The sequence below is a fragment of the Chelonia mydas genome, chromosome 24 (genome assembly GCF_015237465.2).
Source record: "Chelonia mydas isolate rCheMyd1 chromosome 24, rCheMyd1.pri.v2, whole genome shotgun sequence".
In the NCBI taxonomy this organism is placed as follows: domain Eukaryota; kingdom Metazoa; phylum Chordata; order Testudines; family Cheloniidae; genus Chelonia; species Chelonia mydas.
Window position 1 is genome coordinate 18,438,833 of NC_051264.2, and position 62,489 is coordinate 18,501,321.

At 63.9% G+C, this 62,489-nt stretch overlaps 2 protein-coding genes across 11 annotated transcripts; both read left to right on the plus strand.

Annotated features, from left to right (window-relative positions):
* Positions 1–10,522: 10,522 nt before the first annotated feature.
* Positions 10,523–39,851, plus strand: POU2F2 (POU class 2 homeobox 2). Of its 8 annotated transcripts, XM_043535329.1 has the most exons (16): positions 10,609–10,728; positions 13,085–13,150; positions 13,415–13,449; positions 13,674–13,730; positions 14,598–14,711; positions 15,486–15,662; positions 17,513–17,618; positions 17,955–18,046; positions 18,777–18,938; positions 19,095–19,236; positions 19,563–19,711; positions 27,431–27,607; positions 30,930–30,996; positions 32,494–32,665; positions 32,944–33,017; positions 34,845–39,851. In XM_043535329.1, the coding sequence occupies exons 1-16, from the start codon at positions 10,701–10,703 to the stop codon at positions 35,183–35,185; spliced, it is 1,959 nt and encodes a 652-aa protein (XP_043391264.1). In that variant the 5' UTR covers positions 10,609–10,700; the 3' UTR covers positions 35,186–39,851. The 8 variants fall into 8 exon arrangements, with proteins under 8 accessions (XP_037739043.2, XP_043391264.1, XP_043391259.1 ...); XM_043535324.1 differs by lacking the exon at positions 15,486–15,662; XM_043535326.1 differs by lacking the exon at positions 15,486–15,662 and having other exon boundaries at positions 10,663–10,717.
* A 6,858-nt stretch (positions 39,852–46,709) lies between these two features.
* On the plus strand, positions 46,710–51,065 carry ZNF574 (zinc finger protein 574). Of its 3 annotated transcripts, XM_043535420.1 has the most exons (3): positions 46,747–46,852; positions 47,342–47,351; positions 48,019–51,065. In XM_043535420.1, exons 1-3 carry the CDS (start codon positions 46,779–46,781, stop codon positions 50,545–50,547), a joined length of 2,613 nt encoding a protein of 870 aa, XP_043391355.1. In that variant the 5' UTR covers positions 46,747–46,778; the 3' UTR covers positions 50,548–51,065. The 3 variants fall into 3 exon arrangements, with proteins under 3 accessions (XP_037739173.1, XP_043391355.1, XP_043391354.1); XM_037883245.2 differs by lacking the exon at positions 47,342–47,351 and having other exon boundaries at positions 46,710–46,847; positions 48,014–51,065; XM_043535419.1 differs by lacking the exons at positions 46,747–46,852; positions 47,342–47,351 and adding an exon at positions 46,956–46,977 and having other exon boundaries at positions 48,023–51,065.
* Positions 51,066–62,489: the final 11,424 nt, after the last annotated feature.

A 62,489-nucleotide genomic window follows, 5' to 3' on the forward strand; every position in this document is an offset into this window, starting at 1 on the left:
CCTCGTGTGGGGCGGATGCCCCCGGCTGTGAGGGCAGCGGGTGGAGACTGGGCTGGTTGCCTGCCAATCTCTGTGGGCCTCGATGCAACCCCCTCACAGTGCCTGGGTGAGCGTGCAAGCCCCCAAATGTGTAAAAACCCTTGAGTGCCCCCTGGCAAGTGTGCAAATGCCTGACTGAGTGTGCAAAGCATCGTGTCCCCTAGGGTGTGTGCCATCCCTTCGGCGTGCAAACCCCTTCCCCCGGAGTGGGCCCCTGCCCTGGGACTGGCTGCAGGTGCCTCGGGGTGGGGGCTGGTCCCCCCCAGGCCCGGACTGGTTCTGACCCAGCTGCTCTCTCCCCAGGTTCTGGACTGGAGTGAATGTTTTAGAGCTGCCACTTCTGCCTGAAAGGTCAGTGCGCGGGGGAGGGGAGGGGTCTGGGGGCAGCGCTGGCTGGTGGGGAGCAGGGAAGGGGGACCCAGCCTCCGTGCCTGTGCCCTGTTGGTTTAGCATCTCTCCTGGATCAGGACTCCTGGGTTCTGTCTTAGCCCTGGGGAGGGCAGTGGAATTGAGTGGTCAGAGCAGGCGGGGCTGGGAGCCAGGGTCTCTTGTCGACTGAGTGCCTCAGTTTCCCCTGCTGTATGCTACAGCAGTGGGGAGGCCTGGATGGAGCTGGGGGGCGGGGTTTGGACTTGGCTGCCCTGTGTTGTGGGGGGCATTTTCCCCTGGCACTGGCAGCAGGGGGCGTGCTGGAGCCTGCTGGGGTCAGAGAAGACCGGGCTGGGCTAGTGAGAACTGGGAACTGGCCTGCCACCCACTTCCCCACACTGGGGGCGGTGGGGAACCAGCCCCCTCTATCGCTCCCTGCCCCCAACTAGCTATTCCTCCGTCTCTCGGTCCCAGAATCACTCTACATGACCATCCCTATGTCCATCCGTCTGTCCATCCATGCGTTGCCCTCCTCTACCTGACCATCCCTCCGTCCGTCCGTCCACCCCCACACCCCTCCACCCAACCATCCCTCCATCCGTCCATCCATGCACCCCTCTACCGAACCATCCCTCTGTCCATCCGTCCATCCCTGCACCCCTCTAGACAAACATCCCTCCATCCGACCACCCCTCTACCCAGACATCCTTCCTTCTGTCCGTCCATCTCCACACCCCTCTACCTAACCTCCCTCCGTCCATCCATCGCCTCACCCCTCTACCCAACCATCCCTCCGTCCATCCGTCCATCCCTGCACCCCTCTACCGAACCATCCCTCTGTCCATCCGTCCATCCCTGCACCCCTCTAGACAAACATCCCTCCATCCGACCACCCCTCTACCCAGACATCCCTCCTTCTGTCCGTCCATCTCCACACCCCTCTACCTAACCTCCCTCCGTCCATCCATCGCCTCACCCCTCTACCCAACCATCCCTCCGTCCATCCGTCCATCCCCGAACCCCTCCACTCAACCATCCCTCCGTCCGTCCATCCTTGCACCCGACTAACCGACCATCCCTCCGTCTGTCCATCCCTGCACCCCTTTGCCCATCCGTCCCCGCAGCCCTCCACCCAACCATCTCTCTGTTAGTTCATCCGACCACCCCTCTACCTAACCACGCTACCATCCGTCCATCCATCCCTGCAATCCTCTATCCAACCATCCCTCCATCTGTCAATCCCTGCACCCCTCTACCGAACCATCCCCGCGTCCATCTGTCCATCCCTGCACCCCTCTACTCAACCATCCCTCCATTCATCCATCCCTGCACCCCTTTACCCAACCATCCCTCCATCCATCCCCACATCCCTCTACCCAACCATCCCTCCGTCTGTCCATCTCCGCACCCCTCCACCCAACCATCTCTCCTTTAGTCCATCCGACCACCCCTCTACCTAACCATGCTACCGCCCATCCATCCATCCCTGGATCCCGCTACCTAACGATCCATCCCTCCATCTGTCCATCTCCGCACCCCTCTCCCGAACCATCCCTCCGTCCATCCATCCATCCCCACACCCCTCTACCCAAGCATCCCTTCATCCGTCAATCCCCACTCCCCTCTACCCAGCCATCCCTCAGGGGTGTGATGTGGGGGGATTAGTTTGCAGGGGGATGGGGCATGTCAGGCTGGGGTTTAGTTTGCAGGGGGGTATCAGGCGGGGGTTAGTTTGCAGGGGGGATGGGGGGTGTCAGGAGGGGGCAAGGCGGGTGTCAGGTGGGGGGTTAGGTTGCAGGGGGGATGAGGGGTGTTAGGAGGGGGGATGGGGTGTCAGGCAGGGGCGTGTCAGGCAGGAGTATGGGGGGTGAGGTGGGGGTTAGTTTGCAGGGGGGATGGGGGGCGTCAGGAAGGGGGATGGGGGTGTTAGGCGGGGGGGCTAAGGCTGGGGGTTAGTTTGCAGGGGTGTGGGGGTTTCAGTAGGGGGGATGGGGGCATTAGGCGGGGGGGTGAGGCAGGGGGGTAGTTTGCAGGGGGAATGGGGGCGTTAGGCGGGGGGCTGTTAGGCAGGGGGTGTCAGGGTGGGGCTTAGTTTCCAGGGGAGATGGGGGTTTCTGGAGGGGGGAGGGGGGCGTCAGGAGGGGGGATGAGGCGGGGGGTTAGTTTGCAGGCGGGATGGGGGTGTCGGGAGGGGGGAGGGGGTGTCAGGCGGGGGGGTGAGGCGGGGGGTTAGTTTGCAGGCGGGATGGGGGTGTCGGGAGGGGGGAGGGGGTGTCAGGCGGGGGGGTGAGGCGGGGGGTTAGTTTGCAGGCGGGAGGGGGGTGTCGGGAGGGGGGGTCAGCCCCCCGTGGCAGCACCCAGGTAATTGCTTTTGTCTGGGCGGACTGGCCTGGGGGGTGCAGGGACCCCGGCGCGGGGGGTTTCCGAGGGACGGCAGGTCGTTGCGTCGCCGTTGCCGGCGTGTGTGTGTGTGTCGGGGGAGGGGGGTGAGCACAGTGCGGGGAGGGGGGACTGGCTGTTGGCGAACAGGGGCGGGGGCGCCGCAGGGCTGCGGGAAGGGGGGGCAGGGAGGGGTGCCTTGTGCTAGGACTTGTCACTGGGGTGAGGGGGTGACGGGGGGGGCGTGGAAACGGGGCGGGGGGGGTTTCGCATTGTGGAGCCTGTCAGGAGATATGCTGGGGGGAGACACAGAGGCCTGGGGGGCTGGATCGGGGCCCGAGTGTGCGGGGGAGTCCCCCTGGATATTCCCACAACTCCCCCCCGCCACGCAGCTCGGGACCCCCACCTGCTCCGTCCGGACCTGGGCGGACCCTCCCCCCGCAGCCTCGCACCCCCCCCGCCGCTGCCCAGCCGGCCCCACGCGTGTTCGCGGAGGGTGTCGCTACTTGTCCCCCCCCCCCAGCTCCGGGCGCGGAGGCTCCTTGTCACTCGCACCGGCTCCACGGTCGCGTCCGCGCCGCTGCCCGGCGCTCGCCCGGGCCCCCAGCCGCCCCGGTACGTGCAGGGGGCGGGGTGGGGAGCGGGCTCGGCTCGGCTCGGCCCGGCCCAGCCCGGCTCGGCTCGGCGGGATCGATCCCGAGCGTCACCGCGCAGCCATCGACCCGCCGGCGGCGATCGATCCGGGGGCGGGGGCGGGGGCGGGGGGGGATGAGGGAGCGTGGAAGGACGCCGAAGGAGGGAGGGGGGTCCGAGTGGAGGGAAACAAGGGAGAGTGGAAGGACGTGGAGGGAGGGAGAGAGGGAGACACCCAGTGTGGGGGGAACGAGGGAGAGTGGGAGGGCGGGGGCGCGCAGGGCCGGGGGGGCACTAAGGCGGGGGGGGGGCTGAGATGCTGGGGGGAGGGACTGGACGGGGAGCAAGTGAGGGCAGTTCTGGCCCATGGGGGACCTGGGCCCGGGGTGGTGGGGGGTCAGGACAGAGCAGGCTGGGAGCCCAGACACCAGAGGGTGGGAAGGTTCCATGACTAGAACAGTGGGGGCAGGAAGGTTCTGGGGTGGAACGTTGGGGCTGGAGGGTTCCGAGGTGGAACGATGGGGCTGGAAGGTTCCGGGGTGGAACGTTGGGGCTGGAAGGTTCCATGACTAGAACAGTGGGGGCGGGAAGGTTCCGGGGCGGAACGTTGGGGCTGGAAGGTTCCATGACTAGAACAGTGGGGGCGGGAAGGTTCTGGGGTGGAACGTTGGGGCTGGAGGGTTCCGAGGTGGAACGTTGGGGCTGGAAGGTTCCGGGGTGGAACGTTGGGGCTGGAAGGTTCCATGACTAGAACAGTGGGGGCGGGAAGGTTCCAGGGCGGAACGTTGGGGCTGGAAGGTTCCATGACTAGAACAGTGGGGGCGGGAAGGTTCCATGACTAGAACAGTGGGGGCGGGAAGGTTCCGGGGTGGAACGTTGGGGCTGGAAGGTTCCATGACTAGAACAGTGGGGGCGGGAAGGTTCCATGACTAGAACAGTGGGGGCGGGAAGGTTCCGGGGCGGAACGTTGGGGCTGGAAGGTTCCGGGATGGAATGTTGGGGCTGGAAGGTTCCGAGGTGGAACGTTGGGGCTGGAAGGTTCCATGACTAGAACAGTGGGGGCGGGAAGGTTCCATGACTAGAATAGTGGGGGCGGGAAGGTTCCAGGGCGGAACGTTGGGGCTGGAAGGTTCCATGACTAGAACAGTGGGGGCGGGAAGCTCCATGACTAGAACAGTGGGGGCGGGAAGGTTCCGGGGTGGAACGTTGGGGGTGGAAGGTTCCATGACTAGAACAGTGGGGGCGGGAAGGTTCCATGACTAGAACAGTGGGGGCGGGAAGGTTCCGGGGTGGAACGTTGGGGCTGGAAGGTTCCATGACTAGAACAGTGGGGGCGGGAAGGTTCCATGACTAGAACAGTGGGGGCGGGAAGGTTCCGGGGCGGAACGTTGGGGCTGGAAGGTTCCGGGATGGAATGTTGGGGCTGGAAGGTTCCATGACTAGAACAGTGGGGGTGGGAAGGTTCCGAGGTGGAACGTTGGGGCTGGAAGGTTCCATGACTAGAACAGTGGGGGCGGGAAGGTTCCGAGGTGGAACGTTGGGGCTGGAAGGTTCCATGACTAGAACAGTGGGGGCGGGAAGGTTCCGGGGCGGAACGTTGGGGCTGGAAGGTTCCATGACTAGAACAGTGGGGGCGGGAAGGTTCCGGGGTGGAACGTTGGGGCTGGAAGGTTCCATGACTAGAACAGCGGGGGCAGGAAGGTTCCGGGGCGGTACATTGTGTTCACAGGACGACGGAGGAGTGGGGGGACTGAGCCGTTTGCACTTTGGGGTGTCCCCTTCCTCAGCCAATCGCCCGGCTCCTCAGCTCGCGCCCCCCACCCTGTCCTCGCCCCGGCCCGGAGGTCAGAGCAGCCTGGCGGGCGGGTGGCTTGGGGTGGTGGGAGGGAGAGGGAGGGCGGGCGAGAGAGAGCGGGCGGGGGTCTCTCTCCTCATCAGCATTTAATGAGGTCGGAAGTGGAGCCACTTAATGAAGTTTAATGGAGTTTTAATTAGCGTCAGCTCTGCTGGGCCAGCATCACTGAGGCCCTGCCTGCACCGTCCCCCCAGCCTCCAACCCTCCCCCATGGGCCAGCCAGCTCCAGGGCCGGGGGACCGGGCACAGGGCCTCTCCCCTCTAGGCGGCGCCGGCCCCGATCTGCCCCGGGGGGGGACTGGCTGGCTGGGAGGGGGGGCGGGGTGCCGGCTCCCATCTGGCCCCATCTGACACTCATTCAGTGGCCCACCCGTGATGGGGGTTCACCAGGACTCAGCCCCCACCTCAGGGCAGGAGTTTCCCCTAAATTCCCCCAGCCTCCAAAGGCACCAGGCCTGGCTGTGTGGCCCCCCCAACGCCTGTAGCCTTGTGTTGGTAAGGGGGGGGCTCCCGTGACCCCCCCGACCCCACTCCCGGCCCCCTGAGGGGACAGTGTCCAGTCTCGCAGCAGGGACGCGGGGCTGACGGACAGCTCTGCCAATCGGCCAAATTGGGCGGGGGGAGGGGGGCCGGGAGCCACACAGAGACTTGGGGGGAGACTCCAGTTGTGGGGGCGAAGGGGGATGGCCGGGGATGGAGGGAGCGGCCCACGGCCCCTGCCTCCTTCTCCCCATCCATCCCCCCCACCCCAGCTGAGCCAGGGGCCTCGGCGTTCTGAGCTTCCCTGCAGCAGTGCCCTGCCAGGCTTGGGAGGAGGGGTATTGGCAGAGCAGTGAGGTCTAATGGTTAGAGGGGGGGGCGGGGAGCCAGGACTCCTGGGTTCTCTCCCCTGCTCTTTCTGTGTGACCTTGGGCAATTCCCGTCCCTTTGGCTTTTTCTCCATCTCCCCGCGTGTGGCTGGCGTGGGCGTGCTCCTGCAAAGGCGGAATCTGCTCCTCTCCTGATGGTTTAATTCTCTCCCGTCTTTCGGGGGGGGGGTGAGTCCCCCCAGGTCTGGGCCTCGATCCCTGAGCCGGGGGAGCAGACAGCTGAGCAGCGAGCCTTGTGCAGTCATGACCTGTGGTGCCGGGGGGGGGGGGGGGTCAGGAGAAGCACCTGGAGCGAGGGAAGGCGGACGGAGCTGGGGGGGCCGTGCAATGGGCTGGCTGGTCAGAGCCGGCAGCCCCCCCTGCCACCCCCCCACGGCTGATCGATCGGCAGCCGAGACACTGAACCATTTCCCATTGTCAGACAAACTCCCCGCGGCAGCCCCGGCGGGGGGGGGGAGGAGGGGGGGCTGTGGCTGATGGACGATGCCCCCCAAGAACAGCCCCCACGGCTGCCCCCCGTCTCCCGTTCACACCCAGCCAATCATTCACCTGCTGTTTTCTCTCCCCCTCCATCTTCCTGTCCTTTCCCCGCTGCTCCCATCCCTGCCTCCAGTCCGCCCGCCCCGCAGTGAATTTGGGGCCCCCCCACTCTGATACTGGTGAGAATTATTTGCACTGGAAATGCAAGCGTCAGCATGGCGCCCTCAGTGTGCAGGGAATTATTGTGGGGCCTACAATATTGGGTCTCCCACACACTGTGCCCCTTGGGAGGGGAGACCCAAGGGGCAGAAAAGGACGTGGGGGGTGCAGATGAGTGTGCGAGGGTAGGCGAGTGTGCGGGTGCAGGTGGATGCACACAGAGGTGCAAATGGAAGATGTCCCCCCCACCAGCCCCGCCAGGCCCCTTCGCTGTGTCTGGCCCAGCTTGGGGCGAGGCCGGGGGAGGGGAGCCGGTCCCACCCTCGCCCACAACACCCCTGGCTGGGAGAGGGCCTGGGTTCACCCACTCCCCATGCCGGCCCTTCCCCCTGGCCCTCTGTCCCCCCGGCCTCCCCATCCCCAGGGAGCGTCCCCCAGCCCTTCCCCCCACCCCCCCAGCCTCCCCATGCCCGGGGAGTGTCCCCTGGCCCTTCCCCCTGGTCCCACCATCCTTGGGGAGCCTTCCCTGGCCCCACCCCCTGGCCCCCAGCCCCACAGCCCCAGGGAGCCTCTCCCAGCCCTTCCCCCTGGCCTCCCAGCCCCCCCAGTCCCAGGAAGTATCCCCCGGCCCTTCCCCCCCGGCCTCCCCATCCCTGGGAGCATCCCCTGGCCCTTCACCCTGGCCCACGGCCTCTCCATCCCCGGGGAGCATCCCCCCACCAACACCCCCCTCAGCCTCCCCAAGTCCCTGTCGATGCTCCCCAGACTCTTCCCGCCCCTTCCAGACCCTGCAGCGCCGCCCCCCCCCCAGCCTCCCCAGAGCAGCCACGGTCCCCACAGCCTCTGGTGCGCCCCCAGTCTCCTCTGTCCTCACAACGCCGCCCCCAGCCCCCCCACCTCGACACCTGGCAGCCCTTCTGACCCCCAGCCGCTGCCAGCCCCCCAGGCTGACCCCTGGATGGGGGAGGGTTAAGGCTGCGGGGGTGGGGGCTCACTGAGAGATGGGCACAGGGGAGACTGGGGTGCCCCACACCCCTGATCCGCAGCCCCTGCCAGCCTGGAGCCGGGTGTGACCCTGTCTGTGCAGGCCGGGGGGCGGGTTGTGGGGCTGGGTGTGAATGTTCACGGGGTTCTGCTGCCCCCTGGCGGACAGAGCCTGAGGTGCAGGTGCTGGATCAGCGGTTGCTGTCGGTGCCAGACCCGGGGCAGATTGTGTGTGCGACACTGTCAGGGGCCCTGTCGCACGGGGGTGTGTGCGTGACACTGTCAGGGGCCTGTCGCACGGGGGTGTGTGTGCGTGACACTGTCAGGGGCCCTGTCGCAAGGGGGTGTGTGTGCGTGACACTGTCAGGGGCCCTGTCTCACGGGGGTGTGTGCGTGACACTGTCAGGGGCCCTGTCGCACGGGGGTGTGTGCGTGACACTGTCAGGGGCCCTGTCGCACGGGGGTGTGTGCGTGACACTGTCAGGGGGCCTGTCGCATGGAGGTGTGTGTGCGTGACACTGTCAGGGGGCCTGTCGCACGGGGGTGTGTGTGCGTGACACTGTCAGGGGGCCTGTCGCACGGAGGTGTGTGTGCGTGACACTGTCAGGGGGCCTGTCGCACGGGGGTGTGTGTGCGTGACACTGTCAGGGGGCCTGTCGCACGGGTGTGTGTGTGCGTGACACTGTCAGGGGCCCTGTCGCACGGGGGTGTGTGCGTGACACTGTCAGGGGCCTGTCGCACGGGGGTGTGTGTGCGTGACACTGTCAGGGGCCCTGTCGCATGGGTGTGTGTGTGCGTGACACTGTCAGGGGGCCTGTCGCACGGGGGTGTGTGTGCGTGACACTGTCAGGGGCCCTGTCGCAAGGGGGTGTGTGTGCGTGACACTGTCAGGGGCCCTGTCGCAAGGGGGTGTGTGTGCGTGACACTGTCAGGGGCCCTGTCGCACGGGGGTGTGTGCGTGACACTGTCAGGGGGCCTGTCGCACGGGGGTGTGTGTGCGTGACACTGTCAGGGGCCCTGTCGCATGGGGGTGTGTGCGTGACACTGTCAGGGGCCCTGTCGTACGGGGGGTGTGTGCGTGACACTGTCAGGGGGCCTGTCGCACGGGGGTGTGTGTGCGTGACACTGTCAGGGGCCCTGTCACACGGGGGTGTGTGCGTGACACTGTCAGGGGGCCTGTCGCACGGGGGTGTGTGTGCGTGACACTGTCAGGGGCCCTGTCGCACGGGGGTGTGTGTGCGTGACACTGTCAGGGGCCCTGTCGCACGGGTGTGTGTGTGCGTGACACTGTCAGGGGCCCTGTTGCACGGGGGTGTGTGCGTGACACTGTCAGGGGGCCTGTCGCACGGAGGTGTGTGTGCGTGACACTGTCAGGGGCCCTGTTGCACGGGTGGGGGTGCGTGTCTCTGTCAGGGGCCCTCTCGCATGGGGGTGTGTGCGTGTCTCTGTCAGGGGCCCTGTCGCACGTGGAAGTGTGCCAGAAGTGTGAGTGTCTCTGTTGGGGCCCTGTTGCATGCCAGGTGTGCATGTATCTGTGCCAGAAGCGTGTCACACACTGTGTGTGCATGTGTTTGTGTGAGAGGTCCTGTTGCATACTAGGTGTGTCTGTCTAAGCCAGGGGCCCTGCTGCACGCTGGGTGTGTGTGTGTGTGTCTGTGCCATGGGCCCTGTTGCACGCCGGGCATGCCTGTGTTTGTGCCAGGGGCTCTGTTGCACGCCGGGTGTATGTGTGTCTGTTCCGTGGGCTCTGTTGCACGCCAGGTGTACGTGTGTCTGTGCCATGGGCTCTGTTGCACGCCGGGCATGCCTGTGTTTGTGCCAGGGGCTCTGTCGCATGCCGGGTGTAAGTGTGTTTGTGCTGTGGGCTCTGTCACATGCCGGGTGTAAGTGTGTTTGTGCCGTGGGCTCTGTCGCACGACGGGTGTATGTGTGTTTGTGCCGTGGGCTCTGTCGCACACCAGCCGTGCCTGTGTCTGTGCCAGGAGCTCTGTCGCACGCCGGGTGTACGTGTGTCTGTTCCGTGGGCCCCGTTGCACGCCGGGTGTACATGTGTTTGTGCCAGGGGCTCTGTCGCATGCCGGGCGTACGTGTGTCTGTGCCAGGGGCTCTGTTGCACGCCGGGCGTACGTGTGTCTGTGCTGTGGGCTCTGTCACATGCCGGGTGTACGTGTGTTTGTGCTGTGGGCCCTGTTGCACGCCGGGCGTGCCTGTGTCTGTGCCAGGGGCTCTGTCACATGCTGGGTGTACGTGTGTTTGTGCCAGGGGCTCTGTCGCACGCCGGGCGTACGTGTGTCCGTGCCAGGGGCCCTGTTGCACGCCGGGCGTGCCTATGTCTGTGCCAGGAGCTCTGTCGCACGCCGGGTGTACGTGTGTTTGTTCCGTGGGCCCTGTTGCACGCCGGTTGTACGTGTGTTTGTGCCAGGGGCTCTGTCGCACGCCAGGCGTACGTGTGTCTGTGCTGTGGGCTCTGTCACATGCCGGGTGTACGTGTGTTTGTGCCGTGGGCTCTGTTGCACGCCGAGTGTACGTGTGTTTGTGCCGTGGGCTCTGTTGCACGCCGAGTGTACGTGTGTCCGTGCCGTGGGCTCTGTTGCACGCACGGCGTGCCTGTGTCTGTGCCAGGGGCTCTGTCGCACGCCGGGCATACGTGTGTCTGTGCCAGGGGCCCTGTTGCACGCCGGGCGTGCCTGTGTCTGTGCCAGGAGCTCTGTCACACGCCGGGTGTTTTCCTCCCCCCTCTCCTCCCCCTGCAATTTCCTCCCAGCTGCTTCCTGCTGCTGCGTTCCCCCTGCCCCCCCACATGCTCCTTCCCTCTCTCCTCCCCGGGGGGGGGCTGGGAACTCCCCCCCTGCTCTGCCCCTCCCCCGTCACACCCCCTCCTCGACCCGCCGGGCGCCACGCTGCTGGGGCCCAGGCAGCCGAGCTCCCCCGCCATGGTGAACCCCAGCAGGTGGATGCCAGGTAGGGGGTGGGGATAGGAGCAGGGGGCAGGGCTGGGTCGGTTTCCCCTCCCTGGGCTCCCTCTGTGTCTGGCTCTGTTCATGGGGTGGGGGGGCTCCCGGCAGGGGGTGCTGTGGGGAGTGGGGCAGGGCTGATTGTGGGGTGGGGAGGGTGGGGGGCACTGGCTGTGGGGGGAGGCTGGCTGTGGGGCTGGCCATGGGGGGGGCTGGCTGTGGGGAGCTGGCCATGGGGTGGGAGGTAGTGGCCATGGGGCACTGGCTGTGGGGTGGGGGTGCTGGCCGTGGGGGGCTGGCCGGTCTGGGGGCCTGGCTGTGGGGTGGGGGGGCTGGCCGTGGAGGGCTGGCCATGGGGGGGCTGGCTATGGGGAGCTGGCCATGGGGTGGGAAGCATTGGCCATGGGGCACTGGCCATGGGGTAGGGAAGCTGGCCGTGGGGGGCTGGCCGTGGGGGGCTGGCTGTGGTTTGGGAGGCACTCGCTGTGGGGTTGCTGGCCGTGGGGGGTTGGCTGGTCATGGGGGGCTGGCTGTGGGGTGGGGGGGCTGGCCGTGGGGTGAGGGTGCTGGCCGTGAGGGGCTGGCCGGTCATGGGGGGCTGGCCATGGGGGGCTGGCTGTGGGGTGGGAGGCACTCGCTGTGGGGGGGCTGGCCGTGGGGGACTGGCCATGGGGTGGGGGTGCTGGCCTTGGGGGGGCTGGCCGTTGGGGGGGGCGGCCATGGGGGGCTGGTTGTGGGGTGGGAGTGCTGGCCGTGAGGGGCTGGCTGTGGGGGGGGGCCGGCTGTGGGGGTCCGGCCGATTCCCCGGGGTATTTTTAGCCGGGGTTTCAGTAAATCTGAGGCTGTTTTTAAACCGGCTAAAAATGAGAAAGGGAAACAAATAGGAGAAGTGAAAGTGCCGGGGGGGCTTCGCCAGTCCCGGCCCCCCAGCCCGACGTGGGGCGCCCGCTCCCGCCGCAGGGCCCGGCCCCCGGCGAGGGTGAGGGGCAGGCAGGCTTGTGTCCGGGGCTGGGAGGCAGGACTCCCCCAGGCCCCCCGCCCCGCCCCGCCCCGCGGCGGGCAGTTCCACAGGCCAGTCCAGCAGGGCAGAGCTGGGATGGGGGAGGGGCTGGGCTGCCGAGGGGGGGGACACGTTCCTCGCCCCCAGGCGGCCCCAGGGATGGAGAATGCTGATGGGGCCCGGAGAGCGAGACGAGGGGGGGCGGGGGGCCGAGGCTGTCACAGCTTGGGAACGTCAGGCCATGACCTGCGGGACGGGCCCCCTGGCTGTACCCTGCCTCCCCAGCCCCCCGCCGTACCCCAGCCCCCCCCAGCGCCAGGCCCCAGCCCCCTGCCGTACCCCAGGCCCCCCCAGCGCCAGGCCCCAGCCCCCTGCCGTACCCCAGGCCCCCCCAGGCCCCAGCCCCCCGCCGTACCCCAGCCCCCCCCAGCGCCAGGCCCCAGCCCCCTGCCGTACCCCAGGCCCCCCCAGGCCCCAGCCCCACGCCGTACCCCAGCCCCTCCCCCAGTCCCAGGCCCCATCCACCCCGCTGTACCCAGGCCCCCTGGCACCAAGACGTGGGCCCGTCCCCCCGTCCCCCCATAGCCAGTCCCCGGGATCCCCAGAATGGGGCCTCCCCCGCCCCCCCGCCCGTCTGTTTCGGGGTTTGTACCAGTGACTCAGTCCCTCATGCAAATGAGGCAGCAGGTGGCTCTTGACAGCCCCGGGCTCCGGGCCCACTTGCTCCCGGGGCCGCGGAGCCAGCCGAGCAGCCGGGAGCTGGGGGACCGTGTCTGCGGCCTGGGGGGCAGGGACCCCCCTGGGGCTGGCCGGCGGCTTGGAGAGGAAGGGGTTAAATTCTCACCCAGGAGGTAATTCCTGGGGGGTGCTTGGCGGGGAGCAGGGTTGGGCGGGGGGGGGGGGTTGGCTGGGTTATGGGTCACCCCCAATTTGAGTTGGTGGGGGAGGGGCTGGGGGAGGGAATCTGACGGGGCGGGGGCTGGGCTGAAGGTTTCCATCTGTGGGAGGGGGGAGCCCCAGCCAGAGAGCACGAGCGGGGGAGGGGAAAGGGCCCATGTCCCATCCCCACCCCAGGGCTGACGCCCCCTAGAGGGGACCGGCCCCATGTCCCATTCCCCACCGCCTGGGGCTGGATCGGGGCCAGTTCTGTGCCCCGCCGCAGCGAAGGGACCCGGCCCCCCCGGCTGGACGCTCAGTCTCAGGGCTTGTCACTGAGCAGCCAACAGGAGCCCGGACTCCTGGGTTCTCTCCTGGCTCCGGGAGGGGAGTGGGGCCTAGTGGTTAGAGTGGGGCGGGGGCAGGGGGAGCCAGGACGCCTGGGTCCCAGGCCCGGTTATTCATCGCTCCCCGTCTCTCTCTCTAGAAATAAGAATGTCTAAGCCTCTGGAGCTGGAGAAGGCGCGAGTGCAGCTGCATGGGGAGCACACAGGTACCCCGAGACCACACTGGGGGCTGCCCCCCGACTCCCTGCTGGGGCTGCCCCTCACCGGGGGCTGCCCCCCTCCCCCCACCAGTCTCTCCCCCGCAGCGGAGCTGGCGAAGGGGGTCGGGAACAAGGCCCTTAGCAGGCCCTGTGGGTGCCCTGGTTTGGGGGGCCCAGTGTTGGGGGGCAGGGCCCTGGGCGGGGGGTTGTGAGGGTTTGATCCCGCTGCGGGGGGCAGGAGACGAAGGTTCATTTTCTCTCTTGTTCCAGACACAGAACGAAACGGCCCCGACACAAACCACCAGGTGAGTGAGACGGGGGGGCTCTGTGGGGGGGAGCGTGGCAGGGGCCTGAGAGGTGGGGGGGGGCAGGGGGAGGGCGGTGGGGGAGCAGTGGGGTTGGGGGGAAAGGGATAGCGTGCAGGGCTGGGGGGTCACGGTGGGGGAGTGCACTGGGGTCGTGGGGAGCATGGGGGCAGAGGAGGGTCCCCATCTCCCCCACTGACTCGGGGTCCCCCTGTCTGTCGCAGACCCAGCAGAGCAAACCAGCCCCATTCTCCCCGGCCCCCACCGGCCCCAGCCCCAAGGTAAGAGCCGTGCCTGGCGGGGGGGCCGGTGGGGGGCAGTGCCTGGCGGGGGGGGCCGTGCCTGGTGGGGGGGCCGTGCCTGGCTCGGGGGGCTGGCGGGGGGGCCGTGCCTGGTTCCCAGGGGTTTCCACCCCCCCCCCGTTCCTGTTTTTGCTCGGTTGGCTGGCTGCGGGCGATGACTCAGGGGGGTGGGGGTGGGGGGAAATCCCGGGGCCCCCGGGGCGGCAGCAAAACAGGAAGCGGCTCAGCGGGTGGGGGGGGCGGGAGAGAGCGCGAGCGAGCGAGCGCCCCACCCCCCCGCCAACCCCCCTCCGCAAGCTGGGGAGCTGACCCCCCCCGGAACCTTGTCAGGTAACCCTGGTCCTTCCCCCCCGCTCGCAGCTCCCCAGCCCGGCCCCCCCATCTGCCCCCCCATGCCGGCGGGGCCGGGGGAGGGGATCTCCCCGCCCAGCACCTCAGGGTTTCCGGGGGGGGGTGAGTCTGGCTCCGGGGGGGGGGAGGGAGAAATCAGCGTGAGAACGGCCCAGGCTGGCCTGGGGCCAAAAGTCTCCCCCCACCTGGCCCCCCTCTGACCCCTCGCCCCTCCGCTCCAACTCCTCTGCCAGGCCCCCCCCCTGACTCCTGACCCCCAGCCTTCAACTCTGACCCCCCCAGCCTCCCTGTGACCCCTGACCCCCCGCCATGTCCCCTCTGACTCCTGACCCCCCCCAGGTCCTGCTGTGACCCCGACTCCTCCGCTCCAACCCCCCCTCCAGGCCCTCTCAGACGCCCCCCACCAGACCCCAGCTGTGACCCTTTACCCCCTACCAATGCCCCGCCCTGCCCCCCAGTGCCCTGCCCCCCTGACCAGTCTCTCCTCTCCCCCAGATCAAGGCGGAGGACCCCCCAGCCCTGCCTCCAGCTCCAGCGCCCGCCCCCCCGGCCCAGCAGCCCCACCTGCCCCAGGCCCAGCTCATGTTAGCCGGCAGCCAGCTGGCCGGGGTGAGTGGGGGCCCCCGGTGGCGAGGGGGATGTTGGGTCAGGGGCCTTTCCCCTCTAGGGGGCGCCAGCCCGGGGGTGGGGGGCGGGGAATGGGACACGGGGCCTTTCCCCTCTAGGGGGCGCCGGCCCGGGGGTGGGGGGCGGGGAATGGGACACGGGGCCTTTCCCCTCTAGGGGGCGCCGGCCCGGGGGTGGGGGGCGGGGAATGGGAGACGGGGCTTTTCGCCTGCAGGGGGCGCCAGACCAGGGGTGGGGGGCAGGGAATGGGACACGGGGCCTTTCCTCTCTAGGGGGCACCGGCCCGGGGTGGGGGGCGGGGAATGGGACACGGGGCCTTTCCCCTCTAGGGGGCACCGGCCCAGGGTGGGGGGCGGGGAATGGGACACGGGGCCTTTCCCCTCTAGGGGGCACCGGCCCGGGGTGTGGGGCGGGGAATGGGACACGGGGCCTTTCCCCTCTAGGGGGTGCCGGCCCGGGGGCTGGCTCAGGGGGCAGGAAACGGGGCACGGGGCCCTTCGCCTGCAGGGGGGCGCCGGCCTGGGGCTGGGGGGGCGGGGAATGGGACATGGGGCCCTTCGCCTGCAGGGGGGCTGGCTCCCGGTTGGCTCGGGGGCAGCGGCATGTAAGTGGGGGTCCCAGGCTGGTGCCCCGGGGCTAACGGGGGTGGGGGCTGCTTTGCCGCTTGCTGGCGCTTCTGGCGGGGACGCGCTGGGACTAACCTGCTGCTTCCCCTCCCCCCCGTGCCCCCCGCGCCCCGGCTCGCCCGGCCCCCAGCTGACGGCCCTGATGCCTGCCCAGCAGCAGCTCCTCCTGCAGCAGGCCCAGGCGCAGCTCCTGGCCGCGGCCGCTGCAGCCAACGCCGCCAGCCAGCCGCCGGGGGGCGAGGCGCCCCAGAGCCAGCCGCAAACGCCCCAGCTGGCTCTGTCGCAGCCCATCCAGCTCACCGCGCAGGTAAGGGACGGGCCCCGCGGGGGCGCTGCATCGCGCTGGGCACTGCGTGGGGTCACTGCATCGCGCTGGGCACTGCGGGGGGCGCCGCTGGGCACTGCAGGGGGCGCTGCATCGTGCTGGGCACTGCGGGGGTCACTGCATCGCGCAGGGCACTGCGGGGGGCGCTGCATCGCACGGGGCACTGTGGGGATCACTGCATCACGCTGGGCACTGCGGGGGTCACTGCATCGCGCGGGGCACTGCGGGGGTCGCTGCATCGCGCGGGGCACTGTGGGATCACTGCATTGCGCGGGGCACTGCGGGGGTCACTGCATCACGCTGGGCACTGCGGGGGTCACTGCATCGCGCGGGGCACTGCACGGGGTCACTGCATCGTGCGGGGCACTGCGCGGGGTCGTTGCTGCATTGCACAGGGCACTGGGGGTATCACAGAAGTGTGCTGGGCACTGCAGGGGGGTCACTGCATCACACAGGGCATTGCGGGGGCTTGCTGCACTGCAGAGGGGGTCGCTGCATCGTGCTGCGCACTGGGGGGATCACAGAGTGTGCTGGGCACTGCGGGGGGGGGGGGTCACCGCATAACACCGGGCACCGTCGGGCATCACTTCATTGGGCTTGGCATTGCAGGTTGTCACTGCATCACACTGGGCACCCTGGGGGGGTCACTGCATCATGCTGGGCACTGCAGGGGGTGTCTGTGTCGCACTGGGCACTGTCAGGTGTGTCACTGCATTGCACCAGGCACTAAGGGGTGTCACTGCACTGGGCTTGGTATTGTAGGTGGTCACTGCATCGCACTGGACACCATGAGGAGGGCACTGTATCATGCTGGACACTGCATGGGGGGCACTGCATCCTGCTGGGACCATGGGGGGCGTCACTGCAGGGCACTGGGCATCTTGGGGGGTGTCTCTGCATCGCACGAAGCATGGGGGGGTGTCACTGCACCCAGCTGGGCACTGCAGGAGATGTTACTGCACCGCGCCGGGCACTGCGGGGGAGGGGTCACTGCACCCAGCTGGGCACTGCAGGAGATGTTACTGGACTGCGCCGGGCACTGCGGGGGGGGGGTCACTGCACCCAGCTGGGCACTGCAGGAGATGTTACTGGACCGCGCCGGGCACTGCGGGGGGGGGGTCACTGCACCCAGCTGGGCACTGCAGGAGATGTTACTGCACCGCGCTGGGCACTGCGGGGAAGGGGTCACTGCACCCAGCTGGGCACTGCAGGAGATGTTACTGCACCGCGCCGGGCACTGCGGGGGTGTCACTGCACCCAGCTGGGCACTGCAGGAGATGTTACTGCACCGTGCCGGGCACTGCGGGGGGGTCACTGCACCCAGCTGGGCACTGCAGGAGATGTTACTGCACCGCGCCGGGCACTGCGGGGGGGTCACTGCACCCAGCTGGGCACTGCAGGAGATGTTACTGCACCGCGCCGGGCACTGCGGGGGGGTCACTGCACCGCGCCGGGCACTGCGGGGGGGTCACTGCACCCAGCTGGGCACTGCAGGAGATGTTACTGCACCGCGCCGGGCACTGCGGGGGGGTCACTGCACCCAGCTGGGCACTGCAGGAGATGTTACTGCACCGCGCCGGGCACTGCGGGGGGGTCACTGCACCCAGCTGGGCACTGCAGGAGATGTTACTGCACCACGCCGGGCACTGCGGGGGGTCACTGCACCGCGCCGGGCACTGCGGGGGTGTGTGTGTGTCACTGCATCTCGCTGTGCACCATAGGTGGGGAGAGCAGTCAGTTGCCATGTACCGTGGCCGCACCGTAGCTCTGAGCCCCACATGGCGCCAGGCCCTGCCCCCCATCTCCCCCCTGACCCTCTCTCTGTTCCCCAGGACATCCAGCAGCTCCTTCAGCTCCAGCAGCTGGTGCTTGTCCCTGGGCACCACCTCCAGCCACCCGCCCAGTTCCTGCTGCCACAGGCCCAGCAAGGACAGCAAGGTACAGGCCCCCCCGGGCATGGCCCCCCAGCCTCTCCCCCCCCAGCCCCCCCCAGCGCCCTGCCCTCCCCGCCAGGCACGGCCCCCCAGCCTCTCCCCACCAGCCCCCCCAGTGCCTTCCCCCCCAGTTGGGCAAGGCCCCCCAGACTCTGCCCCACAGCCGCTCCTGCAGCATTCGGCCAGGGAGCCCTCTAGCACCAGCTCCCACGCACCACCCCAGAGGGGCTGCATCTCTGCCCGGGCGAGGGGTCCCTGTATGCCCAGCCCCGCGCCCCCCCAGAGGCAGGCGCATTGCAGGGGCAGGGCGCCCGGGCTCACTCTCTCTCCTCTCCTGCAGGGCTGCTCCCGACACCAAATCTCTTTCAGCTACCTCAGCAAAGCCCGGGGGGGCTCCTGCCAACCCCCCCCCGTGCCGGGCTGCCCGCACAGGTGAGCCGGGTAGGGGGGGCAGAGGGGTCGATATCCACCTCCCACCTGTCTGTCTGTCCATCCCCCCGACCCCCATCCCTCTGTCCGTCCGTCCATCACCCCCCCACACCATCCGTCGGTCCGTCCATCCATCTCTCCCCACAGCATCCGTCGGTCCATCCGTCCATCACCCCCCAACACCATCTGTCGGTCCATCCGTCAATTTCCCCCCACCCCCATCCGTCTATCCCTGTCCATCAGCCCCACAGCGTCCGTCTGTCCGTCCGTCCATCTCCTCTCACACCATCCGTCTGTCCGTCCATCCATCTCCCCCCACACCATCCGTCTCTCCGTCCGTCCATCAGCCCCACACCATCCGTCTGTCCATCTCCCCCCACACCATCCGTCCGTCCATCTCCCCCCACACCATCCGTCTGTCCGTCCGTCCATCAGCCCCATACCATCCGTCTGTCTGTCCATCCATCTCCCCCCACACCATCTGTCTGTCCGTCCGTCCGTCCATCAGCCCCACAATATCCGTCTGTCCATCTCCCCCACACCATCCGTCTGTCCGTCCATCCATCTCCCCCCACACCATATGTCTGTCCGTCTGTCTGTCCATCACCCCCCACACCATCCGTTTGTCCATCCATCCCCCCATCCAGCACGGGGCACGAGGTCTGTGCTGGCTGCTGGGGTGCATGGATCCCCCTGTCTCCTGTGCCCCCCAGTGACCCCCTGTCCCCCCCAGCCAGTGACTCGGCCGGGCCTCCCCGAGTCCCACCTTGCGCACCCCCAGCCCCCGAAATGCCTGGAGCCGCCGGCGCACCCCGAGGAGCCCAGCGACCTGGAGGAACTGGAGCAGTTTGCCCGCACCTTCAAACAGCGCCGTATCAAGCTTGGCTTCACGCAGGTACAGCTGGGGGAGGGGCAGCCAGGACGCCTGGGTCCTCTCCTCGCTCTGGGACGGGGGCCTAGTGGTTAGAGCAGGGGCTCTGGGAGCCGGACTCCTGGGTCCTCTCTTGCTGGGGGGCCCTGCTGCTGACTGTGACACCCCCGCACCCCACAGGGCGACGTAGGGCTGGCCATGGGGAAACTCTACGGCAACGACTTCAGCCAGACGACCATCTCCCGCTTCGAGGCCCTGAACCTCAGCTTCAAGAACATGTGCAAGCTGAAGCCGCTGCTGGAGAAGTGGCTCAATGATGCCGGTGAGGGGGGGACAGCTGGGACCTCTGGGAGGGAGGCCTGGGGACCTGGGGGGCCCAGCTGGTTATGACTGGGACTTTGTGGATGGGCAACACAGAGGGGGGGTATCAGGCTTTGGGCTGGGGGACTCCTGGGGTGGAGGTCTGTGTGCTGGGTGTCTATGGGCTTTGGGGCCCGGCGGGTGGGTCAGGGCGGGGCTGGGAGTCAGGACTCCTGGGTTCTCTCCTGGCTCTGGGAGGGTAGTGAGTCTGGTGGGTTGGGACCAGGATGGCGCAGGCTGGGGGCAGGATAGTGGGGGGCCTGAGTGAGTGGTCTGTGCGCCCCCCAGAGACCATGTCGGTGGACTCGACCCTCCCCAGCCCCAACCAGCTGAGCAGCCCCAGCCTGGGCTTTGACGGGCTGCCGGGCCGGCGGCGCAAGAAACGGACCAGCATCGAGACCAACGTGCGCTTTGCCCTGGAGAAGAGCTTTCTCGCGGTGAGCCCCCTCGGAGAGACCCCCCCCCACCCCCGGCCTCACTTGGACCCCAGAGACCCTCCGCCCCAGGAAGACCCTTCCTGGAGAGACCCCCCCATCCCCCTGGGGAACCCCCTCCCATGGTGCTCCCTGCCATCCCGCTGCGTTGCGAGGGACCCCCATTGTAGCGGTGGTCTGTCACCTGTCGGTTCCATCAGCCTCTGCACCACGGGACCGGAGGGGACCTCATGGGAGGCCAATCCTTAAAAAGGCTCCTGAGGGGACCCCGGCAAGTCCAGGCCGGCGAGGCTGACTTCAGTCCCGGGCACGCTGGCTGAAACCATCGTGAAGAACACAGACCTTGGGGAAGAGTCAACAGGGCTTTTGTGAAGGGAAATCAGGCCTCCCCAGCCCACCAGAGCTCTCTGAGGGGTCAACGAGCGTGTGGACAAGGGGGGTCCAGTGGCTATAGTGTACGTGGTCTGTCAGGAAGCCTCTGACAACGCCCCACACCAAAGGCTCTTAAGCAAAGTGAGCAGTCGTGGGATAAGAGGGCAGGTCCTCTCATGGGTAACTGGTTAAAAGATAGGAAACAAAGGGGAGGAAGAAATGGTCAGTTTTCAGAATGGAGAGAGGTAAATAGTGGTGTCCCCCAGGGGTCTGCCCTGGGCCCAGTCCTATTCAACATACTCATAAATGATCTGGAAAAAGGGGAAGACAGTGTGTCACGGGCTCCCAGGCCCCTGTGCTCGCTCGGCTCCCTGCGGCCCCTGGGAGGAACCCCCAGTGTGACAGCCCTTCTTAGAATCAGATTCACAGACTCTAAGCTCAGAAAGGACCATCATGATCATCTAGTCCGACCTCCTGCACAAGGCAGGCCACAGAATCTCACCCACCCACTCCTGCGAAAAACCTCACCTCTGTCTGAGCTACTGAAATCCTCAACTTGTGGTTTAAAGACTTCGAGGAGCAGAGAATCCTCCAGCAAGTGACCCGGGCCCCACGCTGCAGAGGAAGGTGAAAACCCCTCAGGGCCTCTGCCAATCTGCCCTGGGGGGAAATTCCTTCCCGACCCCAAATATGGCGATCAGCTAAACCCTGGGCATGTGGGCGAGACTCACCAGCCAGCCCCCCAGGAAAGGATTCTCTGTAGTAACTCAGATCCCACCCCATCTAACATCCCATCACAAGCCATTTGGCCTATTTACCGCTAATAGTCGAAGATCAATTAATTGCCAGAATTAGGCTAATCCCATCATTTCATCCCTTCCATAAATTTATCAAGCTTAGCCTTGAAACCAGATGTGTCTTTTGCCCCCACTGCTCCCCTTGGGAGGCTGTTCCAGAACTTCACGCCTCTGGTGGTTAGAAACCTTCGTCTAATTTCAAGTCTAAACTGCCCAATGACCAGTTTATATTCATTTGTTCTCGTGTCCACATTGGTACTGAGCTTAAATAATTCCTCTCCCTCCCTGGTATTTATCCCTCTGATATATGTATGGAGAGCAATCCTATCTCCCCTCAGCCTTCTTTTAGTTTTGGTTGGCTAAAGAAGCCAAGCTCCTTGAGTCTCCTTTCATAAGACAGGTTTTCCACTCCCCGGATCATCCTCGTAGCCCTTCTCGGTACCTGTTCCAGTCTGAATTCATCCTTCTTGAACACGGGAGACCAGAACTGCACCCCGTATTCCAGACGAGGTCTCACCAGGGCCTGGTGTAACGGTGCTAACGCCTCCTTGTCTCCACTGGAAACGCCTCGCCTGACGCATCCCAAGGCCGCATTCGCTTTTCTCCCGGCCCCATCACATCGGCGGCTCATAGTCATCCAGTGATCAACCAATACTCCGAGGTCAACTTGGGGGTCAACTCTCTCCGGGGTTGGGCCCTCTGGCCGCCTCCTGGGACCGCACCTCCGAGCCCCCAGCAGCCTGGCTCTGCCAGGGGCCCCTCAGGGAGTCCCCTCGCTCTGGGCCCCCGGGGCCCCCACCCCCAGAGGGAGCAGCGCCCCCCGATCTCTAGCTGCAGGGACTCCCCGTCAGCGTCACACAGGAGGGTTATTGAAGGTCTGGACCCAGCCCGGGCAGTTCTCGGGGCCCTGGGGCCTGGCCAGTCTCAGCCCCGGCCGGCTGGCTCTGTCCCCGTCCCCATGGGCTGGGGCTGCTCCTTGTCCCCAGCCCAGCCCCCTCCTTCCAGCCGATCATCTGTTATCATCTCCCCCACCAGCCCCTCCTCTGTCCTTTGTCTTCGGTCCCAGACAAACAGGCCGCTGGGGCCCCTCTCTTCCCTCCTTTGTTCCCCCCTGCGAGGACTTGGCTGGTCAGGGCCCCGGGCCCCTCTCTCCTCAGCCCATTGTTCCCCCCCAGCCAGAACCGGCTGGCTCCCAAGCTGGGCTGGGCCTCCCCGTCACCAGTCGCTGGGTCCCCCATCTCCAGGCCGGTGTCTGGGGTCCTGGCTGCTAAGCAAGGTCACACCTGGTCCCCTGCAACAACAAACCCCCTCCCCCTCCCCCAACCTTGTTACACATGCAGCACACAGGGAAACTGAGGCACACACAGTGTTCATGCAAAACACTAAGAAAATCCCCCACTTTGTCACATCTTTCCCCCCTTCGAGTCTGAGCGGGGTCACTCCAGCCGGTGACCAGGGGAAGTTCAGGCCCCCCTCTCCGGGACAAAGCATCAGCTATAACATTGGCACTCCCCTTAACGTGGACCACCCCCATCTCATACTCCTGGAGGGACAGACTCCACCTCAGGAGCTTGACGCTGGCCCCTCTCATCTGGTGCAACCGCGGCAGGGCGAGTGGTCCGGGTACACCGTGAAGTGAGGCCCAAATAGATCTGGCTGCAGCCTTTTAAGGTCCACCACAGGGCCAGGCATTCCCTCTCTGTGGCCGTATAGCCCTGCTCCTGGGGCAGCAGCTTCCTGCTCCGGTGCCCAGTGGGGTGTCTCTCCCCCTTCGAACCAGCACCGCGCCCACCCCTGTGTCTGGGGCATCGGTGAGCACCATAAAGGGCTTGTCAAAGTCTGGGCCCTTGACCAGATCCTCCTTCAGCGCAGAGAGCCCTTGAGCACTGCCCGGTCCAGACCAGCTTGTCTGGCTTCCCCTTCTTGCATAGCTCAGTGATGGGGGCCGACACAGAGCTACAGTGGGGCACAGACCTCCAGTGGTGCCCCCCCATCCTGATAAAGGCCTGGGCCTGTTTCATAGTCTGGGGAGCAGGCCAGTCTCTGATCGCCCCACCTTGGCCAGCTCTGGCTTTAGGCAGCCACTCCCAACCTTGTGTCCCACGTACGACCCGTCTGCCATCCCCACCTTGCACGTCCCAGCCTTTACCGTCAGCCCTGCCTCCTGGAGGCGACTCAGCCCCTCTTCACCTGGGACGCCTGGTCCTCCCAGGTCTGACTAAACACACAGAGGTCGTCAGGATATGGAAGGGCAGCGTCCTCGACCCTCCTGCCCCAGCATCTGATCCACCCAGCACTGACAGCCCCCCTGGGGCCGAAAGGCAGGACCAGGAACGTGTATAGCCCCAGGGGTGGTGAAAGCCGACTTCTGTCTGGCATTGGGATCCAAAGGCACCTGCCAATAGCCTTTGGTGAAATCCCTGGTCTTGGGGTACCGAGTCCCCCGCAACTTGTCTAGGATCTTGTCAGGCCTAGACATGGGCCGGCATCAGACACGGTGATGGCATTGAGCTTCCGATAGGCCACACAGACTCGGATCGACCCATCTTTCCTGGGGACCAGCCCCATGGGAGAGGCCCCCAGGGCTGGTGGGTGGCTGGATCACCCCTAAAACCAGCATGTCCCCAACCTCTCCCTCCAGGGCCTGGGCTGTGTTCCCCGTTACTCTGAATGTGGAACACCTGATGGGAGGACGGGCTCCTGGCTCCACCCAGGGGACAGCTCGGTTTGTGAGCCCAGGCCGGCTGGAGAACAGCTGTGGGTACGAATGCAGGGCCTCTCTGATCTCTGCCTGCCAGACAGGGGTTAGCTGGTCAGAGAGGGGAATTGAGTCCAGCAAGAGACCGGCTCTGGTCTCAGGGAAGAGACCCACCAGGGGATCTTCCCCCTTCTCCCACTGGCCACACACGGCCAGGACCAGCCTCTCCCTGTCACAGTACGTCGCCATCATGTTGACCTGGTCCCCTCGGTGGCTGTGAGCCCGGCTGGGCAGGTCCACCACATCGTTCTCCTCATTCAGCTGCAGGATGACCTTGAAGGGCTCGTCTCTGGCAGCTCGCGGCTTATTCTACCTCACCGGACGAGACCCCTCAGCTGGTCTTAGAACCACAGAAGATCAGGGTTGGAATAGAGCTCAGGAGGTCGTCTGGTCCAACCCCTGCTCAAAGCAGGACCCACCCCAACGAATTCATCCCAGCCAGGCCTGTGTCAAGCTGGGCCTTAAACACCTCAAAGGATGGAGATTCCACCTCCTCCCTAGGGAACCCAATGCAGCGCTTCACCACCCTCCTATTGAAATAGTGTTTCCTGATGTCCAGCCTAGACCTCCCCCACTGCAACTTGAGACCATTGCTCCTCGTTCTGTCATCTGCCACCACTGAGAACAGCCGAGCTCCACCCTCTTTGGAACCCCCCTCAGGTAGTTGAAGGCTGCTATCAAATCCCCCCTCACTCTTCTCTTCTGCAGACTAAACAAGCCCAGTTCCCTCAGCCTCCCCTCGTAAGTCACGTGCTCCAGCCCCCAATCATCTTCGTTGCCGGTGCCGTAGGCTGAGCGGTCGTACCAGACCTTCTGCCTCCCTTGGGCCCTGGCTAGGTTCTCCCTGGCCGGACCCAGGAGCTCAGCAAGCTGTTCCCGGAAAGTCAGGGGGCCTCCCCCCAAGTCACGCAGCCCTCGGCCCAGGATCTCTCCCCCATGCCTGTCTCCCCATTGACCACCCCCGTCTGCTCCCACTGGGGTCCGAGGGGCCTGAGCCCAGGGGTACAGGCAGACATATCCGCTGGGCTTGGGGTGGGAGCCGTCTGCACCCTCCCTCCCTGGCCAGCTCTGCCCCAGGGGCTGGTGGGTGGCTGCTTCCTCCCCAGGGTGAGACACAGCTCGACCCGCTGTCTCCCCTCCGCCACGTTAAGCCTTTGAGGTTCTCCTGGGCCAAGAGTCCCTGCGTCTCGGGGCCTGCGCCCCTCGGCCCTCTCTGCCTGCAGTGACCACATCTCTGGTCTCTGACGTCCCCTGGAGACGTCCGGCCCCCTCGGCCTCTCCTCCACCTCCGGGTTTCCCTGAGTCCGCGCCCCCCTGCGACGCCTCGGTGGGTCCCAGCTCCTTCGCTGTGTGCCCCAATTCCAACCCACTGGGGCAGGGAAACCAGGCTGTCCCGGACTCCCAGGCCGGGGATCTCTCGGCTCTGTACTGCCTCTGGGAGGAACCCCTGTCACGGCGTCCCCGGGCGATGCTCGGGACCTGCTCCCCGTGAAGCCAGGCAGGACTCCGGGGCAGTCGCCTTCCTGTGAGCAGCCTGTCTGCAGGACACACAGCTCACCCGGCTCCACCTTCCTGGGTCTGACCTCGGAGCATTCAGCATCCTCTGCCCCTCCGTGCGCTCCCCACAGCGAGTCCGCCCAGGTGGGGTCCTGGGGGGGCCAGAGGGTCCTGCCCCACAACTCTGCATCTCAGCCAGCCAGTAAAACAGAAGGTTTATTAGACGACAGGAACATGGTCTAAAACAGAGCTTGTAGGCGCAGAGAACAGGACCCCTCAGCTGGGTCCATTTTGGGGGGCAGTGAGCCAGACAACCCCGTCTGCCCTTCACTCCATGTCCCAGCCAGCCCCAAACTGAAACTCCCTCCAGCCCCCTCCTCCTCTGTTCCTTTGTTCTCCAGCCCTTTAGCTCTCACCTTGCAGGGGGGAGGGCCCAGGCCATCAGTGGCCAGGAAACAGGGTGTCGGCCATTCTCTGTGTCCAGATCCCTGCACACACCTGCCCTCTAGAACTCTGCAAAGATCATACACCCTTACCCCACCACCTAGATACTTAAGAACTGCATAGGGGAAACTGGGGCACCCCCACACTATTCAGAGGAAACATTAAGAACAGTCCCACTTCGTCACAACCCCCCAGTACGACAACCCATCTCGGGGGTGCACTCCCCTGCGGGGTTAGGCCCTGGGCCTCACCACCTCCTGGGACCGCACCTCCGAGCCCCCAGCAGCCTGGCTCTGCCGGGGGCCCCTCAGGGAGTCCCCTTGCTCTGGGCCCCTGGGGCCCCCACCCCCAGAGGGCGCAGCGCCCCCCCGATCTCTAGCTGCAGGGACTGCCCTTCAGCATCACACAGGAGGGTTATTGAAAGTCTGGACCCAGCCCGGGCAGTTCTCGGGGCCCTGGGGCCTGGCCAGTCTCAGCCCCAGCCAACTGGCTCTGTCCCCGTCCCCATGGGCTGCGGCTGCTCCTTGTCCCCAGCCCAGCGCAGCCCCCTAAATCTCCTCCCCCACCAGCCCCTCCTCTGTCCTTTGTCTTCGGTCCCAGGTGAACAGGTCACTGGGCCCCTCCCTCCTCAGCCCATTGTTCCCCCCCAGCCAGAACCGGCTGGCTCCCAAGCTGGGCTGGGTCTCCTGCTCACCAGTCGCTGGGTCCCCCATCCCAGGCCAGTGCCTGGGGTCCCGGCTGCCAGCTGAGGTCACACTTGGGTCTGTGCAGCACACAGGGAAATGGGGGCACACGCAGTGTTAATGCAAACCATTAAGAAAATCCCCCACTTCCGTCACACAGTGAGGTGAGAAATTTTGCAGATGATACAAAACTACTCAAGATAGTTAAGACCCAGGCAGACTGCGAAGTGCTACGAAAGGATCTCGCAAAAGTGGGTGGCAGATGAAATTCAATGTTGATAAATGCAAAGAAGTAGTGCACCTTGGCAAAGGTAGTCCCAGCTACACATATACAACGATGGGGTCTAAATTCGCTGTTACCACTCACGGAAGAGATCTGGGAGTCGCTGTGGGTCGTTCTCTGAAAACATCCATGTGCAGCGGCCGTCAAAAAAGCGAACAGAACGCTGGGACTCATTAAGAAAGGGAGAGATAATGAGACAGAAAATATCATGTTGCCTCCATGGGACGCCCACACCTTGAAAACTGCGTGCGGATGCGGTCGCCCCATCTCAAAAAAGATGCATTGGATTTGAAAAGGTTCAGCAAAGGGCAACAAAAATGATGAGGGGGATGGAAGGGCTGCCATGTGAGGAGAGATGAGTAAGACTGGGCCTTTTCAGCTCGAAGAAAAGACGACGAAGGGGGGATATGACAGAGGTCTATACAATCATGACCGGTGTGGAGACAGTCAATAAGGAAGTGTTATTTACTCCTTCTCAGAACACAGGACCGAGGGGTCACCCAATGAAATGAATAGGCAGCACGTTTAAAACAGACAAAAGGCAGTGTTTCGTCACCCAATGCACTGTCAACCTGGGAACTCCTTGCCGGGGGATGGTGTGAAGGCCAAGACACTATCAGGGTTCAAGAAGGAAGTAGATAAGTTCATGGGGGCCAGGGCCAGCAGCGGCTGTTAGCCAGGCTGGGCAGGGATGGTGTCCCCAGCCTCTGTCTGCCAGGAGCTGGCAATGGGCGACAGGGCATGGATCGGTGGGCGATGCCCGGGTCTGGTCATTCCCTCGGGCGCACCCGGCACGGGCCGCTGTGGGCAGACAGGACACGGGGCTGGGTGGACCTTTGCTCTGACCCACCCGGCCGCTCTTTGTTCCTCCTATGTCGCGGCCCCCAGAACCAGAAGCCTACCTCAGAGGAGATCCTGCTGATCGCGGAGCAGCTGAACATGGAGAAGGAGGTGATCCGGGTCTGGTTCTGCAACCGCCGCCAGAAGGAGAAACGCATCAACCCCTGCAGCAGCACCCCCATGCTGCCCGCCCAGGGCAAGCCCCCCGGGTACGGCCCCCACATGGTACGTACCGACCCCTGCCCCGGGTACGGCCCCCCCGCATGGTGCGTACCGACCCCTGCCCCGGGTACGGCCCCCCCGCATGGTGCGTACCGACCCCTGCCCCGGGTACGGCCCCCCCGCATGGTGCGTACCGACCCCTGCCCCGGGTACGGCCCCCCCGCATGGTGCGTACCGACCCCTCCCCCGGGTACGGCCCCCCCCGCATGGTGCGTACCGACCCCTGCCCCGGGTACGGCCCCCCCCCGCATGGTGCGTACCGACCCCTGCCCCGGGTACCGCCCCCCCGCATGGTGCGTACCGACCCCTCCCCCGGGTACGGCCCCCCCGCATGGTGCGTACCGACCCCTGCCCCGGGTACGGCCCCCCCGCATGGTGCGTACCGACCCCTGCCCCGGGTACGGCCCCCCCGCATGGTGCGTACCGACCCCTCCCCCGGGTACGGCCCCCACATGGTACGTACCGACCCCTGCCCCGGGTACGGCCCCCCCGCATGGTGCGTACCGACCCCCTGCCCCGGGTACGGCCCCCCCGCATGGTGCGTACCGACCCCTGCCCCGGGTACGGCCCCCCCCGCATGGTGCGTACCGACCCCTGCCCCGGGTACGGCCCCCCCGCATGGTGCGTACCGACCCCTCCCCCGGGTACGGCCCCCCCCGTATGGTGCGTACCGACCCCTCCCCCGGGTACGGCCCCCCCGCATGGTACGTACCGACCCCTCCCCCGGGTACGGCCCCCCCCGCATGGTACGTACCGACCCCTGCCCCGGGTACGGCCCCCCCGCATGGTACGTACCGACCCCTCCCCCGGGTACGGCCCCCCCCGCATGGTGCGTACCGACCCCTGCCCCGGGTACGGCCCCCCCGCATGGTGCGTACCGACCCCTGCCCCGGGTACGGCCCCCCCCGCATGGTGCGTACCGACCCCTCCCCCGGGTACGGCCCCCCCCGCATGGTACGTACCGACCCCTCCCCCGGGTACGGCCCCCCCCCGCATGGTACGTACCGACCCCTGCCCCGGGTACGGCCCCCCCGCATGGTACGTACCGACCCCTCCCCCCGGGTACGGCCCCCCCGCATGGTGCGTACCGACCCCTGCCCCGGGTACGGCCCCCCCGCATGGTGCGTACCGACCCCTCCCCTGGGTACGGCCCCCCCGCATGGAGCGTACCGACCCCTCCCCCAGGTACGGCCCCCCCGCATGGTACGTACCGACCCCTCCCCGGGTATGGCCCCCCCCGCATGGTACGTACCGACCCCGACCCCTCCCCCGGGTACGGCCCCCCCGCATGGTACGTACCGACCCCTCCCCCGGGTACGGCCCCCCCCGCATGGTGCGTACCGACCCCTCCCCCGGGTACGGCCCCCCCGCATGGTGCGTACCGACCCCTCCCCCGGGTACGGCCCCCCCGCATGGTACGTACCGACCCCTCCCCCGGGTACGGCCCCCCCGCATGGTGCGTACCGACCCCTCCCCCGGGTACGGCCCCCCCGCATGGTACGTACCGACCCCTGCCCCGGGTACGGCCCCCCCCGCATGGTGCGTACCGACCCCTCCCCCGGGTACGGCCCCCACATGGTACGTACCGACCCCTCCCCCGGGTACGGCCCCCCCGCATGGTACGTACCGACCCCTCCCCCGGGTACGGCCCCCCCGCATGGTACGTACCGACCCCTCCCCCGGGTACGGCCCCCCCCCGCATGGTGCGTACCGACCCCTCCCCCGGGTACGGCCGCCCCGCATGGTACGTACCGACCCCTCCCCCGGGTACGGCCCCCCCCCGCATGGTACGTACCGACCCCTCCCCCGGGTACGGCCCCCCCGCATGGTACGTACCGACCCCTCCCCCGGGTACGGCCCCCCCCCGCATGGTGCGTACCGACCCCTCCCCCGGGTACGGCCGCCCCGCATGGTACGTACCGACCCCTCCCCCGGGTACGGCCCCCCCGCATGGTGCGTACCGACCCCTGCCCCGGGTACGGCCCCCCCGCATGGTGCGTACCGACCCCTCCCCCGGGTACGGCCCCCCCGCATGGTACGTACCGACCCCTCCCCCGGGTACGGCCGCCCCGCATGGTACGTACCGACCCCTCCCCCGGGTACGGCCCCCCCGCATGGTGCGTACCGACCCCTCCCCCGGGTACGGCCCCCCCGCATGGTACGTACCGACCCCTCCCCCGGGTACGGCCCCCCCGCATGGTATGTACCGACCCCCCCCCGGGTACGGCCCCCCCGCATGGTATGTACCGACCCCCCCCGGGTACGGCCCCCCACGCATGGTACGTACTGACCCCTCCCCCGGGTACGGCCCCCACATGGTACGTACCGACCCCCCCCGGGTACGGCCCCCCCGCATGGTACGTACTGACGCCTCCCCCGGGTACGGCCCCCCCCGCATGGTACGTACCGACCCCCCCCGGGTACGGCCCCCACATGGTACGTACCGACCCCCCCCCGGGTACGGCCCCCCCGCATGGTGCGTACCGACCCCCTCCCCCGGGTACGGCCCCCACATGGTACGTACCGACCCCCCCCGGGTACGGCCCCCACATGGTACGTACCGACCCCCACCGGGTACGGCCCCCACATGGTACGTACCGACCCCCCCCGGGTACGGCCCCCCCCGCATGGTACGTACTGACCCCTCCCCCGGGTACGGCCCCCCCGCATGGTGCGTACCGACCCCTGCCCCGGGTACGGCCCCCCGCATGGTGCGTACCGACCCCTCCCCCGGGTACGGCCCCCCCGCATGGTGCGTACCGACCCCTGCCCCGGGTACGGCCCCCTCATGGTACGTACCGACCCCCCCCGGGTACGGCCCCCTCATGGTACGTACCGACCCCCCCCGGGTACGGCCTCCCCGCATGGTACGTACCGACCCCTGCCCCGGGTACGGCCCCCCCACATGGTACGTACCGACCCCCCCCCGGGTACGGCCCCCACATGGTACGTACCGACCCCTGCCCCGGGTACGGCCCCCTCATGGTACGTACCGACCCCCCCCCGGGTACGGCCCCCACATGGTACGTACCGACCCCCCCCCGGGTACGGCCCCCACATGGTACGTACCGACCCCCCCCGGGTACGGCCCCCACATGGTACGTACCGACCCCCCCCGGGTATGGCCCTCACACTGTACGTACCCCCCCATGGTCCTCTCCCCGCATGCTATGAGCTACCCTCTCTGTAAAGCCCCCATGTGCTATGACCCCCCCGGTACGTACCCCCCCCAGCCCTCCCGTGGTACGTGCCGGCCCTGCACGTGGGGCAGAGCCCCCCAGAGCTGGGCGCCTCGCAGCCCTGACCGGTCTCCTCTCTCTGCCAGGTGACGAGCCCCGGCCCCGGCGGGAGCCTCCCGCCCTCCCAGGCCTCCAGCAGCCTGAGCACAACAGGTGCGTCCTGCCCCCGCGTTCCCGCGGCCCCGGGCCGGCCGGGGAGCCGGGCTAGCCCGCGAGGCGGCCGCTGGCCCTCAGGGCCCGAGCCACGGACCTGGCCTCAGCTTCCCTGGGCCAGAGCCCCCTTCCCCAGGCGCCCGGAGCGGCCGTTGGGCAGGGAGAGCAGCGCCCGGGACCCTGCGCCGCGGGGGCCGCCGTGCGGCTCCAGCGAGACCCGGGACCGCGGTGGGCTCGTCCGTGGCGCTCCCCGGGGTGCCCAGCGGAAGCGGGAGTGGCAGGAGGGAAGCGGTTTGCGCCTGGCGTCGGGGCCCAGCCGCTCCCAGGCGTTCCTCAGGCCGCGTGGGGTGGTGCCCGGGTGGCACACGGGCCCGGTTCTGCAGCCTCTCCTTGGAGCCCGGCTCGGAGGTTTCGTTGCCGAAGAATCGCCACGTGCCGGCCCGTCGTGGAGCGCCGGGGGGGGGGGGGGGGCTCTCCGGCTGGTTTTTGGCTGTTATCGTTCTTGACGTCTGATTTACGTCCATTTGTCCAGTCAGCAGAGTGAGACTGAGGCGCTTTATTGACGTAGGACCTACAGAAATGGGACCTGGTCAGTGCGGGGAGGCTGAGCCAGCGAGGCTCCCTGTTTACCTAGGACCTGCACAGACTGGACCTGACCCAGAGGGCCTAGACTGAACGAGAACTTGGAGGCCTGTGTCACCATAGGCTGGGCGGGGGCGGGAACTTTTTGGCCCGAGGGCCACATCGGGGTTCGAAATTGTATGGAGGGCCGGGTAGGGAAGGCTGTGCCCCCCAAACAGCCTGCCCCCTCCCACTTCCCGCCCCCCTCCAAACTCCCAACCCATCCAATCCCCCCCGCTCCTTGTCCCCTGACCGCCCCCTCCCGGGATCCCCTGCCCCTAACCGCCCCCCCAGGACTCCACCCCCATCCAACCCCGCCTGCTCCCTGTCCCCTGACTGCCCCGACCCCTATCCACACCCCTGCCCCCTGACAGGCCACCCGGGACTCCCATGCCTATCAGCTCCCCCCATTTCCCGTCCCCTGACCGCTCCCCCGCCCCAGAGCCTCCACCGCATCCAACCCCCCCGCTCCTGGTCCCCTGACTGCCCCCCGGGACCTCCTGCCCCAACCCCCCCGCTCCCCGCCCCCTTACCATGCTGCTCAGAGCACCAGGACTGGCCGCCGCGCAGTCTAGAGCACGGGGGCAGGCTGGCGGCCCAGGGCTGTGGGGAGGGGGCACAGCAGGGGGGGCCGGGAGCTCAAGGGCCGGGCAGGACGGTCCCGCGGGCCGGATATGGCCCTGGATGTGGCCCGCGGGCCGTACTTTGCCCACCTCTGACATACCTAAACTCAGCTAAGGCGGGGGTGGGCGGGTATGGGGGTGAGGCAGACCGAGGCGCTGTGTTTGCATAGGGCCTATGCAAACAAGGCCCGTGGGGATGAGCCGCTCCCTCTCCTGATCTCCGCCCCCGTCCGCCCCCACTTCTCTCTTGCAGTGACTACCTTGTCCTCGGCGGTCAGCTCCCTGACCCCCAGCCGGACGGGGGCGGGCGGGGGGCCCCCCGCCATCAATTCCGCCACGCCCCCCCCCACCAACAGCACCAACCCCAGCCCCCAGAGCAGCAGCCACTCGGCCATCGGCCTGTCCGGCCTGAATCCCAGCACGGGGTAAGCGGTGGGGGGCCGTGACAGGGACTGAAGGGGGTGGGAGGAACGACACTGCCCCAGGGTGGCACGGTAACTCCCCCTCTAAGGGGGCAGATGCTTCTGGTGCCATGGGGGGGTGGCACCCTCGCCAAGGGGCCTGCAGCTAGGGCGGGTGGTGTACGCGCCTCTAACCGATGATGTGGGGTGCTTGTGCCCCCCGGCCATGGAGGGCCAGTGCCATGGGGAGGGTGTTGGGGGGTTTCCCCGGCTTAACCTGCTGCGTCTGGTTTGATTTTCAGAAGCACAGTGCTAGGGGTGAACGCGGGGTTAAACCCAGCGCTAATGGCCACCAACCCGCTGGCCACCATCCAAGGTTCGTGGCACGAGCAGGCATGCCGCCATCTGCTCTGCCGGCCGGCCAGGGTGGACGTGCCTGGGCGTGTGCGAGGGAGTGGGTGTGAGTGTGGGGGCTCAGGAGCATATCTGGAGCCAGGTCTGTCTGGGGGGAACAAGTGTGACAGGCCAGGTGTGAGTGTGAGCTGAAACCCTGCCTTTGTGAGTGTGCAAGGAATCCCGGGAGAGCAGACATCTGGAAGGTGTGTGTATGAGGAGTGTGCGTGCGGGGAGGGCGGAGGTGTGCAGAGATCCGTGTGTGTGTGAGGCTCGGGAGTGTGCGTGCGGGGAGGGTGGACGTGTGCAGAGATCTGTGTGTGTGTGAGGCTCGGGAGTGTGCGTGCGGGGAGGGCGGACATGTGCAGAGATCCGTGTGTGTGTGAGGATCAGGAGTGTGCGTGCAGGGAGGGCGGACGTGTGCAGAGATCCGTGTGTGTGTGAGGCTCGGGAGTGTGCGTGCAGGGAGGGTGGACGTGTGCAGAGATCCGTGTGTGTGTGAGGCTCGGGAGTGTGCGTGCGGGGAGGGCGGACATGTGCAGAGATCCGTGTGTGTGTGAGGACCGGGAGTGTGCGTGCCGGGAGGGCGGACGTGTGCAGAGATCCGTGTGTGTGTGAGGCTCGGGAGTGTGTGTGCGGGGAGGGCGGACGTGTGCAGAGATCCGTGTGTGTGTGAGGATCAGGAGTGTGCGTGCGGGGAGGGTGGACGTGTGCAGAGATCTGTGTGTGTGTGAGGCTCGGGAGTGTGCGTGCGGGGAGGGCGGACGTGTGCAGAGATCCGTGTGTGTGTGAGGATCGGGAGTGTGCATGCGGGGAGGGCGGACGTGTGCAGAGATCCGTGTGTGTGTGAGGATCAGGAGTGTGCGTGCGGGGAGGGCGGACGTGTGCAGAGATCCGTGTGTGTGTGAGGACCGGGAGTGTGCGTGCCGGGAGGGCGGACGTGTGCAGAGATCCGTGTGTGTGTGAGGCTCGGGAGTGTGTGTGCGGGGAGGGCGGACGTGTGCAGAGATCCGTGTGTGTGTGAGGATCAGGAGTGTGCGTGCGGGGAGGGCGGACGTGTGCAGAGATCCGTGTGTGTGTGAGGATCAGGAGTGTGCATGTGGGGACTGTGGCTGGGGGCCAGATGTGTGTGTCGTCCTGGCAGTTGAGCGTGCAAGGAGTGTGTGAGGCCGGCCGGTGGCACCCCAGACACCCCCACCTGCTCATTCAGTCTGGGCCCCCCTCATCCCATCCATGGCCTATAGCCGGTGCCATAGTGCCCAGTAACCATCCATCCCATCCACTCACTAACCGCCCCTCGCACACTGTGTCTGTTCTGTGTCGCACACGCGGGCCCGCTAGGGGCGCCGGCCCCATCCGCCCCCATCTGCTAGGGGCGCCGGCCCCATCCCATCCACCCAGCGGAGGCTCACTGGCTGGGGTGCAGGGTGAGGAGTGTGACGCAGCCTTTCCCCGCTAGGGGGTGCTGGCTCCGATCCGGCCCCAGGGACTGGCTGGCTCAGGGGGGCAGGGAATGGGACACGGCGCCTTTACCCTCGAGGGAGTGCCAACCCCAGGGCAGGGGGGTGGCTGGTTGGGGGGCAGAGTGAGGAATGGGGCCTTTCCCCTCTATGGGGAGCATTCAGCCTGAAGGCGGGGGACTGGCTGGCTCAGGGGTGCGGGGAAAGGGGCACGGGGCTTTTCCCGTCTAGGGGGCGCCGGCTCCCGTCCGGCCCCAGGGCGGGGGACTGGCTGGCTCAGGGGGGCCGGGAATGGGGCTGTTCTCCTCCGGGGGGTGCCCTCTCCAGCTAATCCGCCAATCTCTCCGCAGCACTGGCCAGTGGTGGAACCCTGCCCATTACCAGTCTTGACGGCAGCGGTAGCTTGGTCCTGGGCACTACGGCCAGCACCCCGGGGAGCCAGAGCATTGTCACCTCGCCACTCTTCCTGAACCACGCGGGGCTGCCCCTGCTGAGCGCCACCCCAGGGGGGGTGGGGCTGGTCTCGGCCGCCGTGGCCGCCTCCCTGTCCAGCAAATCCCCCAGCCTCACCTCGTCCTCCTCCTCCTCCTCCTCCACCTGCTCCTCTTGCAGCTCCTCCAGCGAGGCGGCTGGGCCGCCCCCAGGCCACGCCGGGCCGGCAGCCTCTGAGCCGGACAGCAAGACGGAGTGAGGGGCGGCCGGGCGCTGCCCACCGGTGCCGCGGAAGGAGGGAAGGCGGCAAGAGATGAGTGATAGCAAAACAAAACTGTCAGCAGCAGCCAAATGAAAAAATCAACCAAAAATAACCCAAAGCAGCCGAACCAAGGGACAAGAGACGGAGAAACCAAAAACGAATTCCCCCGGCATTGGCGATTCGTGGACGTGCTTTGAATTTCTTATTCCCTCCGACACACACCCAAGAAACAGTCCCAGCCGCAGTCTGTCATGGGATCTGCTGCTTTCCCCAGAGCCCCGGCTCCTGGGGTCACGACGCTGGAGCAGAATTGGAGCTTTCCTCGAGGAAGCAAGGGGGAAAAAAACGAATCTCCAGCTCTGATGCGCCCGGGTGAAAATCTTGCAGCTCGTGACCCTGAAGTCGCCGAAAGCAGAAGGCAAAGAACCCAGGGTGGATTGCGGTTTTTGTTTTTCTTTCATTTGAAATCTGGTGATTTTCAATGGCAATCTCACCTTTTATTTACCGTTCATTGAAAGTGGGGGGCTGTCCAGATGGGTGACTTGAGTCACTCTTCGGCCAGCAGATTAGGTTTTTGGAATTCCTTTTATTTGATTTTTCTCTGAGTGTTTATTGGACATTTTTTGGGGGGAAACATAAGGAAAAAACAGGTGGGCTTTTTTTGATTGCACAGGAAGAAGAAATAGGGGAAATAATATAAAAAAAAATCTCACACCAAAAAACCCCAACCCATGACCAGTCCTAGCTTCGCCCAAAGGCTTTTTACAAACTTTTCTAACCTCTGTGTCCAGTCGAATGTCTTTTGAAACCTTTTATTTATTATTAATTGATTTTTATTTGCCATCTGGGAAGGGGGCTAGCGGGGGACGGGTGGGAGACTCTTTTCATGTCAGAATCACGCTCTTAACAAACTCTCTTTTGCTTTCGATTTGATAAATCTCTATTTTTTCAATTTGCTTTTATTTTTGTAAAGAACTAACCAGGTGGGAAGGTGGCTTTTCTGTAGCGCTCGGGAAGACGTTTCCGAAGGGCTTTTCGGATCTGCCTGCCGCATTTGTGAGAGCCAGATCTGCATGGGGACGCGGTGCTTCAGTTTAACCGAACTGCCCCGGTCTGCACAGACTTCCCCGGGGGGTTCTGCTTTTCCAGATCAGACAGGGAGCCGCAGGCTGGTGAAAACGCCTGGTAGTGAGAGACTTCAGGAGCTTCTCAGAAAGGAGCCGGGGAGGTGACGTGATCACAGCACCTAAGTGCTTTCACGGGGAGAAAATCTTTAACCTAGCGGAGAAAGGCAGAGCAAGAACCAAATTAAAGCCAGACAAATTCCAATAAGGCCCAGGGATTAGCAGTGCGAGGGATTAACCATTGGGGCGCACACCCCTGGGTGGTGGGGGCTACTCCATCGCAGATCCAGCCTGCATGCCTTTCCGAGAGGCAGCTGTTGGAGCCGAGGGAATCAACGACCCTGCGTCGCTTGGCAGGAGTCCTCGCGTGACTCTGCTGTGTGTCCGCGGTGCCGCTTCAAGCTGCTCTGCATCTAGCGAAACCCAGATTAGGCTGATTGAGCATCCAACGGGGCTTTGCAGCCATCTGGCTAAATCGCTTTAAACTCACCCCCCTGCTTAAACCGCTGCACGGTCTTCATGCAGATGCCCGGCTCCCAACCTTGCAAAGACTCTGGCGGGTGGTGACGCTTCCACGCTTTGCGTAGATCCGGCGCTGTCAACGGGGCTACTCAAAATGCTGCAAGCCACTCACGGCCTCAGCACTTTGCAGGATTGGGGCCTCGTCTCTCAGAATAACCCTGAGCCTTGACCCCTCCCAGGCAGGCAGCAATGAAGCGGAGATTTTTTTTAACGGATGAAACTATTATTTACTCATTTAATTTTTTCTACCAGTCGTTTTCCATTCCGTGTTTTCGGTTTTCAGTTCAGCGCGGGTATCTCTGGGGTTATTTTTCTGAAGCCGAGGAAGGACATATAATGGTTTATTCTTATTTTTATATCTACGTTCTGAAAAAGAATCATATTCCAGTGCCTGACCAAAAAAAGACAAGCAAAGAAAAACGGGAATTTCAGCTTTCTTTACATTTTCCAAAAGAAACCAAAAAATCGCTGGATCTATGTACAGAAAAGCAACGGCATGAAGACTTTTGCTCTCACCGCAGTGACTCGGGATGCGAGAAAAAACTTGGAACCAAAAAAATTCATAATGAAGTGAACCAAGAAAATGCAAATACAAAACCTTGAATTGAAGAAGAAAGGATTCTAAACAATGGACCCAAAGGGGCATGTCGACTGTTTCTGACTAGACTGATGGCCTGACGCTCTTTCTCTGTCTTGAAAAAAATACCTCATGGACGTTGCGTCAAGAAGCCCTGGTTTACGTGACAAAAGGACCAAATAAACCAAATCACCAGAATGGGAAAGGGGCTAACGGAGAGTCCTGAGTGCCCTTCCCCATGGTCGGAAAAGCTTTAAAAACCGGCTTCTTGAAACGCTGACATATTGTTTGGTTTTTTTAAAACACAAAGACAACTTTTTCTTTGGAGTGTTTTTTTAGTTGGATTAATTTTCGTGCGTGATTGTTTTGTTTTGTTTTTTCAACGCCTGCGAACCAAAGTCGTGCTCCTTTCAGAGAAGGAAGTTAGCCATGAGAAAACGCCATCCGGCAACTAAAGAACAGAATGGAAAAGTTAAAAAAAAAACATTGAAAACAAACAAACCTTTCTTTAAAGGGAAAAAAAGAATCTTGACCTCATTTTAGCTCCTGCTTTTCGCGGTGTTCCTCGAGTTCAGGTGGGTTTGAGACAACACAAAATGAGCATACTGGGAAACTTTGCTTTACAAAGAAACTGACTGAAACACCTAGGTTTAAACACAGAAAATACCAAAAAACCCCAACAACAACCAAACAAAAAAACCAGACTTGAAACCGCTGTTTTTTCACCCTGTAAGGTGCGTGAGGGAAGAGAGCCAGCCCCTGGAGCTGCAGTTCTCACCTCGATGGGAGAGGAACGGCGTTTGGGGTGGCTGGTTTCTCCCGGACGTGCTGCCCGAACGCGTTTTCTAGGTGGAATGTAACTGTTTTAGTGAACTCTCTTCTTTCTTTCTTTCGTTTGGGAAAATTTTTGGTTTCAGGGGTGGGGGGAGAGGGAATGCTTCCCTTTTTTTTATAGAGAGAAATTCTATGTTCTGCTTTATCGCTTCTTACTGTATATATAAAAAAACAACAAAAACAAAAAAAACAAACATAAAAAAAACAAAACAAAAAACCCAAACGCAAAAAGTTTGAGATGACAAAAAAAACCCAAAAAACCAAAAATTGTTTAAAAAAAAAAAGGATTTTAGACCAAAAATGACCCTATCTCCAGGAGCGGAACAGGGAGTGCTGGGCACTCGGCATTGGCGGGGGGCAACCTCAAAACCTAATGGGGAAGAGGAGTGAAAGAGGGCAAGTGGGATGGCTGTCGTGAGGGGCAGGGCAGGGGGCCATGGGATTTCTACAGTGACTGTGAGTCTGTCCATGGCTAACCCGAGCCATGGGGTATACCCTCCACTGGGACTGCATTTCATAGGGGGTCTAGTGTTTTAGAGCAGGGGAACTGGGAGCCAGGACTCCTGGATTCTATTTCCAGCTCTGGGAGGGGAGTGGGGTCTGATGCATTAGAGCAGGGGGCTGGAAGCCAGGACTCCTGGGTTCTCTCCCCGGCTCTCCCACTGTCTCCCTGCGAGATGATGATGGTTGCCAGAGATTGTCTGGGTATGTGATGGGAGGCTCATGAATCCCTATGAAATGCATCCGTGGCCCCCCCACTTCCCCTGGGCCAGCCCCCCAATGCCCCTCCCCAGAGACGGGGTTGAGAATAAGTATCCAAACAAGCTTTAAACTACAGCTGTGAAACCAAATATTTACGTACACACCTCCGTGCTAGCAACCCAGTCAGGACTGGGGGGCGGCAGGGAGCGGCTGGGCTGGGGATCCCCTCCTCCCCACGGTGCCGTGAAACCCACCGCGAGGTTCTCTGGAGATAGCTTGCCATATACCTCATCTACTTTAAAGATAAACCAAATAGAAATGCTTTATTAGGGTGCGTGCCGGACGGGTGAGGGGAGCGGCGACCTCTCCCATTGTCCCGCAGAGCCCCCAGGAGCAACCCTCCATTTCCTTTCCTTCGTGGGTTTTCCTTTTTGTTTGGGGCAGGGGTGTGGGTGCAAGGCTGGAGGAATCTTGATGGGGGAGGGAGGATGCCCACAAGGCCACCAGTCCATCCCCCAACCTAGACAGCCCCTGTCCAGACTCAGCCACTTGCCAGGTTGGGAATCCCAAATATCACCCCAGGATGATGGTGCTTCGCTGTACCCCGCCCCCATGTGGATTGGGGGAAGCATCTGCCACCGGTCTGTGAGCCAGGGAGATGCCCATTCCGGACACTAGGAGAGGGCAGTGCCAGCATCCAAACCCTTGCCTCATGCCGCCCTGTCACAGTGACTGACCCAGGAGGGGTGGAAAATCGCGATGACTTTGCCAAAGGTAGTCAGTTCCTAGTGTTTAAACGTTTTATGTTTTAATCTTCCAGGGTCTGATCCTGTCTTGTTAATTTATTTGTAACTGTGGGACTTAGAAGTGACTTGAAAAATTAATAATAACAATGTAACAGATATTCTGAGTGACTTTTTTATATTCTGTTCTGTGGGGGGGGTGTTGTTTTTCCTGTCGTCATTTTTTAAAAAAAGTTTTTAATTAAAAAAAAAATCTTGCAACCAAAGACGAGTTAAAGGGGATCGGGACCCCGTCAGCAGGTGCGGGGGGAGGGAGGCGAACTGCATTCGCAGTGCCAAAGCCGCCTCCAGAAATACAGCTCTTCCCCCTCAAACTCTCTCATGGTTTCTGGGTGATGAGGAAGGAAGGGAGGGGAAAATGTTGGCCCCTTTACAATTCTCATGCTAGAACTGGGTCAATGGAGCCATAAAGGACTTTGAATCACTCAGTGTTTGCTGATCCAAGATGTCTCCTACACTGAGGAATTCTAGGTTGCTCTGTGACGTGCCATGTCTCGGGCTTCTGGCATGACCTAGCACATGTGCTGGATGTTCCAGGTGACACTTGATTTTCTTGGTCTTTCTTGATTCTCTAAGCAACTCTGGAATCTCAGGTCATGCTAGCTGTTCTGGGCCATGCATTGGATGTTCTAGGTGACTCTTGGTGTTCCAAATTACTCCTAAGTTTTCTGTGTTTTAGTGGAGACTCTAGGTCACTCCAACTGTTCTGGGTCGTGCTGGGCTTTCTAGGTGACTCTTGATATTCCAGATAGGACCTGAGTTCTCCAAGTAGAACTGCAGGGTATACGTTACTCCAGATGTTCAAAATCATTGGGCGTGTTCTAGGTGACACTTGATTCTTTATGTAGCTCTCTAAGATATCGAGCTGTTCTTGGCTATGTGCTGAATGTTCGAGGTGATGCTTGGTGTTCTAGATTACTCTAGATTCTTTAAGCAGTTCTGAGTTCTTCAGGTCAAGCTTAGTGTTGTATCTCAGTTTGGGCATTCTAGGTGACTCATCATCCTAGGTTACGCTTGAGTCTCCAAGTACTAACAGAACCTCTGAGTGACATCAGATGTTCCTTCTTGCTATTCCAGGTTGCCCTCCAGGTAACACCGAGACCTCTTGAGTTTTCCCAAGCTGCTCCAAGTCCTCCTGGATGTGGGTAACCAAGAGTTCTCCTAGCTGGCCTAGCTCTCCCAGCTTGCTGTGTGGATTGTTCTAGCTTTAGTTTTCATGGTTGTAAACCTGCACTCTCCAGTTCACCCTGGATGTGGGGCTGGACCATGGAGGTGGATGTCTGAGGGGCTTGCGTCCAAAGGGGGTGCTGGAGAAAATGGCTTGTGTGGGTGTGGCAGCCACTAGCGTTGGTTGTGTGTGGGGAAAGGGGTTCCTGGGGCGGGGTGAAGGTGCCACTGGGCAACATGATTGAGAACCAGGTGGGAGAGGATAAAAGCAAAGCAGAGGTGGCAGGGCAGAACTTCCTTTTCCATACAGGGTAGCACTTCTTTGCATCAGCGCAGGACTTCCTGTTATTCACAGGCAGGACTTCCTGTTCTCTACAGGGCAGGGCTTCCTCTTTGTATCAAGGAGGAACTTCCTGTACTCTGCAGGGTGGGACTTCCTCTTTGTGTCGGGGCGGGACTTCTCGTCCCCTCCAAGACAGCACTTCCTCTTTGCATCAGGGCGGGACTCGCTGTTCTCTGAGGGGTTGGACTTCCTGTTATCTACAGGGTGGGACTTCACATCTGGGACACGAGAAGAGATACCAAAGTCTTACACCAGAGCAGCCTCCTGGATGCTGGCGGGGCTGTGTTACCCCCCCCCCCAATTCCTTCTCCTGTAGCTGCATGGTGTGGGGGGCTTTTCTGCTCGGCTGGGCGGTTCCGACCCCCCACAAGCTGTCGATTCCATTTAAAGCAGGTTTTAATGGGGGGGCACTTCCGCCCACCCCAGCCCCCGCAATCGATGGCAATTTAAAAGGTCCCTGAGAAATAACCTCCCGGCTAGACTGCTTGTTTTTAGACAAAAATACCAAGTGCTGAGGTGCCACTGACCTCCGTGATGTCCTAGGGGCTGCCTGGTGGGGCCACCGTCTCACCAGGGGCTCGGGTCCCGCCCCCTGCCAGCGCCAAGCCCAGATTTCACTTCCTGCACACAAACGTGAGTCCCATGCAAGTCGAGTCTTTGTCTGATCAGGGCCAGGACCCGGGCCAGAGAAAGAAAGAGACACGAGCCTTATTTCCATTTACACCAAGGATTAGTCCTCACACAGAGTGCTCCGGGTTAGCCAAAACTAGGGAGGTTCACAGCAAATTAGGGTCTGTCTACATGGGGATACCCAGGAACGTTAATCCAAAAGGTGTGAACGTAAAATGAATTAGCTGAAGTGCATTAATTTTGGAAGCAAATTAAGCCTTTAAAATGTATTAGTTTTGAAAGTGAATTAAGCATGTAAACTGCATTAATTTTGGAAGTGAATTCAACTAAATCAAATTAAGCCCCTTTATATTTGGAATGAGAGCATCGCACAAGGGGTTCAATGGACTTCAACTGATCCCCTTTAAAAATTCATTCGGATTAACAGTGAGGGTCCCCATGTAGCATGGGAGTTAGTCTGGACTAAAGTAGGGTGTGAATGGGAGGCAGTCACACTATTCCAGATTAACTCCATGTGTGTAGATTTCCCTCTTTCCCGGGTTAGCTGCATCCCTTTGGAAGTGGATTCAGTTAAACCTGGAAAAAGACAGGAACAGAGCATCCACATGGGGAGCTGCCGTGCCGTATCTATGTGGGTCACATTCCCCATGTAGACAAGTTCAACCTTGGCTGGCTTCCGAAGTAGCTGGCTTGTCACTGGAGGAGCAGAAAGAGCTCCGTTGTGTGGGGCTGGAGAGATGTTAATGCTGAAAACACTGAAGTCGCAGTGAAAAATTTTCCCCCTGGGGATAAGGCCTTGGGGTTGATATGGTACTGAATTCACCCAGTTTGGTACTGAATTCACCAGTTTGGTACTGAATTCACCCGTTTTGGTACTGAATTCTGCTGGTTTGGTACTGATTTAAGATTAATCGGTTTCAGGCAGGTTTAACTCCAAAGAAGAGAGGTGTACTCATTTAACTAGGTTGCTTTAGAAACCTACTTTGGCAAATCAGTGCATTTCCCATGCAGCAGGTTTTGTAGACAGTCGAAAGAGTGCATTTAACTGGCTTTAGTAGAACAATGCAAACCCCTCACGTTTATATGGATTTAGCTTGTCTACATGGGGACATCCAGGGAAGTTAATCCGCGTTAACTAAAGGTGTGAATTTGAAGCGGATTAGTTAAAATTCTTGTGTGGATGCTGCTATTCAGAATTAAAGTGAACTTAATTCAGTTTAGTTGAATTCACTCTGGAAATGCCTTCGTGAGTTTCTAAATCAATGTACTTCACTTGGAGGAACTCCCTTGTTGGGAACTGGGTTTGTTCTGGAGTGGATCTTAGTCACTCTTCAATTGACCTAGCATGGGAGTTGCAACAAGTTTAGGTTCCTAGGAGATTTAGGTGCTTTTGAAAATGTCCCCGTGGTGAGAGCAGCGCAGCTTGTGGTGCAGAGCTGGGGGTGTGTGAATGAGGCCAGGACCCAAATTACTTTTCAAATCTTGGTGTAGATTTAACCCCTTACCTCCCGGGCAGACCTCAGCTCAGCTTTGACTAAAGAAAAAAACCTCGAAGGCGTAAACGCAGCTTGAACCCAACGGTTCCTTGTGACCAGACGAGGCCGAACGCGGGAACCTGAGTAAATAGGAATCGCTTGTCAGGGTAGAAGTTAGGAGAAGTAAAAACCAAAGATGTTCCATTCACCACACGCAGCCCTGCCCCCTTTTCCTGAGAGACAGGGAAATAACCGGAGTACGAACGCATACAAATAATGACAAAAATGCTAAAAAAAAAAAAAAGAACAAAAATACTTAAAAAATCCCAGGCGCCCCCAACAATTCGCTGCCCGGCAGCGCCGGCCCCTCTCGCTGGGTGGAAACTCTCGATCCCATCGAAATCCAGAGCCTGAGGATGAGGGGGACGAGAACAGAAATGTCTGTTTTTACCTACTGGGGGGATTCGAGCTTCTCTTCTCCTCGCCGGGGTGCGGGCTGAGCGTGGGAGTGAGTGCCGTGTACCTCTGTGGTTCTGTCCGTCTGTCTCTCGTGCCCCCCCCCAACTATTCTGGCTTATGTTGGGGTGGGAAGGGTGGGCGCGGGGGGCGGGGGGGGAGTGACGGGGCTCCCTCAGTCCCTCCTTCCTCTGCTAACTTCCTCATCTTCTCTGGGGCCCAGGGCCCCCTCTCTTGGCTTCCCCTGCCCCCCCTTCCCTTGTGGCCCCCCTCACAACTGTCTGCCCTGCCCCCTTCTCTTCCTCCCCACACTCTCCCTTGCCCCATCCTCTCTGCTCTGCCAGCCCTGCCTGTCTCAGTCTCACCCTCTTCTCCTGCCCAACAGCCCTTTGCCCCCATCACATCCCCCCTTGCCCCTGTGCTCTGCCCCTTCCCCAGAGAATAGGGCTCCCCCAGCCCAGGGCCTGAGGTCAGGAACCCATGGTCCCTGGTTGGTGTGTGGAGAGGGGCTGGGAGGCAGAACTCCTGGGTTCTCTCCTTGGCTCCGGGTGGGGACTGGGGTGTAGTGGTTAGAGCAGGGGGCTGGGAGCCAGGACTCCTGGGTTCTCTCCGGGTGGGGACTGGGGTGTAGTGATTAGAGCAGGGGGCTGGGAGCCAGGACTCCTGGGTTCTGCCCCATTCTGTGGGGTAGGAGGCTCTGGCTCTGTTGTGAGGTTTGCTCTGGGTGAATCTGGAGCAGTTGCATGGATCGCAGTAGGGTGAGTCTGGCTTCTCGCCCCCCCCAGTTCTGCTGTGGGGGGCTGGGGCCCTTGGGACAGAGGCCATGTTGTGGCATCCCCTGCTGAATCTCCCAGTCCAGAACGGGGTTCTCTCCCTTCCCTCCCTTCCCCCGTGTCTCCGTCCTGCTCACCCCTCCCCCATCTCCGTGGTTCCCTCCTTTCCCTTTGCCCCCCACTCCCACCTCCTTGGTCTCCCACTGTCCCTGCAGCTCCCCCTCCCCCCAGCTCCTTCTGCCCCTGGCCCGCCAGGACCCAGATCCCCTCTTGTGCTGTTCCTAGTCCCTTCCCTGCCGGATCCCCACAACCCTGCTCCCCTGGTCCCCCACTTCTGCTCCCTGGTGTCCCCACTCCCCCATCTCCCCTATTTCTGCTCCCTCTGCTCCCTGGTCCCCCCTGCTCCCCGGTTCCCCTGCACCCCCGTTTCCCCGGGTCCCCGGCACCCCTCTCCTCCAGGGGTAGTGGGGCGCTGTCTGTGTGATTCGATCTCCCAGCTCCTTTGTTGTTCGTGGTTTTTTCGCTTCTTTTAATGACATTTCTGTAACTGAGTGTGTTGCCCACGGGGAAATAAAGAATTGTACAGAGCCCAGCTGCTGTCCGCCCGTCTGTCCGCGCCTGCCCCCCGGCCCCCGGAAACACAGCTCTTTACACAGCCCAGAGCACTGTCCATTTATCTGCAAGGGGGTTCTGTCTGTCTGTCTGTCTGCACCTCGTGGCCACGTCCCTGAGCCCAGGTGTCCGTCTGTCCGTCTGCACCTCGTGGCCACGCCCCTGAGCCCAGGTGTCTGTCTGTCCGTCTGCACCTCGTGGCCACGCCCCTGAGCCCAGGTGTCTGTCTGTCCGTCTGCACCTCGTGGCCACGCCCCTGAGCCCAGGTGTCCGTCTGTCTGCACCTCGTGGCCACGTCCCTGAGCCCAGGTGTCCGTCTGTCTGTCTGCACCTCGTGGCCACGTCCCTGAGCCCAGGTGTCCGTCTGTCTGTCTGCACGCCAGGCCATGTCCCCTGAGCCCAGGTGTCCCGTCTGTCTGTCTGCAGCCCAGGCCACGTCCCTGAGCCCAGGTGTCCGTCTGTCCGTCTGCACCTCGTGGCCACGCCCCTGAGCCCAGGTGTCCGTCTGTCTGTCTGCAGCCCAGGCCACGTCCCTGAGCCCAGGTGTCCGTCTGTCTGTCTGCACGCCAGGCCATGTCCCTGAGCCCAGGTGTCCGTCTGTCTGTCTGCACCTCGTGGCCACGCCCCTGAGCCCAGGTGTCCGTCTGTCCGTCTGCACCTCGTGGCCATGTCCCTGAGCCCAGGTGTCCGTCTGTCTATCTGCACCTCGTGGCCACGTCCCTGAGCCCAGGTGTCCGTCTGTCTGTCTGCACCTCGTGGCCACGCCCCTGAGCCCAGGTGTCTGTCTGTCTGTCTGTCTGCACGCCAGGCCATGTCCCTGAGCCCAGGTGTCTGTCTGTCTGTCTGCACCTCGTGGCCACGTCCCTGAGCCCAGGTGTCCGTCTGTCTGTCTGCACCTCGTGGCCACGCCCCTGAGCCCAGGTGTCTGTCTGTCTGCACCTCGTGGCCACGCCCCTGAGCCCCGCCCCTGAGCCCCGCCCCAAGATTACGGGTCTCCGCAGGGGCCGCCCCCCCCAGCTCTCTGCCTCCTCCCCCCGGCTGGGGCCCGAGCGCTCAGAGCGCTCTTGGGGGCGGGTCTCTAGGAGCCACGCCCACTGCCTAGCAGGAGGGGCACACATGCACCAGACCGCGGGGGGGGACACAGCTCCACTCCCAGAGCCGGGAGAGAACCCAGGAGTCCGGGCTCCCAGCAGCCTCAGGTCCCTGGCCGCCAGCAATGACCCCCCCCCCCACCATACACATCCTCGCCCTGGAAACAGGGCAATTTATTGGTGTATCGTCCAATCCCCCTCGGCCCCGCTCATTGGTTTGACCCAATCCCCCTCTCATTCCCGGATCCTTGGTGCGATCCAATCCCCCTCTGGCCTCCCTCACATTGGTTTGACCCAACGGGCGCCCTCTCTCTCTTGCTGACAACATGGCGGAGCAGCCTCGCTTTGATTCGGGCCCAACGTCATTGCGAAACCTCCCTATGCGGGTCCCCGTGGGCGGGGGCGGAGCCTGCGGGCCGGGCGCGCTGATTGGCCGGGAGCTAAGTAACGCGCCTCGCGATTGGCCGGCAGCGCCGGGCCAATGGACAGGCGGCTTGTTCCGGGGCAGGCGGCGAGCGAGCGAGCGAGAGCGAGCGGGGCCTGCCCGGAGGTGAGACGGGCCGGGGGGGCTCCGCGCCCTGTGACCCCGCCCCCGAGAGGAGCCGAGACCCGCGCGGGGGCGGGGGCGGGGCCGGGGGGCAGATCCCCCCCCGTGAGCGTGAGACGCGGCAGCAGCCCCGGCCCCCCCCGGACAGAACCTCCCCCCCCGCGTGTCCCCCCCCCCGGGCCCCCCCGGACAGCACCTCCCCCCCCCGGACAGCACCGCCCCCCCCGCGTGTCCCCCCCGGGCCCCCCCGGACAGCACCGCCCCCCCCGCGTGTCCCCCCCCGCCCCCCCCGGACAGCACCGCCCCCCCCGCGTGTCCCCCCCCGGGCCCCCCCGGACAGCACCTCCCCCCCCGGACAGCACCTCCCCCCCCGCATGTCCCCCCCCCCGGGCCCCCCCGGACAGCACCTCCCCCCCCGCGTGTCCCCCCCGCGTGTCCCCCCCCGGACAGCACCGCCCCCCCCCGCGTGTCCCCCCCCGGGCCCCCCCGACAGCACCGCCCCCCCGCGTGTCCCCCCCCGCGTGTCCCCCCCCGGACAGAACCCCCCCCCCGCGTGTCCCCCCCCCGGGCCCCTCCCGGACAGAACCTCCCCCCCGCGTGTCCCCCCCCTGGACAGCACCGCCCCCCCCCCCCGCGTGTCCCCCCCGGCCCCCCCCGGACAGCACCTCCCCCCCTCGTGTCCCCCCCGGGCCCCCCCTGTCCCCCCCCCCGGACAGCACCCTCCCCGCGTGTCCCCCCCAGGCCTCCCCGGACAGCCCCGGACCCCCCCCGGACAGCACCTCCCCCCCTCCCCGCGTGTCACCCCCCGGGCCCCTCCCTCACACAGCACCTCACCCCCCCCCCCCCGGGGCCCCCAGAGAGCCCTCTCGTGTGTCGCCCCCCGGACAGCACCTGTCATCCCCCCCCCCCTTCTGTCACGCTGCACGGAGCCCCCCGTCTGTCACCCCCTCTGGGTCCCCCTAGAGCCCCCCGTCTGTCACCCCCTCTGGGTCCCCCTAGAGCCCCCCGTCTGTCACCCCCCCTTGTCACCTCCCCCCACGGAGCCCCCCCGCTTGTCACCCCACCACGGAGCCCCCCGAGCCCTCTGTCTGTGAGCCCCCCCATCTCTCCCCTTCCCCCGCAGGCGCCCCCCTTCTCTGGCGTGACCCCGTCTCTCCCCTCCCCCGCAGGTGAGGCAGGCATGGCGGCGCCGGCGGAGGAGCCGCTGCTGGCCGTGGAGCATCGCTACGTCTGCTCCGAGTGCAGCCAGCTCTACGGCTCCCTGGAGGAGGCGCTGCTGCACCAGCAGAGCCACCTGGGCCCGGAGCAGCGCTACGAGGTGGTGGGGCTGGCGGGCGAGGCCGAGGCCGGGCTGTACCAGGCGCTGGCCGTGCAGGAGAGCAGCCAGTACCAGTGCCTGGAGTGCGGGCAGCTGCTGCTCTCCCCGGGCGAGCTGCTGGAGCACCAGGAGCTGCACCTCCAGCGGCTGAGCCAGGAGCCGGAGGCGCCGGCCAAGCTGCCGGCCTCCAGCCAGATCCACTACGAGTGCGTGGAGTGCAAGGCGCTGTTCCTCAGCCAGGAGGTGTGGCTGGCTCACCGGCAGGCCCACCGGGCGCCCCCGGAGCCCCCCGCCCCCGAGGCGGCCCCCGCCGGCCAGAGCCAGGCGCTGGTGGACCTGGAGCACTCCTACCGCAAGCCGGAGGAGGCGGTGGCGGGGCCGGGGGGGGAGGCCTGCGCCGTGCAGCTGCTGCTCTACGAGTGCGGCGAGTGCTTGCAGCTCTTCCAGACGCCCAAGGACTTCCTGGAGCACCAGGCCACGCACCTGGGCGGGGTGGCCGCTGGGGAGCAGGCTGAGCCGCCCGCCGGCCCGGCGGAGCCCCCGCAGCCAGCGGCCGAGCTGACCGGAGCCGCGCCCGCCCCCTCGGAGCCCAGCATCACCGCCAGCGACCACAGCTACGAGCTGAAGAACGGGCCGGAGCAGGCCACGGCTGCGCCGCGCCGGCCCACGCGGGGCGGCCCGGAGCCCTGGTGCGCCGAGTGCCAGCAGCCCTTCCCCTCCGCGCACCAGCTCCAGCTGCACCTGCGCGGCCACCGGCAGGGCGCCTTCCAGTGCCCGCTCTGCAGCAAGGTGCTGCCCAGCCCGCTGGCCCTCCGGCAGCACCGCGGCGAGCACAGCGGCGAGTCGTGCTACCTGTGCCTGGACTGCGGCCTGGCCTTCGACACCGAGGCCGTGCTGCTGGCCCACCGGCGCGGCCACTCCCCCAACCCCCTGCACCGCTGCCCCTGCGGCAAGGCCTTCCTCAACATGACCAAGTTCCTCTACCACCGCCGCTCCCACGGCCCCCTGCCGCCCGCCCCGCCGGAGCCGCCCCCGCCCGCCCCGCCGGAGCCCCCGCCCCCGCCCCGGAAGCCGGAGGACGTGGTGCCGCTGGCCATCATCTACTCGGTGGAGAGCGCGGAGGCCCACGGGCCCAGCTTCTGCTGCCTGATGTGCAGCAAGGTCTTCGCCAAGCACCTGCAGCTGGTGCGGCACCAGCGCTTCGTGCACAAGCTGGAGCGGCGCCACAAGTGCCAGACCTGCGGCAAGATGTTCAAGAAGAAGTCGCACGTCCGCAGCCACCTGCTGACCCACACAGGCGAGCGCCCCTTCCGCTGCCAGGAGTGCGGCAAGAGCTTCAACTCCCAGGCCAACCAGCTGCGCCACCGGCTGACCCACACGGGCGAGCGGCCCTACCGCTGCGAGGTCTGCCAGAAGGCCTTCACCCAGTCCTCCACGCTGCAGCAGCACCGGCTGGTTCACAGCCGCCACTACCCCTACCAGTGCCCGGAGTGCGGCGTCCACTTCCACCGGCCTTACCGCCTGCTGATGCACCGCTCCCACCACACGGGCGAGTACCCCTACAAGTGCCCGGAGTGCGGGCGCTCCTTCCTGCTGCGGCGCCTGCTGGACGTGCACCGGCTCAGCCACGCCGGGCGGGAGCCCCAGGTCTGCGGCGGCTGCGGCGCCGCCTTCGTCACGGCCCTGCAGCTCCGCGAGCACAAGTGCGGCAAGGGGAGCCGGCGCTTCGAGTGCCCCACCTGCGGGAAGAAGGTCAGCTCGGCCGCCCGGCTCCGCGCCCACGAGCTGCTCCACGCCGGGGCCGCCGGGGCCGTCCCGCAGGAGGAGGCCCCCGCCCCGCCGCCGCCGCCCGCCCCGCCCCGCCGGCCCGCCTGCCCCAAGAGCTTCGAGTGCTCCGACTGCAAGAAGCTCTTCAGCACGGAGACCTCGCTGCAGGTGCACCGGCGCATCCACACCGGGGAGCGGCCCTACCCCTGCCCGGACTGCGGCAAGGCCTTCCGCCAGTCCACCCACCTCAAGGACCACCGGCGCCTGCACACCGGCGAGAAGCCCTTCAAGTGCGAGGAGTGCGGCAAGGCCTTCACCATCGCCGTGCGGCTGGCCGAGCACCGGCGCATCCACACCGGCGAGCGCCCCTACCACTGCGCCGACTGCGGCAAGGCCTATCGCTCCTTCTCCAACCTGTGGAAACACCGCAAGCTGCACCAGCAGCAGCGCCTCCAGAACGAGCAGGAGGCCCTGGCCGAAGCCGCCGCCCTGGCGGCTGCCGCAGCCCCGGACTACGGCAACACCCTGACCATCATGGAGACGATCGAGATCTACCCCGCTGCGGCCACCGAGCCCGAGGGCGGCCGCCTGGAGAACGCTCAGCTGGGAGGGGTCTGAGCCGGGAGGAGGGGCCACGGCGTGGCAGAGCCCCCCCGCCCGCGGCTCCTGCCAGAGCTCTTGGCTGGTGGCCCCACGGCTTCTGTTCAAGCCGTGGCTGGGTCACCTGGGGTGACAGCTGCTTCTCCAGCTCCCCTCATGGCCACGTCCCTGCGCTTGGGGCCACGCGGCTCCTCCCAGCCACGGCTCTGCTCCCCCCCCCCCTCGCCCACAGGGCACTTTCATTTGCTTCTGTGGCTGCCCCCGCGGGCCGCGTCGCACTTGTGCAGCCACCCCCCCATGGGGCTGCAGCTCCAGGAACACCCCCCGTGACGCCGCCCCATCCCCGACAGCCGCACCCACCTCCCCCCGAGTAGCTGAGCTTGGACTGGAAGTAGCTCACTTTTTCTATTGACCCCCCTACCCCAGCCAGCCCGCCCCCCCAACGTAAATAACAGCCCCCTCTACTTTTGCTAACTGGACCCCTCCCTCGGGGGGTGTTTTGGTATTTCGTGTCACAATTAAAAAATAAATAATCATCTTGGAGTGACTTGTTTGGCGTGGGGCTGGACTAGAAAACAAGCCACGTTGCTAAACCAGGGGAGGGGGGGCTGGAGCCGGGATGCAGGGGAGAGGAGGTGGAGGGACCCAAGGCCATGTGGGGGGGTGTTGGGCTACAGGTCGGGGTGGGGTGTCCTTTTGGGGGGTGCTGGGCCCGGGGTGACTGGGTTCCAATGGGGGATCCATTAACAAGGACCTGTCCTGTTGTACTGCTCCGCAACACCTCCCCCACTGCTGAGGGGCACAGACCCCCCCGGGTGGGGGGAGGGGCAGGAGGAAGGTGGGGGGGATGTCTCCAGGGGAGGGGAGGGGAGAGGGCTCCACGGGGGCTCAAGGGGGACAGGGCCCTTCCCGGGCTCAGATGTATTGTGTATAACGGGATTCCTGAGGTACAACCTGTAATTGGGGTACCGCTGGGCCTCCCTCCCTCCCTCTCCAGCCGGGGCTGTGTCTCCCCCTGCTCTGCCAGGGACAAGCAGCGGCCCCCCTGGGCGCTGGGACCACTCAGCTGTCAGCAGGTGGAGCCCCCCACCCAGCTACACTGGCTGAAGGCTCCCAGAGCCACTCACGAATCCCACAGACAGAGGCACCAGCCAGTCCCCCCAGCCTTGCGCCCCCGAGCTGCCGTCCTGCCCTGGTCAGATCCTGGCCCCCCCACGCTGGGCGAGGACACGCACCAGCCTTTGTGAACTGGGCTCCGGTTTCCCAGGCACGTCAGCCAAACGCACGGTTTTAGGTAGTACGCGGACCAGGTTTATTAACTGCAGAAGGGTGGATCGTACGTGATGTAAGTGGTCGGCACAAGGGGCTGAGATGGTTCCCGAAGCTCTCACGGCGTCCTGGGGCGACGCTCGGGGCCTGCTCCCCACGAAGCCAGGCAGGACTCTGGGGGAGCCTCCTGTCTGGGAGCAACCTGTCTGCAGGACACAGCTCACCCGGCTCCACCTTCCTGGGTCTGACCTCGGAGCATTCAGCCTCCTCTGCCCCTCCATGCACTTCCCACAGCCAGTCCTCCCAGGCGGGGTCGTGGGGGGGCCAGAGGGTCCTGCCCCCCAACTCCGCAGTTAGACGTGACTCTCAGCCAGCCAGTAAAACAGAAGGTTTATTAGATGACAGGAAAGGCGGGCAAAGGCGTCACCTGGGTCCAACCCCGCCCAGCGCCGGTGACAGGCTCAGGTCTCCTCACTCCAGAGGAGTCACCCCCGGCTCCTCCATCCCCCGTGCAGACAGTCCCAGCAGAACCGCCATTCCCCGGTCAGTCCACCCCGCTCCCTGCTGCGTCCCATCTCTCCCCCCTTCGAGACCGAACGGAGCAGGGTCACCCTGACCAGTGACCTGGGGAAGTTCGGGGCCCCCTCTCCGGGACAGCGCGTCCGCTATCAGGTTGGCACTTCCCTTCACGTGGACCACATCCATGTCGTAATCCTGCAGGAGCAGGCTCCACCTCAGGAGCTTGGCGTTGGCTCCTTTCATCTGGTGCAGCCAGGTCAGGGGAGAGTGGTCGGTGTAGACGGTGAAGTGTCGCCGGAAGAGATAGGGCTCTAGTTTCTTGAGGGCCCACACCATGGCCAGGCACTCCTTCTCGATGGCCGCGTAGTGTTGCTCCCGGGGTAGCAACTTCTTGCTCAGGTACACGATGGGGTGTCTCTCCCCCTTTTCATCCTCCTGCATTAACTATTGGACTATATAACCAGTCCCGTGTCTGAGGTACTACGGTAACTATATAACCAGTCCCGTGTCGGAGGCGTCGGTGAACACCACAAAGGGCTTGTCAAAGTCTGGGTTTGCCAGAACTGGGCCACTGACCAGAGCCTCCTTCAGCGCCCGGAAAGCCTCCTGGCACTGCTCGGTCCAGACCACCTTGTCTGGCTTCCCCTTCTTGCATAGCTCAGTGATGGGGGTGGCGATGGCGCTAAAGTGGGGCACAAATCTTCGGTAGTATCCTGCCATCCCAATAAAGGCTTGGACCTGCTTTTTGGTGTGGGGAGCGGGCCAGTCTCTGATCACCTCCACCTTGGCCGGTTCCGGCTTTAGGCGACCGCTCCCCACCCGATGGCCCAGGTAAGATACTTCAGCCATCCCCACCTTGCACTTCTCCGCTTTGACAGTCAGCCCAGCCCCCTGGAGTCGGTCCAGCACTTGTCTAACCTGGGACACGTGGTCCTCCCAGGTCTGGCTAAAGACACAGATGTCATCAATATACGTCATGGCAAAACTCTCCATCCCCCTCAGGAGCTGGTCCACCAGGCGCTGGAAGGTGGCCGGCGCTCCCTTGAGGCCGAAAGGCAGGGTCAGGAACTCACAGAGCCCCAGAGGGGTGATAAAGGCCGATTTCAGCTGGGCGTCTGCATCCAGCGGCACTTGCCAGTAGCCCTTTGTAAGGTCCATGGTGGTAAGGTACCGAGCTCCTCCCAGCTTGTCTAGGAGCTCGTCCGGCCTGGGCATGGGGTAGGCATCCGATACAGTGATGGCATTGAGCTTCCGATAGTCCACACAGAACCGGACCGACCCATCCTTTTTGGGGACCAGCACCACCGGCGAGGCCCAAGGGCTGGCCGATGGCTGGATCACCCCCAAAGCCAGCATGTCCCGGACCTCTCTTTCCAGGTCCTGAGCAGTTTTCCCGGTGACTCGGAAGGGGGAGCATCTTATCGGCGGGTACGACCCTGTCTGCACCTGGTGGACAGTCAGATTAGTGCGTCCAGGCTGGTTGGAAAACAGCTGTCGGGACGGATGCAGCACCCCCCTGACCTCAGCTTGCTGGGCAGGGGTTAGCTGATCCGAGAGGGGAATTGTTTCCAGGGGGGAACCAGCTCTGGTCCCAGGGAACAGATCTACTAAAGGGTCATCTCCCTGCTCCTCCCACTATCCACACACGGCCAGCACCACATTCCCCCTGGCATAATATGGCTTCATCATATTCACATGGTACACCCGGCGGTGGTGCGCCCGGTTCGACAGCTCCACCACATAGTTTACCTCATTGAGCTGCTTGACGACCTTGAAAGGGCCCTCCCAGGCGGCCTGTAGTTTGTTCTTTCTCACGGGGATGAGAACCATCATCTGATCCCCGGTGGCATAGGCCCGGGCCCGCGCCGTGCGGTCATACCAGACCTTCTGCTTCCTCTGGGCTCTGGCCAGATTCTCCCTGGCCAGGCCCATGAGTTCAGCCAGTCTCTCTCGGAAGATCAGGACATACTCCACCACTGACTCTCCATCGGGAGTGGCCTTCCCCTCCCACTCGTCTCTCATCAGGTCCAGGGGGCCCCTCACCCTCCTTCCATATAACAGTTCGAAAGGCGAAAATCTGGTAGACTCCGGGGGCACCTCCCTGTACGCGAACAGCAGGTGAGGTAAGGACTTGTCCCAGTCCTGCGGGTGCTGGTTCATAAAGGTTTTCAGCATCATCTTTAGCGTCCCGTTAAACCTCTCCACCAGCCCATTGGACTGGGGGTGATACGCTGAGGCCCAGTCGTGCCGGACCCCACATTTCTCCCACAATCACCGGAGCAGGGCCGACATGAAGTTGGAGCCTTGGTCTGTCAAGACTTCCCTGGGGAACCCCACTTGGCTGAAAATGGTCAGGAGCGCATCTGCCACGGTGTCTGCTTCAATGGAAGCTAAGGGCACTGCCTCAGGGTAGCGGGTGGCAAAATCTACCACCACCAGAATGTATTTCTTCCCCGACCGGGTCGTCTTGCTGAGAGGCCCCACGATGTCCATGGCCACCTTCTGGAAAGGCTCCTCTATGATGGGCAAAGGTCTCAAGGCCGCTTTCCCCTTGTCCCGGGCCTTCCCCACCCTCTGACAGGGGTCACAGGATCGGCAATACTGCCGGACGGTGGTAAAGACCCCGGGCCAGTAAAAGTTCTGTAGCAACCTCTGCCGGGTGCGCCGGATTCCCTGGTGCCCTGCGAGGGGGATGTCATGGGCCAGGGACAGGAGCTTGCGGCGGTACTTCTGGGGGACCACCAGCTGCCTCCTGATCCCACAGGACTCCCCTTCCCCTGGGGGAGCCCATTCTCGGTACAGGAACCCCTTCTCCCACAGGAACCTCTCCTGGCAGCCTCTCCTCATGGTCCGTCCCTCACTGAGGTCGGCCAGGTCCCTGAGCTTCCGCAAGGAGGGATCTTTCCTCAACTCGGCCTGGAACTCAGCGGCTGGGGAAGGGATGGGGCCCGGTTCCCCCTCCGTGGCTAGGTCTGAGGCCTCAGCCTCTCTGAGCCGTGCCCCTCGGCGCTCCCTCCCCACCAGAGTAGGGTCCTGTGCCTCCAGTGTGGTACCCTCCCCAGGGTCAGGGTGCAGTGCCCCTCGCCGGCTCTGGTTACGGGTCACAACCAGGGCGGTCTGGGGGTTGCTTGGCCAGTCCTCTAGGTCTCCCCCCATCAAAACTTCAGTGGGCAAATGGTGGTGTACCCCCACATCCTTGGGGCCCTCCTTGGCCCCCCATTTCAGGTGTACCCTTGCCACGGGCACCTTAAATGGGGTCCCGCCCACCCCCCTCAGGGTCAGATAGGTGTTGGGCACCACCCCATCTGGGGCCACCACCTCGGGCTGGGCCAGCGTCACCTCCGCGCCCCTATCCCAGTATCCATTGACCTTCCTCCCATCCACCTCCAGGGGAACAAGGCACTCTCTCCGGAGGGACAGCCCCGCGCCCACCCTGTAAACTGAGCACCCTGAATCCAGAGCATCCAGCTCCCCAGAGGAGCTGGTCTGGGGCCTTCCTCCCCCCCCGAGCAGTTGTTAAGCTGCCATCCCCCCTTGCCTGGGTCGTCTGCCCCTCATCCGGCTGGGTCGCTACCCAGTTAATCCTGGTGGGTTCGGTCTGCTCAGTCTCTCCCTGAGCCCGGGGCACTGGGTCCGTACGTGGCCTCTCTGGCCACAGTGACAGCAGCTCATGTCCCGTTGGTCCCCTCGAGCAGGTCAGATGGTCCTGACGCCAGGTGTTCCCCTTGGGAGGGGGTTCGCCATATTTCCCAGCAGGGAGGTCCCAGGGTGGCTCTTTCTCTGCATCGTGGGGGGGCCTGTTCTTTTGGGTCTCCTCCCTGCCACCCCCGTCCGGCTCTTCACAAACCCATTGGCCAGCCGCCCTGCGTGTCGGGGGTTCTCTGGCTTTTTGTCCACTAACCACAGCCTCAGGTTGGGTGGGCACCACTCATACACTTGCTCCAGTATGATCAGTTTAACCAGGTCCTACTTCGTCGGGGCCCCCTCTGCCCACTGGGTGGCATATCCCTCCATGCAAACGGCTAGTTGCAGATATGAGGCCTCAGGGGCTTTATGTTGACTCCGGATACTTTCCCGATACATCTCAGGGGTCAGCCCAAACTCGCGGAGCAGGGCCTTTTTGAATAGTTCGTAGTCCCCGTTCTCCATCCCTTCCAGTCGGCGGTACAGTGCCACGGCCTTGGGGTCCAGTGAGGGGGTGAGAAACCGGAGCCTGTCCTCAGGATCAACCTGGTTCAGCTCGCAGGCCGTCTCAAAGGCATCCAGGAAGTCATCCATGTCCTCCCGCTCCTTACGCTGGGCCAGGAGGCATTTATCAAAGCTCCGTGCCGTCCGGGGTCCTCCCTCCCTCACCGCAGCCGGGGGCTCGCTGCTCCTCAGCCTGGCCAGCTCCAGTTCATGCTGTCTCTGCTTCTCTTCATGCTGCCTCTGTTTCTCCTTCTCCTCCAGCTCATGCTGACGCTGCTTTTCCTGCTCCTCCTGCAGTTCCCGCTGCCTGAGCTCCAACTCTCTGTTTTAGCTCCTTCTCCCATTGCAGCCGCCTCAGCTCCAGCGATGGGGAGCTCTGCCGGGAGGATCCCCTGCGGGCCGCAGGGGTCACAGTGCCCTCAGTATTCGCTGGGCTCCTCCCGGCCCTTCCCCTAGGCATAGGTCGGAGGGGTCTCGCGAAGCCCTCAGCAGCCACCTGTTTGCTCCCCGCTGGGACAGACACCGGTGCCAGCCCTGCATCTACCAGGCGGCTTCCCTCAGGGACAGGGATCGGTTCGTTCCAGCGATCTCCCTCCTCCAGCTGGGCAATCAGCTGTTCCTTGGTGGACCTCCCGATGCGCAGCCCCCTCTGCCTGCACAGCTCCACCAGGTCGCTCTTAAGGTGCTTGCTATACATCTCCTTGCTGGCCACTCACAGGCCTGTGTGCTCACCGCTCCCCACGGTTTCCAGGGAGAACCCCTAGGGTGCCAGCCCTTCTCGAGGTCACCACCTTTGCCAGGGTCGAGCCGCAGACTCCTCCGCCCCTGGGACCGCTCACTGCGATCCCCAGGGGGACCCTGTTACTGCAAAAGTCCTTGTTGCTGGTCACACACTCTCAGGGGTAACCGCCCCCTGGAAACTGCTCCTCTCTGAGCCTTCAGCACGCCTGGTCCTCGTTACTCCCCCTTCGTCTTACTGCTCCGCTGTCACTTACTGCAGGAAGCACCATCCACAGGGTGCAGTACATCCCACCGCTGCCACCAGTTGTCACGGAGTCCCTGGGCGATGCTCTGGAACTGCTCCTTATGAAGCCAGGCAGGACTCTGGGGAAGTCTCCTCTCTGTGAGCAGACTCTCTTCAGGACACACAGCTCACCCGGCTCCACCTTCCTGGGTCTGACCTCGGAGCATTCAGCATCCTCTGCGCCTCCATGCGCTTCCCACAGTGAGTCCACCCAGGCGGGGTCCTGGGGGGGCCAGAGGGTCCTGCCCCCCAACTCCGCAGTCAGACGGGACTCTCAGCCAGCCAGGAAAACAGACGTTTATTAGATGACAGGAACATGGTCTATCTAACACAGAGCTTGTAGGTGCAGAGACCAGGACCCCTCAGCTGGGTCCATTTTGGGGGGCAGTGAGCCAGACAACCACGTCTGTACTTCACATCCCCAGCCAGCCCCAAACTGAAACTCTCCCCCTCCCACAGTCTCACTCCGCCTCCCCCCGGCTCCTCCTCCAGCCTTTGTTACAGTTCTTCATACCCAGGCTTCCCTGTCAGCCTGGGACCAGGCTCCTCTGTTCAGGTCTTTGTCTTAGACTCCAAGGTCTCTAGTCCACTCCTGGCGGGACTAAGTGTGATCTCCCCAGCTTTCCTGTTGTTTCCAGCGCGGGTGGGGGAGGAGAAAGGCCAAGGCACGATGCCACGGTCCCGTTATATACCCTCAGTTGAGGTGCCTGGCGAATGCTAGCCCAGACATGTCCTGGGGGGCTTTCCCGAGTCACAGAGTTGAGCAATCCCCCACTGGGCGATGCGCCCCCAGCCCCCTTACACCATGGTAAAGCCCTCGCTTGACACCCTCCCGGGTGTGGGTCACCTCCCCGTGGCAGAGACGCTCCAACCTCCAGCGGACCCCACGGCGCCATCTCATCACGCAGCCGATACGTGGATTTGGCCCGAACAACGGGGCCCTTTCCTACGACTCCTCACCCGGTGCAACGTACCCTCGCTGCAGGATGGGTGGATGGGGGGGGGTCACGGGCAGTGTCTCCCCTGGGTCTTCCTGTCCCCTCACACCATTCCCCCCTGTGGCCACCAGGTGGGGCTGTTCCACGGTGCTGGGAGGGGGGCAGGAGAAGGGAGTGGGGGGAGGGGCAGTGGTTCATTCCCTACCTGCTTCCTCCTCATAGAATCATAGAATCATAGAATATCAGGGTTGGAAGGGACCTCAGGAGGTCATCTAGTCCAACCCCCTGCTCAAAACAGGACCAAGTCCCAGTTAAATCATCCCAGCCAGGGCTTTGTCAAGCCTGACCTTAAAAACCTGTAAGGAAGGAGATTCTACCACCTCCCTAGGTAACGCATTCCAGTGTTTCACCACCCTCTTAGTGAAAAAGTTTTTCCTAATATCCAACCTAGACCTCCCCCATTGCAACTTGAGACCATTACTCCTCGTTCTGTCATCTGCTACCACTGAGAACAGTCTAGAGCCATCCTCTTTGGATCCACCTTTCAGGTAGTTGAAAGCAGCTATCAAATCCCCCCTCATTCTTCTCTTCTGCAGACTAAACAATCCCAGCTCCCTCAGCCTCTCCTCATAAGTCATGTGCTCTAGACCCCTAATAATTTTTGTTGCCCTTCGCTGGACTCTTTCCAATTTATCCACATCCTTCTTGTAGTGTGGGGCCCAAAACTGGACACAGTACTCCAGATGAGGCCTCCCCCCACTTTCCCCACCAGGCTGCCCCGTTCTGTGCACCTGGACGGGGTGTGTGTGTGTGTGTGAGTGTCCCCTGGCAGGGTGAGGGACCCAGGCCTTGGAGGGGCAGAGGGGAGGGGTCTTGTACATTGGGGGTCCCATGGCTCTGGGTGGGGTGGAGCCCCCCCTGCCCCATGGCACTGCCCAGGCTGGTCTCCCACACACACGGCTCCTGTGATACACCCCCATGATGACACAACACCCCCCGCCCACCTGTCCCCGTCTCACACGCTGACAACCCGCGGTGACCAACCCCTGGTGCTCAGCTCTCACCAGCCATCTTCCCCACTGCACCCCCTGCCCCCTCGGGCGTTCCCCAGGCTCCTCCGCTCAGCCTGCCCTGTGGGGCGGGGGAATTGGCTTCCGGTCTCGCTCTGCCCGGGGGGGGCCCCGAGCCGGGGGGCCCGAGGGCTCGGCAAAGGAGCCCCCAAAGGTCTGACGCGCTCCCAGGGCTGCCAGCCGCATTTGGAGGGGGGTGGAGGTGTCGGCCATGGGCGGTGGGGGATTCTCCAGCACAGCCGCTCGCCAGGGTGGAGGGGGCCACGGCGGGCACGGGGCGCGGGACCTGCTCCAGCCCCGCCCGGGTTAATTCAGGGGCCTGAGGCTTGGCTCTCTCCTGGTGCCGCAATGCCCCCCGCCTGCCTCCACGTGCCCCCTTGCCACCCAGCCACTGCCCAAGGCTAGCGGCGGGGCACACCTGGGTACCAGCCTTGTGCCCGCTCTTACACACTTACCCATATCCCCGCCTCACCTGTGCACTGACAGCTGCCCTCTTCCCCCGCCAGCTGCACGTCTGCTAGTGCGGTGCACGCCCACTTGTGCACACCCCAGCCTGCTGCACTCACACTAGTGCAACACACGCACACCCAGCCCACTGCACATGCACTAGTGCAATGTGCACACCTTCACTCCACTGCTCACATGCTGGTGCAATGCACACAGGCCTGGCCTGCTGCACATGCTAGTGCAATACGCACACGCAGCCTGCTGCACACACACTAGTGCATTGCACGCATCTACAGCCTGCTGGACACACATTAGTGCAACACACCCAACCTCAGTCCACTGCAAACATGCTACTGTGACTCCTGTGCACAACACAGCCTCACCATTTGCACACACACTAGTGCAATGCACACTCCCCCAGCAAATGTGCTACTGTAAGATGCACACACAACACAGCCTAGCCCTCTGCATACCCTGGGGCTCACACAGGGATTTGTACAGGGCTCCAAAGCCCATGGGGCCTCATCGGAGGGACCTCGATACAGCGACAGCCCCCCCCATTTTTTCTAGCTAAAGGGGCACCAGATGGGGGAGGGGCAGGGCAGGGGGCAGCTATGTGTGGGCTGGTGCAGAGACATTTGCTCCAGTGGCTTCTGCTTGGAGGGGGCGACCCCCAGGAATAAAATGCCCATGTGGGAGACGTGTGCACACGTCCGGATGCACCCTGGCAGGGCTGAGGTGTGCACACTCCTGGACACGCCTGGGGGGAGCGCGGGGCCCAGCACGGGGCACAGGGGGCACGGGCCCACCCCAGGCCAAGCCCAGAGGGGAGATCCCCTCCCTGCCCCTGCTTGAGGCCCCTGATGGTACAGCCCGGGACAGTGCCAGGCCCTCTGGTGTCGCTGGGGGCTCGTGTGCGAGTGCCCCCCCCCGAGAGGCTGACACACTCACTCCTGGATGTGACAAAGTGTGTGTGGGGGGGTTTCTTGGTTTTTCCTTGTTTTCCCAACCGTTTCCATGCAGAGGGGGTGGGACTCAGTTTCCCTGGGTGCTGCGGGTTTAACGAGGGGAGGGGAGAGGGGGTTTGTGGGGACACAGGGCCAGCGAGGGAACTTGGGGCCCCGGCCAATGGCCTGGAGAATGGAGACCCCAGCGACTGGGGACCTGGGGACCGGGAGGCCCAGCTCTGGAGTCGCAGCCGGGACTGGCCAGTGGGAGGACAAGGGGCTGCGGAGAGAGGACCCCCGTGATCGGACCAGCTGGTTCTAGCCAGAGGGGCCAGAGGACAGAAGAGGGGAGAGGCCCCCCCCCCCGGTGACCCTGTTTACGACCCTGTTTTACCGGGAGAGGAGACAATGGACGGGGGGGGGCTTGGGGCCGGTGATAGCAGATGTCCAGCGGGGAAGCAGGGGGGCTCGGGGCTGGAGGGAGGGGGCAGCCAGAGCCCCCCGGGTGCAGGGGAGACTGGGCTGGGCTGGGGGAGGCCAAGCTGAGGCCGGAGAGTTTCCTGTGCTGGGTTCAGACGCTCAATAAACCCCCCTGTGTTACCCCGGCTGAGAGTCGCCCCCGGGCTACAGAACGGGGGGGGGGGGGCATAATTCCCTCTGGGAGTGGAGGGATCGGGGGGGGGGGGAGCATTATTCCCTCTGGGAGTGGAGGGATTGGGGGGGGGAGCATTATTCCCTCTGGGAGTGGAGGGATCGGGGGGGGGAGCATTATTCCCTCTGGGAGTGGAGGCCCCAGGGGTCCAGAGCGAGGTGACTCCCTGAGGAGGCCGACCCGACACCGGTTCTCGCACACTCACCGTCCCCCACATGTGTCATAGGAGCCCCAAAACCAGGCTCCAGAGCCCCAGAGTCAGGAACTGAACCCAGCACCCCAGCCTGGTCCCCCCCTGGGTATTTCCATCTGCCCCCCTCACTCCCCACTGGACTCCAGCGGGGGACTGGCTTCCCCTCACTTCCTGTCCCAAACTGCTCTGCGGGCTGGCTACTAAACGACCCCTGCACCCCGCCTCAGAGGTGGCTGCATCCTCACACTTGGCACAGAGCTGGTGGGTGCCGGCCTAGCTGAACCTGGGCTAGAAAGGGGGAGGGGGGCAGCTGTGCCCTGGGGAGAACGGACCGGACCCCCCAGCCCTCCCAGAGAGGAACCCAGGAGTCCTGGCTCCCAGCCCCCACTCCCTGTCCTCCAGCTGGCCTCGGGGCACGTCTGTCCGTCCCTGTCTGTCTGGGTGTCTCTGCTTTATCACTAATCTGGCTCAGAGCATGGACAGCCCCCCCCCCCAGTCCCCCCACGGAGTCGCGCCCCAAGGCCCTAGCCCCCCATTCCTGCTGCTGGTCTTTGGATCTCAGTGTATTGAACTTCCCCACAACAATGCCCAGCCGGGGCCCCTGGTGCTGCGAGCTTCCCTACAGCAGTGCCCCCAGCTCGCTGTGTCCTGCCGGCTGGGCTCCGAAGGGAGCTAGCGGCGATTGAAGCCACTTCCGTCCCCCCGCAAGTCTC

What these genes read in the sequence shown, in the direction of transcription:
- ZNF574 (XM_043535420.1), top strand. Translation starts at nt 46,779, where the DNA reads ATGGACAGGCGGCTTGTTCCGGGGCAGGCGGCGAGCGAGCGAGCGAGA.
- POU2F2 (XM_043535329.1), top strand. Translation starts at nt 10,701, where the DNA reads ATGGTGAACCCCAGCAGGTGGATGCCAG. An exon ending in GCCCCGACACAAACCACCAG is followed by an intron (nt 13,450 to 13,673) that starts GTGAGTGAGACG and finishes TGTCTGTCGCAG; the next exon opens with ACCCAGCAGAGCAAACCAGC. An exon ending in GTGCCGGGCTGCCCGCACAG is followed by an intron (nt 18,047 to 18,776) that starts GTGAGCCGGGTA and finishes TGTCCCCCCCAG; the next exon opens with CCAGTGACTCGGCCGGGCCT.